The sequence below is a fragment of the Polyodon spathula genome, chromosome 3, assembly GCF_017654505.1.
Source record: "Polyodon spathula isolate WHYD16114869_AA chromosome 3, ASM1765450v1, whole genome shotgun sequence".
NCBI lineage: Eukaryota > Metazoa > Chordata > Actinopteri > Acipenseriformes > Polyodontidae > Polyodon > Polyodon spathula.
The window spans coordinates 7,011,747-7,083,835 of NC_054536.1; the positions used below are offsets into that span (position 1 = coordinate 7,011,747).

At 38.4% G+C, this 72,089-nt stretch overlaps 2 protein-coding genes across 3 annotated transcripts; one reads left to right on the forward strand and one right to left on the reverse strand.

Annotated features, from left to right (window-relative positions):
- Positions 1-633: 633 nt before the first annotated feature.
- Positions 634-18,593, reverse strand: LOC121311588 (poly(A) RNA polymerase, mitochondrial-like). Its single transcript, XM_041243977.1, has 9 exons — positions 18,406-18,593; positions 16,433-16,599; positions 15,513-15,746; positions 14,674-14,898; positions 6,938-7,149; positions 4,909-5,135; positions 3,892-3,984; positions 3,718-3,791; positions 634-1,360 (listed from the first exon to the last, which is right to left on the reverse strand). The coding sequence occupies exons 1-9, from the start codon at positions 18,557-18,559 to the stop codon at positions 995-997; spliced, it is 1,752 nt and encodes a 583-aa protein (XP_041099911.1). The 5' UTR covers positions 18,560-18,593; the 3' UTR covers positions 634-994.
- Positions 18,594-21,135: 2,542 nt separating this feature from the next.
- On the forward strand, positions 21,136-32,605 carry LOC121311604 (mitogen-activated protein kinase kinase kinase 8-like). 2 transcript variants are annotated; one of them, XM_041243979.1, is made up of 8 exons: positions 21,136-21,765; positions 22,562-22,921; positions 24,161-24,331; positions 25,995-26,256; positions 27,970-28,076; positions 28,492-28,644; positions 29,662-29,908; positions 31,487-32,605. In XM_041243979.1, exons 2-8 carry the CDS (start codon positions 22,583-22,585, stop codon positions 31,612-31,614), a joined length of 1,407 nt encoding a protein of 468 aa, XP_041099913.1. In that variant the 5' UTR covers positions 21,136-21,765; positions 22,562-22,582; the 3' UTR covers positions 31,615-32,605. The 2 variants fall into 2 exon arrangements, with proteins under 2 accessions (XP_041099913.1, XP_041099912.1); XM_041243978.1 differs by lacking the exon at positions 21,136-21,765 and having other exon boundaries at positions 22,349-22,921.
- Positions 32,606-72,089: the final 39,484 nt, after the last annotated feature.

Genomic DNA, 72,089 nt, shown 5'->3' on the forward strand with positions numbered 1-72,089 from the left:
AATCTAATAACCTGGCCTGCCCATTCTCCATACCTCAATCCCATAGAACTTGTATGGGACGAACTGGACAGAAGAGTCAAAGCAAAGCTACCCACAAGTGCTCTGCATCTCTGGGAATTGCTGCAGAACAGCTGGGAAGACATGCCGGGTGATTTCCTGCTGAAACTTGTTAACTGAATGCCTCGTGTTTATGAGGCTGTTATTAAGGCAAAGGGTGGCTATTTTGAGGAATCCAAGATTTAGAGACAATTTTCAATTTTCTTGAACATTGCTTTGATACTCCTTGTTTTGTATATTGTAACATGTGTTTTCATTTTCAAGTATTTACAGAAACGTATACAACGTAAAACATTGTTAATTATGAAAAAACCTGGTTCCAAGTAGGTGTACTCAAACTTTTGACTGGTACTGTATATTCAAATAAAAAATATATTTTATATATATTTGTGTATGTATTTATTTATATGTTTTTACTCAGTATGGATATTTTATTTGAGTCTTTGCTTGTTAAAAAAAGTGTAAGACAACACTAGTCTTGCTACTCTGACAGAGCAGGTATACAACCTGGGTAGCTGAAGCAAATACATCTACTGCCCTTTACATTTAGTCAATTACAACCAGATATTTAAAACAAATACATTAGAAATGTTTCTTTAATATGGCATGGATATAAGAATCAATACAAAATGAAGGTAAAACAAAAATGAAAACAAACTTTTTAAAAAAAAGCAGTTTTTTTTGTTTAGTCTTTAAACACATGCAAACAATTGTTTTTCCTTTATTACAATTAGAAATGCAGACTACTTAAGATAAAAAAAGAAATGAAACCTGATCTATATTAATTGTATCCTGTGTAGATGCAGAAGTGTCTCTGACTTCCAGAAACCAACCAGGCCTGCGAGCTGCGTGACTGCAGTCCAGTGGTGGGCTGGGGCTCAGCACTGCTGTCCTATCAGCATGGGATGCACAGGAACGTTTCTAAGCAGGACCCCTGCTAGTGGGCCTGGGTGGAAAAGTTCCTCTTTCCATTGCCAATGGCGCTGTTGGGTTTGCTGTTCTTCAGTGACTCCAGGAGGCTCTTTATCCTCTCGCTGGCAGGCTCCCTTTTCCTCCTCTTCTTGCCCTTGCCTCCAGTCTGTGAGGCGGAGGGGAGCAGCAGAGCAGCCAGTCCCCAGGGCTGAGCTCCTGCCCCTGGTGGATGGCTCATTCCGTCTTGCTGTAGAATCCAGGCACTGTCCCTGGCCAGCGACACAAACCTCTCCAGCTGTGTCTGGTTCACGTTCTTACTCACATTGAGGGTCTGCTCAAACGGGTTCTGTATGTGCAAAGGGGAGACGTCGGGCTTGCTCTGCTCCTTACCCTGAAAACGTACAGTACAATCAAATCATTGTGACATGCTTAGTTCAATACTACTTAATATACAGCTATGGCCAATAGTTTAGCAACACCTCGAATTTTAGGATTCAGACAATTAAAAATGATACAATATTTATATAAAACATCTGAACAATTTAGATATTTTATTGACCATTTATTTATCATTATCTAATCAAAGAAACTACACATTTATCTACTGATATGTCAAAATCATGTCAGTTTTTCATTAAGTATATGGACAACTACAAAGCAGAATGTAATTCAATATGTTAACGTACCATTATTCGGAAGGTTTCATTCAACTTTATGAAGCAAAACGAGTTAATTCTATAGGGTGATGCAAATCGTTTGGCCATAGCTGTACTTAGGGTTTATGAAACTGTTCTACATAACCTTATATTTCCCCAAAAACGTGGAATTTTACTATAAAGCAAGATCTGAAACTTTGGGATTTCCAGTTTTCCATAAACATCCCTTAAACACTTTTTGAAATAGATTTTTTTTTTTTAAATGACCAACAAAATGAAAACTAAAGTAACCAATTGCCAAACAAACCTTATAAAACATACCAGCATGCATACATTAGAAAATTCAGTTCAGTCTCAGGTTAAAAGAAAAGAATTATTTATTATAATTGCAAATCAGGAACTCCAGTTGATCCACAGGCTGGGAACTCCAGTACATGATAGAGCTGCATAGTTCCTGTAACTATTGAGTCCAGGCACAAAATACACTTTGTACTTCATTCCAATGTGTGAAGGACCAGAAATAAAAGTGCTTGTTTTGACCTCCAGCCCTGGTTAACTGGAATGGAATGGCTTGTCAGTACACTGGACTCTTGGCTCCAAAGTCACAGACTGGAATCCTTCCTGGGGATAACATCTACAGATCAACAAGTGCAGGGGAGTAATGAGGAGCTGCTGGAGATGCAGATCTCAAGAGAGGCCCCTTCTGCTTGGCTGACATTAAAGGTGAACTGAGACGTTTAGAGAAGCCTTAAGAACGTGACTAATGAACAAATATCTCAACTCCACCTACTGAAATCTACAGCACAAAAGCATGCAAGCCCAAAACGAAGTGCAGCAGTTTTTGTAGCGTGTTCTTGTTTTTAAAAAAAGACAGGAATTCCTTTGAAAGACTTGGAATTGGAATTGATGAAAAAGAGAATGTTAATTAGAATTGGAATTGGGAACCGATTCTAAAAAGGAATTGGAATTAAAAAAACTGACCCCAACCCTGACTTCAGTAATGTGTATCATATTGTTAGTTAAGCCTGTATTACAAGGAACTGATTCATTCTCACTTAAGAACTTTAAAGTATACCAGTATAAGAAAGATGCTTAATAAAAAGAAAAACCCTAGCAGATGAAAACGTTTGATCTCACTATGTCATCACTGAAACTGCAGTTAGATCACTCTCCACTTAGATCTCCAAAGAGTAACTGGAAAATCTAACCGCTATCAAAACATCACCGCGATAGCCGTCTTTTGTCCTTTTGTACGGGTGGATGCCTGCAACACATTGGTTTTGTAGGGGTTATATGAATGTTGTGCTTCTTCAGGGTAAAGGTCAACGTCTCTGGTAATAGGCAGGTTTCACGAGAGCTTCCCGTTGTAGTTCTGTGATTGTACCCCAGTTCTGACCTGAACACACCAAGCCAGTCAGCTTCTCAGGAACTGTGCTGAATTGTTCTGTGACCGTACCCCAGTCCTGACCTGAACTCACCGAGCCAGTCAGCTTCTCAGGAACTGTGCTGAATTGTTCTGTGACCGTACCCCAGTCCTGACCTGAACACACCGAGCCAGTCAGCTTCTCAGGAACTGTGCTGAATTGTTCTGTGACCGTACCCCAGTCCTGACCTGAACACACCGAGCCCATCAGCTTCTCAGGAACTGTGCTGAATTGTTCTGTGACCGTACCCCAGTCCTGACCTGAACACACCGAGCCAATCAGCTTCTCAGGAACTGTGCTGAATTGTTCTGTGACCGTACCCCAGTCCTGACCTGAACACACCGAGCCAATCGGCCTCTCAGGAACTGTGCTGAATTGTTCTGTGGTTTTGTGATGCTCACCGAGGCTTAAGCTCAGACCACCAGACTTATTTTGTAACCTGAGCAAAAGGTAGAAGAGGCAACTGAATTAGCCTGCTGTGCTATCTAGTCTGCTTCTTTTGAAACCTTAAATATGGTTCCTACTTTGTGATTTCACTAGATGAAACATGCTTTTCTCAGAAGTTCTCTGTTGAATAGTTTCTTTTATTTTATATATATATATATATATATATATATATATATATATATATATATATATATATATATATATATATAAGAAGAACTTACCTTTCTAATGTTGATAGACATTTTACTAAAGGAAAAGTTTCCATAAAATTCAAAGAATTCCTTCAAAAGTTGTTCTACAATAGGGAAAAAAAACACAAAGATCCATATTCAAGAAAGATAGTAATTACATTTTTTTATTTTATTAAACAAGTAGCTTTTTCATTTTTAACCTACCTAGTGTCTCTGTGTTCTCTGTAGTATTAATTCTGCTGATGTTGCTAACAAATGTACAGTCATGTCCTTCAATAAGTTGTTTATCAGAGGCACCTAAAACACAATGTAACAGTGTATTCAACAGCAAAGTAATAGTATATTCAGCACCAAGGATATAAAACCCGTTTTTCTGTTTGTTTTTTTGTATTCTTTGTATATATTTTAGAGTGCCCAGTTGTTTCAATCCTGGTTTTCTAAGCAGTTTAGAATGTGCAATTAAAATTACGAGCCCTCACCAGAGCCACTCCCACAACAGCTCAGGAGAACTGAAGGTCAATGGATCTTGTCCACTTAAGCTCACCAAGGCACGTGGTCAGTAGGCTCCACGTCAGCATGATCAGGAGAAATTATTTTTTTTTACCTCCCTAACCAGAGACAAAGCAATGCACAATCTCCAGCACAGCCAGAATATACACCTGCACTCCCCTGACTGCATAACCCTGCACACAACATGACCTTGCCTTTAACAGGTGAGCCACTCAGGGACCCTTGTAATTCAGTCAGTTCTAAAAATAATGTATTACTAGTAGGGCTGTGAAGAGTTGAAACATTTCTATCGTGATTAATCAATGCTCTATTCGCTGGACTTCTGGGTTATGCTATAAATAGCCTGCAGCTGATGCAAAATTCAGCTGATACAGAATGCAGCTGCTAGGCTTCTCAGCAGAATGGAAAAGACAGAGACCACACAACACCTGTACTGGCTCCCTACACTGCCACCTCATATCAGAAGTGCTACATCATCATCATTTTTGACATTAGCTTTTTAAAACTGAATTCTAAACTCTTGTTTTTCTTTAATTTGTATACACGAGTTGTATTGTGATATTCTTCTGTTTTGTCCTGTACAGCACTTTGACATACTTTTTGTATGAAAGGCGCTACATAGAAAAGTATTGATTGAGTGATAAGCATGTTAAATAGGCACTGTGTGTGTTACCTACAAAACACATGAAAAGTATCCAGTACTATTCTTACCTGCTAGGCCTTTAAGCTGGTCCAAGGTTGGGATGATGGGAGGGTCCCTCTTCTGCAGAAAGAAGATGACCATCATGGTGAGGGAGAAGTTGGTGATCCAAGCTCCCGGAATGCTGCTGGTGATGGCGTGAGCACGGGCCCAGCACCTCACTGTGAACACCAGCGCCCTCACTCGTGCGTCCAGGGAGCCGTACAGGTACAGCAGCTCAGAGCTCTTAATGGCTATTCTACAGGGACACAACAGACACAGCTCAGACGTGCTGTAGAATGTCTTTGACTATTAACTTAAGGATGCGTGAGCTTTTCAATATGGACGCTGACACATCCTTAGTTGAAACACAGGGCCAGGTTATACAAAGGGTCCATGCACTGGCCTTTTACTGGGTGCCAGGGATTGCGTCTGGCTAAGAGGAGCAACAAAAAAGAAATGCAGTGGTCTCTCTTGGGCAGGCTGAGACATGCTCACTAAGTAGTTTCAGATTGGCTTGGTTTACATTTAACAAAATGTTCTGTATATTGCTCAAAAAGCCCCCTTCGTGTTCTTGTTTATTCTTATTTGGTCAAAGTCACTTGTCAGGGCTACTTTCAACAGGTCTAATAAAGAATTGCTTGGTACAGCTTTTTAACTGCTGAAGTCTTGTGAATATATGGTACAGCTTACGAACTAGAAATAGAAAATGTAGTTAATTGGCACAACTTTTTAGCGTGAGAAGGCTATTTATACACCATTTTTAAGAGCATGAGGAATGTGCGTGCTACATCATATTCTCGTGACAACAGAGAGAATCCGCAGTCTCTAAACTGCATGTAACCCAAGCCATTGATAGCACTGCATGTGCTCGACCTTCTCTTTGGGTAAATCAAACACTCCCCAGTACTACCAACAGGTATTATGAACACAAAAATGAATTCAAACAGTGAAATGGTTTCACCACCATTTAAATTTTGTTTTCTATTTTTTTTTTCTGCTTTTGTTATATGAATGTAGAACTTCCTGGCAGATCTTTAAATCACAAATCCGAGAAAGAAAAAAAAGTTTTCCAGAAGTGCTAGGGGTTGGGGGAACTGGACTCCCTGCCATTCTGCTGTTAGACAATTTAGTTCAATATTAAAGTAAGCTCGAGCCGCCACTACAGCCAATTGATTTCTAATGTCAGAAGTAAAAGGACATTCTTGAGGGAATAAGAGTGCTGTCAGCTGCAAGGCAGCGAGAGTCAGAAAAGCTCAGACTCTCTTCCTGTAAATCAAGACAGCAGCCTTATTCCCCTGACATGTGTCTCTCAACTTCAGGTACAAACACTCAAATAATTCACCAAAACGTACTAAAGGCACTAGCCGCAATGTTTCGCTACTTGATTTGTTTCTTGGAAACTGCATCATTCACCATCAGAATATTGCATTAACCACCTGTTTTTGTCCTAGTACAGCAATTGATACAGTAAGAGGCTCCTCTAAAATGCCCTTAAAAAAATAAAATAAAAAGCAAGCTGTGTAAGATTAACTTCTGTGCTAAACTGCAATTCCCATTTTCCATCAGCAGGGGGCAACATATCTCAATTCAGCCGGGCAATATTTGATTGCAGTCCACCACACACTGTTGAATTAAAATACAAATGCCATCACTGCAACTGACTGAGGTCTTAAACCGTTTAACATTATCAACTGATGCCGTCGGTACAAGTATTAAATTAAATTCACAGTTGAAGAACATGTTTAAAGTTTGGTCTATGACTGAATAATTGAATGATAGTTAACAAGTTTTTGTTCTGACTAAGAACCAAAAATTCTGCTTGGATGGGTTTGATACTGTGACAATTTTTTTGTAAATGAATTGCATTTATTCACACGGATTGCTTCAATTGTCTTTTCCACCTACAACCTATATGTCAGTTTTTAAATAATCTACAAAAATTACCCAACAGCTTCTGCCATTATGCAACACTGAACACAAGTTCACTGCCTTGCTCTCCGTGGATACAGTTGGACTCCAGAAGGGTTTCTACTCTTCTCTCAGTCGGCATGGCCGTACCTGTTATTGGCGGTGAGGTCACACTGGAATCCAGAGGGCTGATGAGCGAATCGCACCAGAGGGCAGCGTGCGTTCAGGATCTTCTGCACTCCCACACAGCCTGGGCCAAACTGGTCGATGCATTCCCCGATCACAGACAGGATTTTCTGCGTGGCTGCCCTCTCCGAAGACGCTCTCTTCATCTGGTATTCCAGGGTAAAGGGACCCGCTGTCTAAGAGAAGACGTAAAGCACATTTGCAAATTACAACATGGTGGCACTGAAGGGAATTACTGCATAGAGGTATGTCTGTCCCAAACTTGCTGGTTATATTTTGATTATTCACAAATGCTTAATTTAAAAAATACAAATATTTCAATAACAATGTATTTGTGAATGCTCATAAAAGGGGAAGTTACAACCACTTGGAGAGCTTCAGCACAGCTCTGCATCCTCACATCAATCCTGACCTTAATCTGTCTGACTTTCAAATTTGGGCTTCAAGTAGAGATTGACAATTGTGCTAAATTGTGTGGTGGTTTTGTGTTTTACCACCAAACTCGTTTTACTGTGAAACCGGAGCCTCTGGACACTTCTGGGTAATGAAACAGTGCCAAACAATTAAAACAAACAACATAAAAGTTTCTCAAAGAAGTGAAAGGAAATGTTGCAGTAGCTCTACAACACTGCATATTTGTTTACCATTAAAAAAAAATGTCTAAGGCTTTTATTAACAACCTTTGAAGAGCTTCTTCCTGGGTGCAAAGTCAACTATATACCTCTCCTCTACCTGCAGTTTCAAATAAAATTTAGTTCTCAAATACATAAATTTAACAGTGTGCAATTGTCTGAACAGGTTACCTAGAAAATACCTGGACAAACTGACATCACCTGTAGTTTAATCTTTAAATAAGTAACAAAGACACAATTACAGCCATTGCCCAGTCCGAACAGTACATTCTGAGACCACTGAGATTCCTAATGTGCAAGCAAGCTTGTACTTGCAAGGTACAATTCTGACTGTAATCAGTGAAAAGGCATTTCCATGTTTATCGGATAGACTGTTCCATAAGGGAGAACAAACTCCCACATAATGAAGGGTTGAACAAACCATGTGGGCAGATGGGGGAATTCCTGCCTCAATATGAATGAGACATTTTGGCTACACAATGTGTCATATCAGTGAATATGGAAGTCAAGGGGACCTTTCCAAGCTGCAGTAAAAGATGACATTTAGCGTCCACACACAATGGTATCCTCTTACTTGAAATGGTAAAACACTGATAGCACCGCGTAACAATTTTTTTTTTTTTTTTTGGTTCCTGGGTAGTAAGTGTTATTTCCTAATTGCTTATGCCTCAAAAGTATAGAAAATGGCTATTATTCCCCACAAACTTTGCTTTTGTGACCAGGACAGTGATATTTTGAAATTTACCTATTTTCCAGAACATTCCAGATAGATTCAGTGCTGAGTAAACTTGGAGTAACTTCTAGAACTTTCTAGAACTTTCCAGTAATATAAATAGTAGTATAAATACAGGGGCCTTAAGCCCACCAGTTCAGTTTAGTTCCAGCTGCCCTGTTTTGCTATGTCTGCGGCCAATTTATCAAGACAAGAGCAAAAAGTACTCCGTGGAAGCATCTGCTAAGATGTGTGAGGCCTAAACAAGGCATATTTCGGCATGCCTGTCAGGGATCAAGACAAACCCTGGGCACCTCATTTCACCTGCAAGCACTGCAAAAAAACTCTGGAAGGTAAGATGGACAATTGTTGCTCGGAATTTAATGTTATAAAATTTGTTAATTTTTAAAATTGTAAAAGTTTTTAATTTTAAAATTTAAAATGCATTAATTTTTTTAAATGTTTACATTGTTTACAATGTTATTGAAAAAATAGATCATATATGAAAAATGTTGCGAGAATCTCTTACACATTAGTCATGGGTGAAATAAATGTATTTTTGTAGGACGGTACAGAGGGGAAAAGAGAGCCATGAAGTTCGCTATCCCAAGAATTTGGCGGGAACCCACTGACCACTCAAGCAACTGCTACTTCTGCATGGTGGACCCTTCCAAACGTCGGACTGGCAAGAATGCACCTGCTATCACGTATCCGGACCTTCCTTCATCCATCGCCCCGGTGCCACACTGCCATGAGCTCCCCGTACCCACTCCTCCGGAGAGAGAGCAGCCGTCTTTAGAAGAGAGCAGCAAGTCAGCGAGCGAGGAAGACGTTGTAGATCCAGATGACAATTTCAGAGGTGGAGCTGAGGAGAGAAACCCATACTACTCCAACCAAAAAGACCTCAACGACTTGATTAGAGATCTTGGTCTCACCAAGTCCAATGCCGAGCTTTTGACGTCTAGGCTCAAGCAGTGGAACTTGTTGGATGAAAGTGTGCAAGTCGCAGATCAGAGGAAGCGTCACCAACCTTTTTCCAGCTTCTTCACCCGTCAAGATGGGCTCTGCTTCTGCCACAATGTGACCAGTCTGTTCGAGGCAATCGGAATCGCCTGTAACCAGAATGAGTGGCGCCTCTTCATTGACAGCTCATCCAGGAGCCTCAAAGCCGTGCTGCTCCACAATGGTAACAAGTACCCGTCTCTTCCTCTGGCTCACTCGGTGCACCTCAAAGAGGATTACAACAGCATCAGGACCTTGCTGGATGCCTTGAAGTATGATGAGTACGGCTGGGAGGTCATAGGAGACTTCAAAATGGTGGCATTCCTGATGGGTCTCCAAGGCGGTTTAACCAAGTTTCCCTGCTATCTTTGCCTTTAGGACAGCAGGGACACCAAGGCGCACTACCACAGGCGGGACTGGCCACAGCAGACCGAGTTGTCTGTGGGGAGGAACAATGTCAAGTGGGAGCCACTGGTGGACCCCCGGAAGGTGCTGATGCCATCACTGCACATCAAATTGGGCCTTATGAAACAATTTGTCAGAGCTCTAGATAAGGAGTCGGCAGCCTTCAAGTACCTTCAAGACTTCTTCCCTAAGCTGTCTGAGGCAAAGGTCAAAGCCAGTGTCTTCGTCGGACCACAGATAAAGAAGATCCTGGAGTGCAATGAATTCCCCAAGAAGCTCACTAGTGAGGAGAAAGCGGCTTGGAACAGCTTTGTCGCAGTGGTTCGGGGCTTCCTGGGCAATCACAAGGCCGTAAACTATGTGGAGCCGGTTGAGACTCTGGTGAAGAACTACGGCATAATGGGCTGTAGGATGTCCCTCAAAGTCCATATCCTTGATGCTCATCTTGATAAATTCAAGGAGAACATGGGAGCGTACTCGGAGGAGCAAGGCGAGCGCTTCCACCAGGATACACTGGACTTTCAACGCCGCTACCAAGGACAGTATAACGAGAACATGATGGGAGACTACATTTGGGGGCTGATTCGTGAAAGTGATTTACAGTATAATCATAAATCTCGAAAAACTACTCACTTTAAATCTTTTGTATTCATTTTTGTATTACTTTAGTATAAATACATGTTAATTTGGATTCATATGTTGTTTTTTTCTGACTATGTGAACGAAAAGACACAAATTCGCCCGTTTTCTCATTGGAAATAGGTAAATTTCAAAATATCACTGTCCTGGTCACAAAAGCAAAGTTTGTGGGGAATAATAGCCATTTTCTATACTTTTGAGGCATAAGCAATTAGGAAATAACACTTACTACCCAGGAACAAAAATTGTGTTACATAGTGTAGTTTTTCTTGTCCATCACAAACAGCTTTTGGTTTGTAACTGTTTATTAGAAAAAATGAAAAACAAATCTAATCACAGACAAACAGATAACAATAAAAATGTCCCTCTAAACAACATGCATCCTGTTTGTATGTTGACTAAGTGGTGTAACGAACAGGAACTGCTCACCTTGGTTAACCAAAGCACTTTTCATTGCACATGCTGGCAACAACACCAACTTTACTGTAAATGTTAAAAGATTCTTTCCCATTTGAATGAATGCCGTTTTGGCATAAAATGTCAATCAAAAAACAAGAAATCCCCAACTGTAACGAGCTGTGCTGATCCCATCAATACAGCATGATGCTGGCAATATATTTCAATATATAAAAAAATATATTGTGTCAGTACCATAGCCTGCACCACAGCTGGTAGAGCAGCATCTTGTTACAAATTCACATAGATTAATCAAAATTGCATAAAACGAGTTTCAAAACATACAGTAATCTCTAATAGTCAAGCCAATGAAGTGCACTGTAAAAAGGTTCGTCATCATGATCTACATTCACAGAATTTGGGAAAACAAATGATCATGCATTCTGATGCTTCATCATAATCAATTAAGCGGCAGCCAGGGTAGTACATCAGCAACTCCAGTGTCAGTGCAGTAGAGAGACTGCAGCTCAACAACACAGATATTTACAGTACGTCTATATGGAATAACTCCCAGCAACAAACAGCGGCTATCTACAGATGGTTAGTTTAGAAAAACATGACAATATTTGTGGCCCTGGGCTCCAAGGGATATGCACGTGGAGTAGATACAGTAGATGCTGAGACTGGGTTGGATAAACTTAGATCTAAATATTAATATAAAAAGAGCCAACAATAAAAGGAAAAAAGAACATCCAGTAGATTAATTTAATATCTGAAATTCAAAATGGCATGTAAACAAATGTCAAAATGCGCCGCTGTTTCTCTTGCTATACAAAGTTTGAAATTGTTCAAGCTCTTGAAAAAAACCTGAATCACGCACAAGCTGCTGATTTGGTGCTTCACCATTCTGTTAAATAATGTGCCACTTGTATATTGCTGCTGCATTTTGTAACATGTGTAGGGGGGCTGTGTTAATTTAGTTTGACAGTTAGTTTATTAACTTTACGTTAACCCTAAGCAACGGCCATTATTTTTGCCTCTGCCACTGCGATAGCCTGAAAGACACCCGGCAGCTAATTTCAGAGTACATAGCAATTTTTTACCGTGTTGCTTTGCTTTAGTTTTATTAACGTTAGTTTGTCTGTTATTTTATGATTGTAGTTTATCAACATAAACTTGCCTACTGTTTTGGTTTTACTTATTTCAGTTCATTTCATATGTTGATGCATGTGCGTCATGACAAGTAATACACATGCATTTACTTATTTATTGATTCATATTGTGAAAACACTTCAGCTTTAAGAACACTTTGCTTGGTTCCCCAGAGGGGTGTTCTCTTAGCCAGAGACTACTGTAACACATGGTGGTATAATAAAAAGTGTTGGTTTTGGTAGCAAGGTTGTTTTGTTGTGTACATGAACTGGTGGTAACAGAATTAGTTTTGGAAAGCTGAAGCCAGACAACTGAACGAGCCGTGATTTAACTACTGAACGATAAACGATAACGATAGTTTACCATGTATCATAACAATAATAATAATAATAATAATAATAATAATAATATTATTTAGGAACTACAGTAAAAGGTGACACTTAGTGCCCACACACTGGGATATCCTTGCACAACTGTAACTGTACAACACCCGTAGGCTTCAGAGACAACTTATAGGAAATCTAGTTGCATCATCTGCTGTAGATATAACCCAGTATCATAACCATTTTATGAATACAAATAAATAATAAATTGAGGCACAAAGAAAACTAAATGTAATGCTTTATTACACAGCAGGTTCACAGAATGGTATCTGCACTCTCATAGAAATGTTTTGTACCTCACAGGCACAGCAGCCAATTGCTTAATGCAAGCCAGGGCAAACAGTCTGTCTGAACAAATACTTATGACAATCACTCTATGCTAGCTTGTTAGCTTTGGCATCATATAGCTGCTGCACAAGAACTAATAGTTAGCCAATAAAATCCCTGAGCTTCCAAAGCAACACAATTAATAAACTCTCTCTGCACCTCATATTTCGCACATGAGCCTTTGTTACGTTTTAGATCTATTACACAGGATGGACCCATTTTGCATGATTTGTGGCTGCACTAACTTGAAACATTTTGTGCAAGGGACAACGTGTAAGGGAAGTGGTTACCTGTGAATGTAAAGACTAGCAGGTGATTTTTCTACCTCTCTGGAGTTATGACAAGAAATCATACGGAAATGCAGCTGTTATCAGGGCTAAAAGCACTTCTTTGAAAAGAAGAAAACTTCCCCCAGGGAGACTGATCTCATGAAAACGTGCATTGCAGTATGAAAGCAAAATTTTTTAATCAAGACAAATAATCATATTGATCTGATTAACCAATAATATGTCTGTTGCCTAAAACATAGCTAGCTGCTGTATTTTTTTAAATGTGCATAATTGAAAACATGAATAAAAGGTCAATAGAAAAAGTCATGAAAAGCAGAACTGGAAAAAAAAAAAACACACAGCATCAGCAATTGTGTTTTAAGGTCAGAAGATTTCCATGTAAGGATGGGGCAGGGTGCTGTAAGTCAGTTGGGGTAAGCATTTCTCAGAATTTCAAAAAATAAAACTCAGAAATACTTCTGTAAATCAAGGGTGTGCAATTTTTAAAAAAAAACTTCTCGTCCAAGGGACAAAAAAGTAGAATATAACTTGTAGGATTGTGATTTTATCTAACAGTGAACACAATCAATCAATCAGTGATTATCAGGGTATGTAGCCTGGTTCACTAAATTCTTCAAAATGCACAAGTTCCCTGTGACCCCACCTCACCTCAACAAATGTATAACATACTTTAAGGAAATGTTCATTTCAGTGCAGTATGGAACACATTAACTAGTAAATTTAAGTAACATACTAAGGTAACAACTATAGTAAGCAATAATTTGAGTTATTCAAATATAAAAATAGCCTCTGGGTGTTTTTTCCACTTTCACTCTAAGCTGAATTCAACAGATTTATAAAGGACTTGTGTCAGGTTATCTACTATTTTATTTATTTATTTATTTATTTATTTAAGCAGTGTACAACAGTACACTAACATTCTTTCCCTGCTCTACTCTCACTGAAATAAATACATACATGAATTAATACATAAACATATTGCATTGAAATTTGCAATTCTATATTCTATTTTAAAATGAAATATTGTAGAGCTCTCATATATAAGCATTTCATTTCTATCATAAACATATTTGTCAATCTTCATGTTTTAATCATTTCAGAAATCGATGGATTGTGCTTGTCCAATAAATAACTAGTAAAAATAGATAAATGTATTTATTTTTTTAAATATGGCATTTAAAACAAAAAAATATGTAAATATGTAAATGACAAACTATGTTAGCAACATTATAATGGAAAGAAAAAAATCATAAAATTTTTTGCAAGGAGAAGTTTGTCTTGAAATGCTTCTAAACAGTAAACAAAGTTTAAGTTTTTTTTTTTTTTTTAAACATCCCAACAAGTACACGCTTGACCACAAAGTTTCTAATCCATTTCTAATACCTCAGCGACTATGGTTGTTTTTTTGTAACTTTACTAGATTGATGAATTTAAATGTCACGTTTACAAAATTTACAAAAAACATAAACAATACCCTAAGTTTAAAAGATGAGTCTGCAGCTAGCCAGAGGCTCTCAGCAGCCATTTCTGGGTTTCTTTGTAGCAGAGTTGTAGCAGAGTTGTAGCAGTTTCAGCACATCATTCTGGGAATATACTGCACGTGCACAGCAGTTTATTACCTACTTTGTATCAAGAGCATTCGCTCATACAGCAAACTGGATCGCTCTGTACTCAGTTTCCTGTATGGATCAACATGAATTGTACAAATGTCAAGTCATACCCACCGGCCCACCATGCCACTATGTTAGGAAAATGACTGTACCTTTTTTGAATTCCTTCCACTGATACCATCCAAGTCTAGAAACATATCCAAGTCACAACCTAGCTTCCCAAAGCCATTTACTGATGAGCCAAATAGCTTCACAGTGCATTCAGGAAAATAGGCAGCTGCAATGTCTTTCAGTAAGGAACACACCAAGAAACGGAGGCGAACATTGTCTTCAGTCAACTGGTATGTTTCAGTTAGGGTATACAGCTGTTGATCTATCTAAGATTTAAAAGAAAAGACAAAATAAGCTTGATAATGGACAGTCCTGGCCTTATTCATTCCCAAGCTATACTAAAGATCTTCTAACAAAATGGTGTTTACAAAATAGAACATATGATATACTTTGTCCTGTTGCTGGTAGCTCTAATTTTGTATTAAAAGCCATGGAAAGGAAAAAATGTCACAGAAATAACTGTTTACAATTGTAAAAGTAACTTAATAAGCAGGGGAGTGGTACACAGATTAATGTGCTGAGTGCTGGAATAAGCCAGTAACAGTGGTTTTTGACCTCCAGTGAACAGACGTGCACCTCAGCTTTGAAACCATTATTTACAGAGAAATACTGATAACAGTTAGCCAGGGTAATTGGCTAATTATTAGTTCTTGTGCGTCAGCTATATGATGCCAAAGCTACCAGGCTAGCACAGAGTGAGTGAAGTGTTCATTCACACTCTCAAGGTGTTTTGTTTCTCATTTCGTAACATTAACACCCTTTCAAAAATAGGAGTTAAAAAGACTGGAGATATCGCTTTGAAAATATGGTCATAATGGTGGCCATTTGATCTACTGCTGATTAAACACCTGAAGAAGCAAGTAGAAGTAAGAGCTGTTACCGTGTCAGCGCCTGAAAGCCTCTGAACAAGTTCATTGATAGGAATGGCAGACTGTCTTAGGCACTGAATAGATGAAGAGACACTTGATAGGTCGCCTGGATTGTTCAGTTTTAAAGAGACAAGTCTAGATTTGAATGGCACAGTAGCTTCATGCTGAATGCTTGGGATGATGGTCCCATCTTGAAGAGATGCTATACTTTCTTTCTTTGAAAACTCCACCACAGCATAAGTACCCTAAAAGAAAGATTGTAAAATAAGATTGTAAAAATGCAATGCTTGCAAGACAATGAACAGCAATGATTCTTTAAATGAGTTAATGCTTTATTTTGTGGTCCATTGTTGTTGTTTAAAATAAAATGTTTGAGGTACCACCGATATTTTTCTTTCTGTGTAGCAGAGTGATGTATACTTTAAAAAGTGGATTCATAATTTGGTACATGCCAGAAAGTATTATTTCAAAAGGCTTGATAGATTTTGTGAGAAACCAAGACACACAAGGGTCATTTTAAAACAACAAGTTTAACAAAACTCATTACCTGGTAAGTGTTTATTAGAAAACCAATATTGTTCTAATTTGCAGTATCATTGGACTAGTGGTTCAGATGAGAGGGAGAGAAGGAGAGGGGAAAAAATCATGTCTCTGTCTCAAATAGATCTTAAGACAATTTGAATGTCCGGGCTCCTGATCAAAACTGGTCTGGTCTAATAAAGATACAATTTGAAATTGACAGGATAATGAGTTTTGTTAAAATTTGAGACATTACTGTACTGTCACGCTCCTGGCAACTACTGCTATTTACTGATATTAAATTGTGAGGTCCTCTGATACATACATTTAAAACACACAATACAACACCTCCATATAGGATTAAATGTAACCATCAATTACTAGATCAACATTAGTACACATTAGTACTTACAAAGCTTTCATAGAAGAAGCAGGTATTGATTTCTCCATGGCTTGACAAATGTTTGAGAAACTTCTTCTCATTGGTTTTTGGGGGACAGTTAATAAGAACTGATCTCTCTGCTTGCTCAAGCCTTTCTTCTTGCAGCACATAAAAGGGTTTTCTTTCAGCAGTGGTATCTTGATAAAGGCGTGACAACAATTAGTGCAAACAAGTACTGGGCATTCAATCTTTAAAACCATGTGTTTTAAAAGTTATACTGGAATAAATAATGCTACTTTCTACTTCTAATGTCGCGTTATATTTTTAACATTTTAGCTTAAATTATTAAATTGACTCCCAATGGAAACAAAATGCAAAGACAAATCCACTAATTATACAGGTACGAGACATTTATCAATGTGCAAGTTACAGAAGTGGCTTTTGCAGAGGGTTATAGATCTTTATTATCAAGTCTGAATATCACTTATACATTATATTACTCAAGAGCCAGCCTGACAACCACGATTTAAGTACGATACTGAAGTTGGCAACTTATTTGCCAGCTTCTTCTTCCCATACCAGCTGTTTCTTCCCATTTCAGCTTCTTATTCGGCCAGCTTCTTATTTACATTCCAGCTTCTTATTCGCATATAGCAATTGTAACACAAATTGAATAAGTAACGGGTATTTCGGTGGTTAAAATCACTCTGGGCCATTTATTTCAAAGTTTATTCTCACAGAGGGGGAACCTCTCTATGTCAAACATATGCAATTATCCCAGCCCAAAACTAATTTTGATACGAAAACAGCTGGCAAACATGGCACAGATAGCAAGTTCGCCAATAACGTAAACTGAGTAACTGGCTTAAGCCCCTGCCTTCCTGCCCTTCTATAACACCCGCTCGGTCAGAGGGGCTACAAAAAAAAAAAATACAAAATCTGTTTCCTGCCAGTCAGCTCGCAGTGGCTCATCTAATCTAGACACTCCGTGCATAAAATATTATTAAACCGAGGAGAGGAGAAGTTTTCATTGAAAGAAAGTTGTCATTTTATTTAATACACTTGAGGTTGTGTTCTTACTATACGACATGCTGTACCAAAATGTGTTTTGGGCCAGGGTAAATACCCATGGGTGGCATAGAGGTGTTCCCCCTCTGTGAGAATCAACGTCGCAATCAGTGGCCCACAGCGATTTAAGCGCCAAAATACCCCATCTACTTATTCAATTTGTGTTTTTGGATAACATGCCAACTTGATATCTGTGCCACGTTTGCCCTCTGTTTTCGTACCCAAATCAGCTATGGGCTAGGATAAATACACATGGGAGTCATTGAGGGGTTCCCCCTCTGTGAGAATCAACTTTGAAATAAGTGGCCCGAAGCGATTTAACCCCTGAAATACCCCAATTACGTATTCAATTTGCCTTAATTTGATAACATGCTAAAATGCTATCTGTGCCATGTTTGCCCGCTGTTTTCGTATCAAAATCGGTTTGGGGACATTATAAATACACATGGGGGTCGCAGAGTGGTTCCCCCTCTGTGAGAATCAACTTTGCAAACCGTGGCCCAAAACGATTTAACCCCTGAAATACCGCAGTGAATTTAATTCGTGTTAAATTTGCTGTATGTGAATAAAAAGCTATAATGTGAAGAAACTGGCGAATAAGAAGCTAACTTCAGCATCGTGATTTAATCCGTTTTTTTGTTTGTTTGTTTTGCTTTTTTTTTTTTTTTTTTTTTTAAATTACAGGCATAATTCACAATGCGATGGTGTGGCAAGTTGAGTGTGTGCTGAAGAGATTACGAACTAAACAATATAATTTTGACTGTACTGTTTGCAAATGGTATGTTCGCCAGCTGTGACTCAATCACAACTGTGAACCTGGTTCAATGAAGAAGTATGTTTTTATCTCTCTTACAGTTGTACACTCACCCATACTGTACAGTACGGTGTTTATTATTACTGTGCTAAAACCGCCGCCATGTTATATTAATCTCTACCTGTTTGGTCTGTTCTTTGATCGACCTCACTCCTGACTGCGGCGCTGCTGTTGCTGTGCTTACTCTGGGGTCTGAAGCACCCATTCTCGAGGCTCTTCAGTGCTCCTTTCAATCCCCTCGGCCTCAACCTGCACATCCACAAGGAAGCCGCCATTGCCGCTGTCAGCCGAGAGGACACTGCGCAGGTGCGCAAAGCTCCCCTTACGGAAATACAAAAGTATCAAAACACATTTTCTTTGCAAACACAGAGCATGGAACACCACTGTGGAATAATAAGGCGAAAAGGACTTGGAGACTGCAGCTTGTTTGATGTGGAACAGGAACAGGTTTTAGTCTTTTAACAAAATTTGTTTGTACTATTTTTCTGCTCTAGCATCATGACTGACAGCCATTTGGGGATGTTTTTTTTTTTTTTTTTTTTTTTTTTTTTGTCAGAAACTTCCAAGCAGTATTTACATCAGATGTAATAAACTATAACATTAATGTGCCAGATATATTCAAATAAAATCTCGCTATACAGTACAACTCATAAACCGAGGCTACGTTAATTGCAGTTTTCCAGTATTGCAATTGAAGAACACTTGTAATTTAAAATCAGCAGTACAGCTATGGTCAAAGGTTTTGCATTACCCTAGAATTAACTAACTTTGCTTCTTAAGTCGAATGAAACATGATGAAAAACTGATAATTGAAAAATGTGTGTAATTACACTGTGGATTAACAATCGATTCTAAAGCCGTTTTCAATTAATGAATGCTATGATGGATGAAAAATGTCATCTGTAACTTTAAATAATGTCAATGGCTATTATCCAATAAAATATTATTATTGCGTGTGCGACCAACCTGGTCTCTACGCGCGTCAGCGAGCAAAGTGTGCATGGTTTATATCATTGCTGTTAACTATTTTAACTGCAGTTATGACAGTCACATCACATTGTATAAACAGTGTTACTGTTATAATTAAAGGGCAATGAGAATAACGTCTCTAGTGTGGATGGCTTTGTTTGGTGGTTTCACATTTCACAGGATACCCATCTTAAATGCTATGGTTCACTGAACCAGCATGTCGTTTTGAAGTTACGTCAGTTACAAGGCATTTAATATGCCTACAATAAAAACAAGGAAACAACCGGACTGTAGCTTGATTGTCTTACTAATGCATTGCGAATGCTCTGGCAGCATATAAACAGATTGAGGCAACAGCCGGCGCTGGGTCTACGCCAGCTGTGAACGATCCCTTTATTTGAACTTAAACTTGTAAAGCAGGGCTTCTCAAACCCAGTCCTGTGCTCAGCTGGAATGACAACCAGAAGACAAGGGTCCCCAGGACTGGGTTTGAGAGCCCTTGATGTAAAGCTGTCTCTTACATCTGTGGTGGAATGCATGGAATGCAATCTCCCGTTCAATTCATGTTTCTACTGCAACCTGACGGTGATTACGGTAACAATATAAACAATCTAGCTTTGAGTGGAGCAAACTTGTTTGACTAGTATTGGTAGGAAATTAAAGGGCTAAACCCTATTCAATGTTTTTTTTTTGTTTTTGCCTTGAAAGCAGCCTGTTTGTTATGCATATTTCAAATCCTTGATTAGGAAAGATGCATCTAATGAGAAACATGTATAGCGTGTATGTATTGTAACTATCGAAAAAAAAAAAAAAAAAAAAAAAACAACAACAACAAAAAAAAAAAAAACACAGAGCTCTTTGAACGGTTTTCATCAGTAACCTTTCGCCTTTCATAAGAAGTGATGTCTGACTGAAGTACTTTCAGTCAAAAAATAGACAGACCTTTGATCCCTTTGATCGGATGTTATATTATTTTCATTGGAGTCACTAACAGCCCAAACTGTTTGCTGTTCTGTGTTGGGAAGGCTGCCTTTGTGCAGGACATGTTACCTTGGAAACCACTGTGGGGTGAAGTCTTTGAAGTCGTTATCTTGTGTAGCAAAGTTAGTTTTTCATAACTAAGACTGTTGGACAAACATAGCTGATGCATTTATTAAATTAACTTAAGAGCTTAAGAGTTGAAATGATATAGGCCGGTCAGCATAACTTGACCACACATGAAGGTGGGTAGCACGTGTTTTAAAATCTTTGTTAAGAGATAAAAGCAAATTGTTTTTTTAATCAAAAATTGAAACAAGAAAGACATAACATACTGTAATTTAATGTAAGCCAGTGAGATTGTGTGTATTATTTTATATTTTTATGAGAATACTGTCAGTTGAGCCTCACCTATGTTAGTAAATTATAAAATACCCTGGTTATATGGTTATATGAGCAGTAATTAAAAAAAAAAAAAAGTTTGCATTTAGTAGACAGTAGTCTATATGCAGAATAGTTATGAAATCATCTTAAACTCTATTCGACTGGCTCAGATGTTCTGCAGTCTGCAGGTGTGATACACATGTAATATCCTTTCTCAAATAAGTCAGCCGTCAATGCAGGTGGAACTTACAAAAATATTAGAAGCCTTTCATCAGTGGTATTCAAGGGTGCAATTTCTATTTGCATACATAGTCGACGCAGTACAATCATGTAGACCTGTTTAATTAGCAAAATAGATACATCAATAAATACATATTTAATAAGTAAAACAAAACAAACGTTTTCACAATGCCAAATATTCTAGTACTGTTGAAGCATTGGGGTCGGGGGCTGTGTGAATAAACAGACCCAAATAAAAAGTCTACCTGAAATGTGATCTCCTTAACGTTTATCTTGCCCAGTGTCTCGTATTTATCTTACTGACTGCTTGTGGTTATATGACTTTTTTTTTCACTTTGTGATGTTGGTAACGTTACAGTATATGAATGTAGCTTGTTGAGTGTCAGTGGAATCTAACTGACTCACATTCTTCATCCCCTGCGAGTGGCACAAAGAGCAGCGGGATATAACTCAGAGGGCGTATTGCGCTTATTTGTCAGAAACTTGGGAGTTTCCAGTCAGAAAGAAAGAAACACATGGGATAGTCTAACAACATTTGAAAAAAAAAAACACAATACTGTACAGTCTCAAATGTTTTCTACCAAGTGTCTATCTTTTCAAGAAGGCAGATACAGCGCCTTAAAAACTTAAAACCAAATTGAAGACCAGGAACAGGCTAGCGGTTTTTTTTTTTTTTTTTTTTTTTTTAATTGGTTGTTTACGTGGAAACCAAGCACTTCCTCAATGTTGTAGGAGGAAATATTATTGGTTTTGCTTTATTGCCTAACGCCGTGGTTCTGCCTCCTGCGTCCTGAACAGAAGGTCTGACCGATACCGTTTTTCATTTGTGAAGCGGTACGTATTTCGGCAGCGCAGTACACAATGGAGTAATAGAAGGTTGCTGAGATTAAAAAAAAAAAAAAAAAAAAAGGTAAAATATATATATTTTTTATGATTATTATTATTTCCTTCTAAATTGACAACGGGGTAAATAATATATAACTCTTTTACTTTTTACTGACGACCCAGTTTTAATGTACCGATATTGTCATATGGACACACATGTCAATACACTTGTATCAGAAATTGGTTTAAATGTACTCGGAGTTTCATTATTTGAACCAGCGTCTGAGAAGTAAATGTAAACAAACCAAAAAAAAAAAAAAAAACACAGTAGCGTCCTTTCTTTCGACAGGAAAATAAATTATGACTTCACCTTATTCCGATTTGTTGAGGGAATTACAATTCAAAAGGGAGAAATCACTAGTCGCAGTAAGACCAGAGTATACTTCTAAATTATAGGATATGTTACAAATTATACTGATATACTATATATATATATATATATATATATATATATATATATATATATATATATATATATATCTATATATATATATATATATCTAGATATTGTCGTCAAGAAGTTCTCGTCCAGGCTTTTCAAGATTGGCTTTGCTTTATGTCTCTGTGTGATTAATTTTCTGTGGAAGCTGTGTGGGTGGGTGGATGGCTGGCTGAAGGTCCCTGGGGTTTCTCTGATACCCCGTGAAAGAGTCCCTCCATTTGCTTTACAGACGGGAATGTAGCTCCTCCTCGTTTCTGTTCATATGCTTCCATCACGCTTCTGGATTTCTTTTAAACAGAACGTGGCAGATGTGGCGTGCAGGGAGTCACATCGCTCCCAGCCATATGAGTAATGTTAGTTCACCAATGTTTCATTTCAGAGGCAGTAAAGACAAGCAGTTATGGAGTACGCGAATGAAAACGCTGGGATAGAACTACTGCTGGCTCACATGAATTTGGATGATTTTATTGACGTTATGGGAAATCTTTATCCACCTGAAGACACTGCAATCTTTGATGAGAGCTTGGTGTCAATGACCCAAGAAGAAATGGATGACATTGAGGAGACTGCCAGTTCATTGCTGCTGGATAATGGCGATGATGACAAACCCAGTTTGCTGAGGGTCTGTATGAAATATGGAACAGTTAATGACTTGTTATCTTTTGCAAACTGGGTGTCAAACACACCGCAGACTATTCTGCAGCACCCGAAACAGGAGATGGGTGTAGTGCTAAATAAGGTAAGCTGATGTTGATCAAAACTGAAGTTTTATTGTACTCTTAATTTGTGCTTATGTCACTATTACACTGAATTTCATGTTTTGTTTGTAATGTCTTATCTGTTGAAATTGTCATATACACAGCTATCAATTCATCTGTAAATGCTGTAAAACACCATAGAACAGTTTGCTGTGCATATTGTATACTCTACAGTGAACTCATGTCTCTTTATGTAAGGTCCTGTTGTAAACTAATCACAAGATGAACGAATTCCTGTGTCTTGTGGGGTAAGGGGTTATAATAGTAGAAGCAGATATAAGCTACATTGTATGTACAGTATTCTATGATGCTTTTTGCTAATGCATAGATTGAATTAATACATATTGTATTTGAGGATTATTTTAGATTAGTTGCCACTTTGCAAAAGATGCTGCTTTATAAAAATATTGTCAAGTGATTAATTAATACTGTAAAGCATCCTGTATGTGTTTCTGTTTTTAAACAACATAGATTCAGGGCATACAAAGAGGACATACAGCACTGTATCTGCCATTCATAGTGCACAATTGTGTGTACAGAGTTGGTCCTCACATGACTTGAGTATTAGTGTGATTAATTAAGCATCCTGTTGAGGTCTGCTTCTGCTGTTACTGTCCCATAAACCATTTCAGAGAGATTCTTTATATTCAGTGTTAGAATACTCCTAGGAAAATATGTAGCTTTACCCCGCTGGCAGCCATTGTAAGACCTTTACCAGTATTGTACAGTTCACACACACTGTGGCACAGCAGGCCTGATTTTTGTTTTGTTTGAACCAGTGCAAAGTTTGTTGATCACACCTGTCCGTCAATCAGTCTGGCTGGCTTTCTGCCACACTCTACAGAGTGAACAAAATATCTGCTTTGGTCTTGCACCGATCTTCACAAAACTTTATTCGTAACTCCTACCCTCCTGTAGACGTTTTTGGATTGCAGTTTACTGTAATCAGCAGATAATATGGGCACACTAGAAAAATGTAGCTGAAAGTATGCAGTTCAGGGACTGCAATTAGGAGGAGCCTGTGAATGTGCCGCCGAATCAAGGCAGCCTCGCACAATGCCAGCAGTACTTGGTTTCCTGCTGGTTTGCACTACATGTAATCTCTGTACCTTTATGAAAGTACTGCGTAGAAAGAGGTTGGCAGTTTCTGTCACTGATCCGAGAACACAGGAATTCAGCTTCTCTGGCTTCTCAGTTTCTGCTCACCTTCCCTTTCCCAGAAGAACATGGCAGTAAAGAACGGGCGCTATCAGATTGACTCAGACGTGATGCTGTTTCCATGGAAACTGACCTACCGGAACATTGGCTCAGATCACATTCCCAGGGGAGCTTTCGGGAAAGTCCACCTGGCTCAGGACACTCAGACGAGAAAACGAATGGCATGCAAACTGGTATGTGATACCCAGGAATGTACACTTTCTAGGTGAAAGGTCATGCATTTCCCTGCCCCATAGAAAGTGTCATAGCATAAATGATATCAAGAGAAAAACGGCAGGGAGTGTATTACAAAGCTGCGCAATTCCATAAACGCAATAATAGAGCAAGAAAAAAAAATAGAGCAAAGAGATCTTTTTATAATATTTACTGTTAATTAGTAGCGAACTAAATGTACAGGTGCATTTGAGTAAAATGTACACAGTAATAAGGCTCTAGTATACATTGTGGTAAAACTGATTTGTCAGATTTGTAGGATGTCAAAAGCACAATTATATTGCAGTAAAAGGGAATATCTTTAACAGAATGCAGTATATAATTAATAAAAACAAACAAAAAGAAGGACCATTAGTTTTTAACTGCAGTGTCTTAAAATGGGACAAATTACATGAGTGCAGTTAGACTGCAGCTTAAATATACTATAGTGTATATTTCAATATGTTACACCAGTTTAGCATTTCAGTCTGCAACTGCACGAGTGATTCAGTAATCTACAGAAACCATATTGGTAAGCAACCTTCTTACGGGACACTACAATGCGTGTACAGTGTTATTTTGTTACTGTACTTCTGCTCTCATTAACATGACAAAGGTAATCACAGTTGTTTAAGTGCTGTTACTGTACAGACACTTTATATAATTTTGATAGCTGTTCCAGTTACAATGAAAGCTAGACTGCTAGGCTGAGCACCGCTGCTGTGGTCAGACATGTAACACAAAGCTCTCGGTTTCAGTCAAGATAGATCTGCAGATTAATTTAAAAAAAAGATTTTGTCCCAAAGCACAGCATATCATTCAGTGCCTCTGACCATGAAACACATTTTGATCTACATGTAGTGAAGCTTTACTCCAAATACTATACAGCTGAAACAGGCTTTTAGACGGAGACCCCATATTTAACACTGAATGACCGTCTGCTACTGGAAAAACCCAAATGACTGAATAATTTCTCGTTGAGGACAGGAAACAAGACTGGAATCTGAAAGTAACATATTTACCACTCAGGAAACTCGGAGGAAACTCCCTTTACAGTATAAGTACTGACTGAAACTTAAGCGCCTGTAATTATTAGGGCCCAGAAATGCTTTGACCATCCCTCTAAACTGTAAATCAGTTTTTGTCCCTTGTTTTTGTGTGGTTAAGGACACAAATCAAAATGTAACAATATTAATTTAAAGAAAAAGCAGATTACAAAATTACTAAAGAATTGATTTTCTTATATCTTTTATTTTTGAGGATTTTTTTTAGTTTACTTCCTTAATGGTAAATGCCAAAGTAATTATAACATCAAACCAAAAGTCAGGGTGTGGAATTGTGCAGTAATTGTTTAGAAACTACACTGGGGACCATATTCACAAAGTATTTGTCAAGTTAGCACTTTTTTCTGTAAAACCTAAAACACACTGCTCATGTTACAAAACTAGCCAGATTAGTTTTTAAGGTCAACATTTGTTCTCTTTTAAGAAAACCATTGTAAACTTAGCATAGTGGTAATTGCTTGGTGAATTTGGTGTTATGGTGTGATCCTGGCACCATGCCAAGTTCTCTGATCACACTGAAAATAAGAAGTAATGCCAACCCTTTACCGAATCAGCCTTATCTGTGATCCCTATATTCCAGATTCCTGTGGAACATTTCAGACCAGCTGATGTTGAAATCCAAGCCCGGTTCCGCCACGAGAACATTGCAGAGCTGTACGGAGCCCTGCTGTGGGACGAGTCTATCCACCTGTTCATGGAGGCAGGAGAAGGGGGTTCAGTCATGGAAAAGCTGGAGAGCTGCGGGCCCATGAGAGAGTTTGAGATCATCTGGGTCACCAAACAGGTTCTCAAAGCCCTTGACTACCTGCATTCCCATAAAGTTATACACCACGATATCAAACGTAAGAATTCCTTCTTGATTTTACAGCTTTGCAATTTGCAGCTTGTTTACAATGCAATCCTGCAGGATGACTGAAGTAGTTTTTTAAAAGCAGTGAGTAGTTGTTTCTTGATGAAAGAAATGCACAGTCCTTTTCTTCAGATATTAGTTTGGTTTATTCAGTATATACAAGTTTACTTACGGAAACAAAAAGAACGCTCAAAGCAAAACAGTACAGATCACACTTTCATATGCAAATTTCACGGTGCAAAACTAAAGTTCAAACAAAACATAACAGAACAAAATAATACAGTGGAAGACTGTAGGTTTGATCCTCCAGGACTTCTCGATCGACAAGTCTGCAGTACTAGCCTTAATGAAAGAGAGAAGTGAGCTGTGCTGAGTGCACCTTGATTAAGTAGCCACTGACCTCAGCCCCACCCTCCTTTCTTCTCTTTGTGGGTTCAGTCACCCCAGGCAACCCCCTGTGGAGAGTCTCATGTACGTGTCATAAAGAAAACTGGTTCTGGCTCACACTGCCTAAGATTGTGTTGTCTTGGTGTGGCCCTTTGTTCCTTTATGCTTAACCTATGTTATCTCTTGAGCACATCGGTTCCTCCAGGAATGTGTAATTGTGTTTATTCCTGCAGTCAGATGGTCGTCATCAGTGCAATGAAATGCAATCTTGCAATCTCGCATTTACCAGTTACTATACCTCCTCTGATAATCTCCTTTTAAAACTAACAGAGTGTACAAACCTGCAAACACTGTATCTTATATTGCATTCAAACATCTTTCCATGTTATCCAACAATGACCACTGCGCACATCTTCTTCATGAAGGAAGAATTGAACCGCTCAGTAATTACATGGAGCTGCATGCTTATGTTTGTATAAATAGGGCTGATAAGAATTTTGTTTTTTTAACAAGGTGATCCTGGAACCCACAGCAGTGTGCTGTTATAAAGCTACACTAAAATACATAAATAATAATACATTGACTGTAAAGGGTTAAATTAGTACCTAATTGCAAATAGAGAAGCGTACATATACACGTCTAGCAGTAAAGGACAAGATAAGAACTAGCTTAATTGCATGACTGATTTACCAGGTGCTCTGCAGAAGACTGCACACACCTGTGAGCTAACCTTCAGCTGTAATACAAATAGTGTCTAAAATGTAGTAACCATGGCAAATGCTACTACCGTATGTACTATTACCATGTTATAGCACTTGATGCAGATAACTGCAGTATCAACAATAACTTTCATTTATCAACTAATAACTACTGTAAATGTGACCCATATTTCATAAGGACACAGTACTGTATGTGTGTATTGCAGTTACTTTAGCTCTGTGCTCACTGAAATCATCAATGCCGGATCATTTCTTAACTGCTTAATTGCTTCATCTCGTAAACTAGATAGTTGCATTACTGAGGCACTGCCTCTGAAATAGATAAGCAGTAGAAGTGGAATTTCCCATCACCGTGGTAACTTGCATGGTCATATTGGTACAATGGCTTGCCTTGTTTAAACCATGCTTATCCACACTTTAGTATGTTTTTTTTGTCATGCTATGGCTATGGTTTCCTATACTTTTTAAAAGATGTAATGCATTGAGCATTTACTGTATAAAGCTCCACACAAAGGACGGTCATGCTGCTCTTTGTGTGTACATGAGCAATTAAGAGAAGGAATGCTGAAGCTTAACTTGCTTGGTTCATTTTGTTACAGCCAGCAACATCGTGCTGATGTCAGCAAAAGCTGTTCTGGTGGATTTTGGACTCAGTGTGCAAATGACAGAAGATGTGTATATACCGAGGGATCTTCGTGGGACAGAGGTAAGCAGTGCCACTGTCCACGTGCTTGTTAACAACACAAGGAGCAGTCCTGGTGCTCTTTCAATTTCATTTCAACATCACAGTTCTCCCCCTGGGGCCATAGTGTCCAGATTACGGCACTCCCATGCACACTGTATACTAACACCTATGATGCTCCCTGACAGCTCCCACGAGTGGAGCAGTGGGGAGCTGCTCAATGTTTGGCTCTTTGTTATAAAAGCATAATACCTCAATGTATTGGCCTTGTGCGTGCAAGAAAAAAAAAAAAAAACAGCTACAAACCGCATGTCTTGCTTTCTTTCTCTCAATTCCTGGAAGCCACACTGCACTTCACAAACATTTAACCCTTCAATAAGGAAGGGGAAAGGGTAGTTTAATTTTTCCTGTCTAATTGTCTTTGACATTTTTTTTCTAGCTCTACATGAGCCCTGAGGTGGTCCTTTGCAGAGGCCATACAACAAAGTCTGATATTTACAGCCTGGGTGCAACAGTCATTCACATGCAGACTGGCAGTCCTCCCTGGGTGAAGAGATACCCACGCTCAGCCTACCCCTCCTACCTGTACATTGTGAGTATCATTGCCAGGATTATTGAAATCACTTTGAACCCTGTTTTAATTGAATTCCTTTATCCACAGCACGGGCATGCTGTATGCAGTGTGTGGTTTATTTTATATTTTTTTATTGCTTGGTCCACATTTATAAAAGTTTCCACAATGTGTTTACTGTGATTTTGCCATGTTACAGATGTACATTTACTGTGCATTTATGTGGTTAGCCATGGTTTTTACCAAGTGATGTTTGGTAAAAAGTAATTTGCTGTTCCCATACTTTACACTTACAACTGTCATAAAACAAAATTAAAAAACCGAAAAAAAACTTTGCAGGTATTTTTAAAATAAATTAATTTATTTAGTATTATCTGTAGCAGTTGTCACAGCTGTTTAATGAAGGTAAAGGTAAAAGTCACATTATCACAGAGAACTAAAGAAAGCACTGGTAACTAGTCCCTTAAAAAGAGTTATTGCTGTATATGAAAAAGCACTCTAAAAGCAGTAACTGTAATATGCTGCACTGTGGTGTTTCCAGAATCTCCATATTTGTTATAATATATTTATGTGATGGTTCCTTTTCTTCCTATTGTCCTAGCATGAGTTAAAAACATATCTCAGTTTCATGCATGCTTCTTAGTTCTGCATTTTGAATAAAAGAAACCAAAAGTAAAGGCTGTTCCTCATGCTACTTATTTCTTTTTTTTTTCTTAGAGGGCTGATAATAGATTATTGGCTAGCAAGTGCTTCTATACCCAAGATTAAACACACCTGCTGATGTTTCATTAGGAATAGTCTTGGAACCGACCATGCTAATCGTTTCACCATTTGTCAGTAGTTTACATACTATATAAAGCATTACTTTGGTAGAGTCATTGTAAAGTTTAGTAAAGAATAGTGAAATCATGTAGAAGCATCAGTTGGTAAATGCATAGTATAAGCCAGTAAATGCATAGTAAACTGCACCATTACAGTGGTTAATTTTCAGCCACACACTTGACCTGCAAGCAGTAAGTGGTTTTGATTCCTCTTTAGATCCACAAGCAGGCCCCGCCTTTGGAGGACATTGCTGAAGACTGCAGCCCTGCCATGAGGCGATTCCTAGAAGGAGCTCTGGAGAGGAACCCCCATCACCGTCTGTGTGCATCGGAGCTGCTGAAGGACGAGGCTTTACACCCTCCCAGAGAGGAGCAGCCGCGCTGCTGGAGCCTGGACTCGGCTCTCTGTGACAGAACCCGTCTGCTGTTGAGGCAGGAGTCCGAGCTGCCCGACGCCACGAGTGGTGCGTATAGCGGAACATCACATTTCAGGGAAGGGGGTGTCCACTGGCTCTGTAGAACCACCGTGTTGAAATGTGTTTCTCAAATGATCTCCGTGCCTGAATTCACGACTATGCTAAATCAGCTCTGAACTGAACTGTTCTTTGGATTTCTTCCAACAAAAGAGTCTGGTGAGACTTACTACTGGTTGGATAATTCCTGTAATTCAGAATGAATTTAGGAGGAACCTGATTCTGCAGATTTTTAGCACATTATAATTTTAGAAACACCTCATGCATGTTGTAGAAAAGCAGAACAAGTGGAATTTACCCACCTCTGCTTAATATTAATTGCTTCTTCATTTGTTTGTGGATTACCACCAGGAGGCGGATATATCGACAAAAATATTGACACAATTGTGTGAAATGCAAATGTAAAGGTCAGCCATTTAGAAACAAGCTCCAGACATGAAGACACTTTCCTTATGCAGCTGCGGATTTACACTTAAAACAAAGTTCTTCAAACTTGTTCCTTTTTATGTACATTTAGTACGTTATGTGTATGTGTAACAGGATGGCATGTATGGTGAAGTCAGACCCGGAAGAAGCACGCAGTACTGCCATGTGAAATGTGAATTGCGCTGTTGTACAGTTTAATCAATAAACAGAAAATAAAAGGTTGAACAAACAAAAAACACTTGGTGAAATAAAACGGCACAGTAGCCAAAACGAACAGACAAACAAAACGTACTAACACTAAACAGACAAACGAGTGGACGAACAGACAAACACGGTGAGTTTAAATCAGTTAGTTACTTTAGGTTTTACTTTCCCCTTCTCCACACCTGTTCTCCACTCACCGAACACACAACCCCGAGTGAGTGAAAACATGCTGCTTTTATGCAGCTGTACCGAGACTCGATTGCTAATCAATCATTCAATTGGAGTCTCAGTACAACTGCACATGAATTAATAAAAGTGCAATTCCCTGTGCTCACATATTATTAAGTTTTACCTGCACATGAATTGCTGTGCAATCCTCATGCCTAAATACAAATATACATTTTAAACACTCTTGTTACACAGACCCAGTTATATCCCGTGTACCAATGACTATACACTAACATTAACACACTACACGTAACATACAACATAAATAAATAGCCCAGGGGTGGGGCACTTTGCCACAGTATGCAACAGCTTAAACAGAATAACTTGCTTTGTATGATTCAGTGTGGTTTATTGCTTCAGTCTATTGTTGTAAAGTAAGAAGAGAGTGAATACTTCAACATGTTTATCATTAATAAATGTGAACATGGTATTTAAATTAGCCATGTGCTAGTACAGAGAGTATAGCTTGTCCCATGTAGGGAGTACAGGGCAGTTATTTCTGTACACATGCATGTCAAAATGTATTAGACTTAATTATTAAAAAAGTAAAATGTGAAAATACAACTTTCAGCTTAAAGCTATGACTGGGTGTTGAAACAGGGCTCCGGTATTTCATCTTGCATTACAGCACCATGTTGATTAGCCTGAGTTCAGATGAGCGGGCAAGATTTTGTAGCAAAAACACTTACGGGAATCAATCTTTTCTTGCAGGTCCTTCAATATGCAGCAATGAGGAGTCAATGGCTATGAAGAGAAAAGGATCTTTGTACATTGACCTGGGAGCACTGGCTGGGTATTACAACATTGTAAGAGGACCTCTAGCGTCTGAATACGGCTAACAGCACCCGCAGAGCCACCCTTCTGAACAAGTATCCATGAAGATCTCATTCACTGTACACTTCTGAGTCAGTGCCATGGCAGTTAACACTTCAGTTTTATCAGCTGCCGTAGCTGGTATTAGCACTGCTGTGTCCCGCAGATGAATGAGGTTGAGCCACAAGTGAAACTGATGTCATTTCAAGTGAGGAACTGAGATTGTGTCTAGGTGTATGGCTTATATATTTTCTACTTCTGCTTAAGAACGTTGTTGAAAATATTATTTTGTAAAATCTTAACAGTGTAAAAAAACCACAAGACTATAGGCACATGTTAAAGAGATTCAAGCTTGTATGCCTGCAACTAAAACTACTAGTAATTCAAACAAACTGGTAAACCAACAATCTCTGGTTTGTGATTACTATAGTAAATGGTAATGCAGAGTCATATTTTACTGTGACATTGAATGTGATTGTAGGACACTTAGCTTTAATATGTGGGAAGGCAATGAACTATAATAAAAAATAAATAAACTAAGAGTAATATATACAAATATAGAACCATTATTGGTGTATTATAGCCTGATTTGGTTCTAGTACTGCTCATGAAAAAATTGTGAGCCTTTTTAAGTATAAGAATCTTTAAATGTTTCTAATAGAAAATGATGTGTGCTGTACTTTTATCTTGGTTTACAGTTTGTATAAACTGTATCTGTTCATTCAGCAAACAGTGCTTCGGGCCTGTAATATCTGGTTTATTCAGAATGTAAGTTTGACTTATTAGTATCTCGTTGTTCCTATGGAAACAGCCTCTGTGTTGTAATTGCTGTGTAGATTACCAAATGTTATATATAATATGCAACATGTTTGTATAAAGAAATCTATTAATTTTATAGCTTTGTACTGTACACCTATTGGGTGGGAATGTGAATACTATGCATTATTTCTTTAAATACACAACTATGAACAAAGGTTTTGCATCACCCTATAGACTTCGCTAATTTTGCTTAATAAAGTCGAATGAAACCTGCTGAATAATGTTAGATTAACATATTTTAGTTTTCCATATACTTAAATTGAACAGTGTGACATTTCGAAATCTAACATGACTTTGGGTAAACTTTTGCAATATCCTTTTGTCGATTTTTTAATTTTTTTTTTTATTATTATTCTGTCTCAACCCTGAAATTGCATGTGATGCAAATCTTTTGGCCAGAGCTGTAGACTATTTTTCTTCCAAAAAATGCCCTACAATTTCTGGCACTGCCATCCTACAGATGACTGCAACATTCAAACAATATAACAATAAGAGCACTGCTTACTGATTTTGAATTGCAGTCAAACCCAGATTACTAATCATGGTTCTATGACATGAACTGTAATAGACAGTCTTACTTTTAAAAAGTAATATATTACAGTTACAAGTTATTGAACAAAAAGACTAACTAGTTACAGTAACATTATTTGAAAGAAATGTAACAGGTTACAGTTACAAATAGTTACTTCTCATGCACAGCTTATATATTTTTGTTCAGGCTGCACTTTAAAATATTGAAGATCAGCTATCAAACCGACTCTTTCCTTTGCCGTCATTATCTAGCAAGATTAAATGCCAAGTGCATTTATGTGACATGTAAGGTTTGACTTATACTGTTGGCGACCTTTCTGATTCACATGTTGTGCATTAGCAGTAGTCATTTTTTTTCAAATGTAATTAAATGTAACTTTTTTTTCACATAAAATGTAATGCATTACCTGTGAAACAGGAACCATTACAGTTACAATTTACCGAAAAATGTAATCAGATTAAATTAATGGATTACTCTCCAACACTGATAAAAGAACTGATTTTTTTTTCATTTGAAGTCCACTGGTTTGAAAGATGGTTATGCCATGCCATGACAATGTACACTTCTCATCTTACGTCACAGATATAATTGAAATATATTGTCAATTAATAGAGATTGATCCAACAGATACCACTTACTACATATTAAAAAACAACTCAAAGTGCATCAGAAGAAATGTGGAAGTTAAAGCAAAGTCATATCCTTAACATGAGCTCTAATCTGTAGTAAAGGGAAATGGTAAATTATAAAAGAGGAAACGAACCTCAGTGTAGAAATTAAAGCAATGAAAGGGTTTCAAAGTGTGGTTGGTAGCTGCAGGTTTCAAAGTGTGGTTGGTAGCTACAGGTTCCACAGTGTTTCAAAATGTGGTTGGCAGCTGCAGGTGTTTTTTGTAATGACTCCAGAGAAAGGAATAACCAAGGGTGGGTGCAGTAAACCATTATTTAAAATGTCCACCCTTTAGAACAATGTTATAAGCATACCTGGTACTGTGTTAGTGTTTAAAATACTCAGACTGATTGCAATATGAGTGTATGAGGGAGGAGAGATCGTATTGTTATCTTTTCTTTAAACAAAGAGCTTTTACCCCAACACCTGTATTACACAGATCTGATAAGGTTATCACTCAGACTTTCCTGTGTATTTTGTACCTTCCTTGTTATGACCTATTTACCTAAAAAGCAACATTTCACAAAAAAGCCACTTTCTCACTGCAGCCATGATGTAAACAGGTTATATGGATGTGATACTGTCTGATTCCTCTGTCTATATTTAACTGATATTGTGCTGCACACATTTTTGCATTACAACTCCTGGCTTGTGCCTGCTCTTTGGATAAACAGAGCACTTCAGTCTTCTGTAAAGTTTTTTTCACAATAACAGTTTGACATTTTTCAATGCATTTAGTTTTTTTTTTGTGACGTAAAGAAAAATGTATTTTATAAAAATAAACCCTTTTATTTGAAATGAAGCATTTGCATTATATGTATGTAATAAGGCCAGACAGGGTGTCCATATACGTTGAATATACAGACACCTCGGGTGTTGTGTGGCATGAGATGAAGTAAGTTTTAGGGAAAAAATTTAGTTTTTTTTTTTAATTAAATGTCCTTACGCCAACAAAGGGACCACAAAAGTAGTACACACTAAGTTAAGCCAAGTAAATTGATTGAATTGAAACATGCAAAAGTAAGCTAATATTTATTTTTGATGTACTGAATTGAATTTTACATTGCCTTGAAAAGTCATTTTTCAAGGTCTGTCGGAGAAGGGTGGATAATGTGCAGAAGCGTCTGTGTTTTTCTGTAGCTTTTACAAACCACTAAAAATACATTAGTTGAAGTGACAAAGTCAGGGTGAATGAGTATAAAGACAGTGATTTTATTTTTGTAATTTTTTTTTGTATTTTTTTCTGTTTTGCTATCTTCCAGTTCATTTAATTGTTCTTCATCCAAATCGGCATGTCTATTTACTACTTTTGGCTGCAATTATTATGGGTCAGCTTCATTTTATTTCTGCCCTCCTGCCTACCCAAGTAAAACAGTGAAATAGGTGTGACCCCCGCCACCCTCCCCCATGGGAATAAGAACAAGCAGAAAACAATAAGAGCTTCTAAGAACCAGCAATAGGGAACTTCCTGAGTTCAGCTCAAAAAAGAACGTTTTGCATGTGTATTTTGGAAACCTAAATTTGGTTTAACCCAGTTTTATTTTTGCTTTGGGATATTTTGTATATTTTTTTGTTGTTGTTATTCAATACACTTCTGGGCTTTGAGTAAATAAATAAAACATCTAAAATCTGGATTGAGTGGGGAAGCTGTAGCCAGTTGAACTGCTACTCAGCTTGAATTAGTGTAAAAACAGGTCATTTAAAAATGATTGTGGAGTCAGATTTATTTTCTCTTTCATAGTAAAATAATTACGTGGAGCATAATGCTCTGTATTCTTTTTATTAAAGAAAAAATATATATAAGTGTACAAACCACAGTAAGTGACAGTTTGAAAGTGGAACTTAACCTTCATAGCTTTGATGTGACGTACCTTGAATGCGGATGATAATAAGCTATTTTTAACAGATATGATAAATCCATAGTAAGAAAATAACCACAAACCACTGGCACATTGGATATAGCTGGAACAAAACGGATTGGATTGGATCGACCCTTGTTGCCCTCCCCTTTGTTTAAACGAATACAGAGCATTGTCAAAAATAAATAGACACCCCATCTTATTAACGTATGAAAAGTCTCTGTATAAAAACTGCTCTCACTGTATAGAAAACTGTATAGTGTTCAGTACAAACTCATTACTTATCATTGCTGTTTCCTGCACTGTGTTTAGTCTTAATACTACTGCTACGACAACTACTACTACTACTAATAATAATAATAATAATAATAATAATAATAATAATAATAATAATAATAATGGAAGAAGTGGAGGTCTTTGGGCATCCTACAAGCACGCCCTACACCCAGGAACTCTGCAGTGTCAGCAGGTTCTACTGGATGTTGGAGGACAAAGACTAGAGTCTACTTGAGTTCACGTGTCCCTGGCCAGTAGGGTCAGCTGTAATGCAGTGTGGAGAAACAGTCACTGATGCTTTGCCTCTCTAACCTGTGAAAGTACAATGCAACTCTTCCCAAGGAGCAGGACATGAAACTATGCTTCAGACTGTAGGACTCACTCCTGACACCACACAGCGTGCTCAACACAGGGATCCCTAGGCTTTATTCAAATATCCTTTCAATGCAGAGCTGCTTTAGGGTTACTGTGTGTGGAGACTTTAGGACACACCCCTGACACCACACAATGTGCCAAAAACAGGGATCCCCAGGCTTTATTCAAATATCCTTTCAATGCAGAGCTGCTTTAGGTTTACTGTATGTGGAGACTGTATGACTCACCCCTGACACCACACAACGTGCTCAACACAGGGATCTTCAGGCTTGGTTCAGTCCTGCTTTAGTCTGACGCTATGTGTGGGAGTGTTTCTGGTATTCCCTCAATTCAGATGTGACTCATTTAATTTATTGAAGCACTGATAAAACAAAGAAAACACTACTGATCAAGATAAACAGGCTGTAAAAACAGGAAGGTAACACAAACCACACACTTGGCCAAATCTTATAAACAGAAACTTCTCAGAAATTGTAATTTTGACCTCATATCAGAGTATTATTATTAATCACGTGCAGTAGAATTATTGACTGCCCTTTGCAAGCTGTTCTCTTCCCACACACCCCTAAATGTGACAAGCTGATAGGTTTTCCACTGAGCTGATAGGTTTTCCACTGAGCTGAAAGTTTTTCCACTGAGCTGAAAGTTTTTCCACTGAGCTAATGGTTTTTTTCTCTGCCCTCATACAACATTTGTAGGACGTTATCCCTTCAGCTTTTAAGTGACTAACAAACTGGATATGTCAAAGAAAACAAAGAATCTGTCAACAAATCCACTGAAGCCAAACTGCACATTTTTTTAACTGAAAGTCAATTACAAGTTTTGGTTCTGACGTTACTGAAGTTTCTATAGACCATATTTGACCCTATAAAACATTTTAATTATATATACAGTACTGTGCAAAAGTTTTAGGCAGGTGTGAAAAAAAATGCTGTAAAGTAAGAATGCTTTCAAAAATAGACATGTTAATAGTTTATATTTATCAATTAACAAAATGCAAAGTGAGTGAACAGAAGAAAAATCTACATCAAATCTATATTTGGTGTGACCACCCTTTGCCTTCAAAACAGCATCAATTCTTCTAGGTACACTTGCACATAGTCAGGGATTTTGTAGGCATATAGTCAGTTGTATGATTAAACAATTATACCAACAGGTGCTAATGATCATCAATTCAATATGTAGTTTGAAACACAATCACTAAACAGAAACAGCTGTGTAGGAGGAGTAAAACTGGGTGAGGAACAGCCAAACTCAGCTAACAAGGTGAGGTTGCTGAAGACAGTTTACTGTCAAAAGTCATACACCATGGCAAGACTGAGCACAGCAACAAGACACAAGGTAGTTATACTGCATCAGCAAGGTCTCTCCCAGGCAGAAATTTCAAGGCAGACAGGGGTTTCCAGATGTGCTGTCCAAGCTCTTTTGAAGAAGCACAAAGAAACAGGCAACGCTGAGGACCATAGACGCAGTGGTAGGCCAAGGAAACTTATTTCAGCAGATGAAAGACACATCATGTTTACTTTCCTTCGCAATTGGAAGATGTCAATCAGTGCCATCAGCTCAGAATTGGCAGAAAACAGTGGGACCCTGGTAAACCAATCTACTGTCCGGAAAAGTCTGGTCAGAAGTGGCCTTCATGGAAGACATGCGACCAAAAGGCCATACCTCCGACATGGAAACAAGGCCAAGAGACTCAACTATGCATGAAAACACAGGAACTGGGTTGCAGAAAAATGGCAGCAGGAGCTCTGGACTGATGAGTCAAAATTTGAAATATTTGGCTGTAGCAGAGGGCAGTTTGTTCGCCGAAGGGCTGGAGAGTGGTACACGAATGAATGTCTGCAGACAACAGTGAAGCATGGTGGAGGTTCCTTGCAAGTTTTGGGCTGCATTTCTGCAATTGGAGTTGGGGATTTGGTCAGAATTAATGGTCTCCTCAATGTTGAGAAGTACAAGCAGATACTTATCCATCATGCAATACCATCAGGGAGGCATCTGATTGACCCCAAATTTATTCTGCAGCATGACAACGACCCCAAACATACAGCGAAAGTCATTAAGAACTATCTTCAGTGTAAAGAAGAACAAGGAGTCCTGGAAGTGATGGTATGGCCCCCACAGATCTCAACATCATTGAGTCTGTCTGGGATTACATGAAGAGAAAGAAGCAACACTGCTGTATATATATTTAATATGCATGCATATCTACGCAATGTGCTTCCAAAACGGAACCTGTGAACATGCAGAATAATATACTTTGATTTTAAAAAGAATCACGAAATGACAGATACTTCAGAGATAATATAAAAGGGATTCACTGAACTAAAGAAAGCATCTGTTATTATTTTTGGCCCTGAATTATTATATCTATATATTCCCAAAATAATTTTACAAATGTTTTACTGTTGAGAATTTAATTATTATCCTTTTTTTTTTAAATAATTATTTGGCACCACCTAGTGTCCACAAATTGTAACTGTTAAAGAAAATGTTTTCTTAAAAAGGGAGGGTGACCTTTGAATTTCCGGCACACCAGTGATCAGTCTGTCGGCCCGTGGGGCAGTCTGTGGACTACCACAACATTGGGGGTGGCCAAACAGCTGGCCAACAGGGGCTTTAATAGTAAGCCATTTTTACTTTACAATGTCATAATTGATTTGTTTTCCAATTAAATGTCGTACAAAAAGTTGTACGTCAAAAAAGTCACTGTCTCTGAAGCCACAGTAGTCGACACTTTTCCTATCTGAAAGTCAGTAAGTTGTTAATACTATCTTGGTTTAATTGAAGTGGTGGAATATCAATGACAATTGACAATGTCATTTTTTATGCTTTTGAGTGAGATAAACAATTCAAAGTGTTGCAACAGTGTTCAAATACTGTAATCCAGTTTCTTATGATCTCAAAACAGTGGATTATTTCACTGTTTCACCACTTATCCTAGCTCAACCCTTACTGAAGGATGTATTATTAAACTATGAAATAATAACACAAGGCTTGCATGAAGACATGGTGCGTGGTGGTTCCAGTCTGCCAGCAGCTGTCATCTCATCTCATCCCCATCTCATCTCATCCCCATCTCATCTCTCACAGACAGGGGACAGGACAGAGTCTGTAATAACAGTGCTACAGTATCATGGCAAAGCATATTAAAATGCCTGCCTCACAGTGTGTTGAATAACTGCTTGTGTTCTCAAGATACATGAACAAATAAAAGTGTGACATTGGTGTTACGATGGACGTGTGTACAGATAGCGAGGCAGGGGATAATAGGTTGGGGGGAAAAAACAAACATGTGTGATTTATTCTTTCTAAGTGGCTTGGTAAACAAAGGAGCTCATTAAGACCTATAGGCAATGCGCTCCAGCAGGCAAGGCATGACACACACAGGCGGCCCACATATCTCATTTGAAGCCCAGAAGAATGCAGGAAATGGAGCAGCTTTGAATTGCCCAAGGCTGACATCTGCTCTGCAGTGAGGGAGCCTGTAGTGCAGCCTGCTTCTCTCAGGTTAATGAAGAGCATGTGGAAAAAAACTGAGCACAAAATGTGCTCAATTAAAGAATTCCCAAAGCAAGTATTTCTTCCTTTTTATGTTTCTGTTAGTAATGGCAAATATAATAACACAGAGCTCAGTGGAGATGTAAAATAGTTTTATTTGTAGCAAGAACAGGCACACTACACTGTCAAGTGTGTACATTTTGTATGTGTTGGCTACACATTATCCTTATAAAGGACTTTAAGAGTCCTCTATGATAGTGAAATGCCTACACATGTTTCCAATGTCATTTTTTCTTGTAACGCTCCTAAATTATGGAATGCTCTGCCTTCGTTTGTCAGAGAAGCTGAGACCATTACAGTTTTCAAGTTTTCAGTTTGCTATACAAACGTATTGTGGTTTGTTCTTTTTTTCTGCTATGTACTCTACAGTGTTTTTGCGATAGTTTTGTATAAAAGGAACTATATAAATGCAGCAAATAAAGAAATAAAAAATAAATAAAGAAATAAATAAATACATTTCACTTGATTAACATAGTCACAGAGTTCCTACAACCAGCCTGCAATCAACATCTGTGAAATCTGCTGTTTTACCCACAGTTACGTGGAGATCACAAGATCTTTTCCATGCCCTCAATGAGCCACCGTACACCCCAGCTCACCGACAAACTTGCCTTTGTAAACATCCTGTGGCTAATTTAATGGGAGCCTACCAAATCTACTTGGCAGGAAATACATGCCTCCAGCCCAGCAGCGCAGATCAGCCTGGTCCACAGAGGTGTAAGGTACAGTTACACAGGACACGGTCCGGTTCCCTTTCCTGTATCATTAGACTGCTGTACATGTCTCAGTATGTTATGAGCCCTCTAGGGATCGAATTCTCAATAAACAATGAACATTCAATACATGATCACTGTGTAGTACAATGCTTACAGCAGAACCAACAACATGGATTCCCTCCAGCAGATGGTGCTCTCTTCATATAAACGCAGGCAAAGGTTGACCATGGAAATTCCCCCCACAGAAAAAAAAATGAAGCAGATAAAAAAAAAAAAAAAGAGTTGATCCATAACTGCATATACACAACCCCAGGTACAGTATATAAAGAACACTTTGTCTAATTAACAGTAGTTTTTAACACCACTCATGCGATAGATTATTGGGTGCTGAAAGGTGTCTTTATGCATTTTAATTCAAGTATACAGAGTTGTGGACAATGCCTTTGTGGGACAGGGTAAGCAGAGTCAGTACAAAGCTGACCCCTGCTGCATATGTAAAGGACGGAGGCTGGGCGCACAATGGTGACCCTGCCCCCCACAAGCGAGCATCTTAAGCCGGGCTTGTCTGCATTCATTGTTTCAGAGCTTTTAATCTGGTCTCATCTCACCAAAAACGGGACAGGACAGAATCCATAATGGCAGTGGGTCACACGACACTACCCATTACACATACAGTACACAAGGTGATGCATGCAAAGGAAGCTCTGGTACTGAAGGGTGCAAGGGACTAGATCCACAGCCAGCCTGCACCTGTGCATTGGGTAAGCTTGCGTTTTCCTGTTAATCTTTCTGAACCACCCATGAGAAATGCCTTCACACCATCATTATTGTATGGAACTCTCGCAATACGTTGTGCTTGCAGTTCTGTGAATTAAATGAACACTCATTTTTATCCTTTTCGTTATCAGGTTAGTTGGGCAGGGACACATATTCAGATGTGCTACTACCCTTGCAAGGTGTTTTGAGCTGTAAAGAAACCTCTTTATTGCACCTCTACCTACTCGACATGTTATACCGAGGTTAATTAAGCGAGAACTTTAGGGCTGGTTAAGTGGATGAGGATATCTAGTAAGTGACTCCCAAGTGGATAAAAGCCCAACACTTTAATGGAGGGCTGTGTTTTACGAGCAAGGGAGGCATTTTTTTTGTAACAATTATGTGGCTTTTTTTGGCAGAATTAGGGATCCTATATTTTAACTCAGCTGCAAATCCTTGAAATTATGGGAAATGTATTTCTTTTTCAGCCTTAGGAGAAAAAACAAATACTAAGACTGTGTGTTGCAAAGGGTGGCACATCTGAGAAATGGCTAGGGTTTCAGGCAAAGGAGACAATGACTGACATATGGGTTTAACCTCCTCCCATTGAAAACAGAATTGCCTCCTTGTTAAAGGCTGAAGATAATAGAACGCTAGCTGATGGCTTAGCAAGTTTGGAAGTTAGGTGTGCTCTGTGCCCTGGGCGTGAAATCTGAAACAGCGGAAAGGATATTCCTTTGAGATTAAGGAATGGGTCCACACTGATTTTACAGGTATCAAATGGTGCAAGAGAGCGTTTCTGTGCCAGACCCAGCTTACAATCAACTCACAACATGCTGCACCCGAAGGGGAGCAACAGAGGGTCTGTTCCTTAGAATCATTGTGGGTAAATGAGAAAAGGAGGGAATTGATGATTAGAGAAGGCAGTAGAAGTGAATTTGAATCCCTGTTAAATGTGACTCCCTCTGTCAAGTCTTTTACATTACTTCAGGTGACTGTTAAGGTGAAACCCAGTGGTCTGGCGACTCTAGTTTTGTCCGGACCACTTTAGTTTCACAGAGGATTCTAGGTGAATCCCAAAGTTACCACATTTTTTGGCGTCCAATCAGGTGAATCTAGATTGGCCCAGAATTTGAAAAAGATGACTGGGTGAAACCCATTTTTGCAACAGTTTTCACTGAATTTTGGGGCATTTGGGGAATTTTTCGTCCAAAGCTTCAACATCGTTGCACGGCCAATCTAGTTTTGCCTATGCCAATTATTTGGATTTCTACACTCTTCCCTGCGAGTTTCCTAGTGCGTGCCGGGGTAGCTGCCTCTCCTCCACTTCTGACAGCAATGTAGCGACTGTGTGCTGGGTTTCCAGCAGCGGTGCTGAAAAGGCAGGACACCAGGGCTGGGTTTAATAGCGGTTAAAACCACTCTTTTTATTAGCTCTCTGAGTGGAGAAGCTATTAGAAAGTGATAAATCAATTACAAAGTGCTAGTCGATAATATATATATAAAAAAAAAAAAAAAAAACTACATTGGCAAGGCAAAACTAGACTTTCCAGACCACTGGGTTTCATATATAACATATATATATATATATATATATATATATATATATATATATATATATATATATATATATATATATGGACTGGAGAGGAGTACCCCTGCCCATGAATTGGCTTGCAGATAAGTGGAGAAGCTGTCCATAAGGGAACCATGGGAAATAGCCTCCACCTGCCTCCGCCTGCTTTTTTGGCTCGGTCTAATGAGGATGGCTGGATAGCTGCCCTCCCCATTAGACCAAGCCAAAAAAAGCAGGTGGAGGCTGGGGAGGGGAACTTTGGCGTAGTGCATTGAGAAAAAATATAAATCCTTTCCATGCCGATCATTGGGCACATTGATTATCGAGGGATGGATAAGGAACCTGCTGTTCCATTGACGATTTAACATATGCTTGATATTTACGTGATTTAATTTAGGGTTAAAGTGAGTTTCCTGTCTGAACCATCACTTTGCTCCCCTGGAGTTAACTATAGCTCTTCCCAGGTTAAACCCAAAGCTGTATTTTTTATATATCCAATGCAGGCAGTTAAGAGGTTAAAGGGGACCACATTTAGATTCCAACCCTACAATGTGTGATATGATGTTCATTGGAACAGGCTGAAAATAGGAAATGTAATATGACACAAACTTTACTAGAAAGGGTTATTGCATTCCCTGCTACTTGATTGGTTCAAAGACTTAATGATGACCAGTCGCTGCTGTGGCACGATGGTTGTCAATTTTCTTGCCAACAGGGAACTTGAGTTTGATGCCACTGCTGCTGTTGTCCAACATATTTGGGTGTGTTCAAAATTAGAAATGAACTTTCTGTCCACCCTACCCTTAGGGTGTCCACATCCAGGCTCCAGGCTCCATGAGTAAACGGTACTGGAATCTGATGCCAGCACCTGTCACTGACTTCCTGTTTAACACTAAATTAAATGCCATTGATCACTCTGGCAATTGCTGTGTGTTGAGTGGTTTCAGAAGGCACAGGAAGCTGAACAGCAGTGGAACAGAGCATCTGTGTGGAAGGGGCTGGCAGTCCAGAGCAGTATTGCTGCACCGTGACGGCAGCTTCTTGCTACACAGCAGTCAGGCTCTGCTGAAGTCAGCAGGTGCAGTGTGGGGGTGTTTCTAGTCTTCAAACAGGATCTTTAGGGGACTCCAGTTTCTCTGCTCTGTGAGCCTTTTTGCAGGGTTGGCTAGTCGTTGGTGAAACTCTTAGTCCTCATGAACTCAAAAGTGTTTGTTTTTGACAAATCTGTTTATTTTAGAAGGTGAGAAATTGCTTCTTTTAATAGTAATTTTTATTGGAAGTACCGATTGTGCAAGGCTTTGAGAATCTAGGCCTCAAGGTTTACCCATGTTCTCTATGCTGGTAGTTAATTAAATGTGCATGTTCAACAAGTTCTCATTACAGCAAGTAGACTGGGCACAGCGGGGGTCCTTCTCCACGTTCACTCTTTATGTATGGCACAGAATTCATCGAGACTGGCGCTGTGCGGTGTATGTCTGTTTTATGGTGTAACTTTGCAGTAAAAACTCATATTTTTTTATGGCACAATGGAGCATTTATTTTCAGAATGATAGATATTACAGAGTTTTTAAAGTCAATTAAATGCCATGTGCTTGGTGTTCAGAATTAAGTTTCTTCCCTTATAAAAGTTTCCCATATTAAGCATAGGAAAGCATTGTAAAGTACAGAGTGGTATGGTAAAGCATATTAAAAAACATGGCAAATTAAGGTTAATGCATAGTATAACCATGAGAAAAGCATGGGAAAAGGGCAAAAAAGTTGTGCTAAAATTTTACGAGGGTTTTGTGTTACAAATTGTACTGCCACACAAATGATTTATTTGAAAACCCCAAATCACATTTAATTTAGGCCCAGTTTCAGTTGCTCTCCTCTTATTTTGCATCACTTTTACAGCTGTTCTCCCGAAACCTATTTCTGAAGTAGAGCAATCAAACAACACTATTGCTATTACATCCAACATAGGGATAGGCATAGTTCATATTAAAATAATGAGGACAGAGTAAAAAGTGACAGGGTGTGCTTCCAGTGGAACTAGCTTGGAGCTGAGGGGTTATGAACTTGTGTGTGGAACTTAGACAGAAATACCAAAAATTCTAATTTCAGAGGAGGTTAATGACCCGTGGGGGGACTTGAAACTACGCAAGATTTGGAAGTGGTCTCCAAGGTTCTTACAGCAATACTAACATTTTAGGACATGCATCCCCTACAGGGTATAAGTTTGGGCTGATTTGAATAAAACTCGTCACTTACACCCTCATCTGGCAGGTGCCCCTGGTATCTTTTTCTCAAAGCCTTATTTATTATGAGTAGAGCAAGGTTCTAAACATGATGGTAGCGTCTAAGTTGAGCCCGGGGTGATTTTTCTGGTCAGTGTCACTTTTTCACTTCAGGTTGACCTTTGACAGGTCACAGTTCGAAGGAGAATTAAAAATAATAATAATAATAAAAAGATTAGCATTTCTGAACTCAGTGGGCTCAAAAACCCTCAAGTGAATTTTTCTAGCAAAGTCTGAGGAAGTTGGGCAACGGCTCTGGTTGAGTTGATATGGAATGACCCATATCTAATTACTCAGGGTTGAAGGCCTTTCCACTCATTTTAAATACAGTGTGCTTGAATTTATATGCTACCTGCACTGCATAGTAAAGGTTTTAATTAATCCCTGCTAAAGTTTAGAAAGGCTATGGTTTTCTGTTGAGTTAAGCCAGAGTTAAAATTCCACTCACATGGCTTACCACCAGTGTGAAATCTGCCAATAATTTAAAACATTGCTCAAGCAGAGGGAATTAGCTGGTGCACATTTTGTATAATATTTTTGTTCAGTGAGCAGCTACCTTTGGAGCTTGCATTTAGAAGGGTTTATACGATCTGTGTTTTTATGTTGGTACAAGTAGCAAGCTGCACCATTTCAGGAAACCAGTCAGACCAAACTGCTGCCTCCAGGATCTGAATCTGGGCTAATAAGTAATAAGTAAAATCCTTTTACTTTTTATTTTCTTATCCTCAGAAAGATTGAAACAATTGTATACTATTATTAGGCTATATTTGGTAAACTCCCACATTATCTTAATAAACTGTTTTGCCTTATCCCTGATCTGGTTTTTCCTATCAAGGAAATTTTAATCTCAATGGAACTTTCTAGGTTAAATAAAGGATACAAATGAAAATAAAATGAAATGTTCATAGCTGATAGCGGGCTTGATTGGGATGGGTATGCAATATACTGTAGGTTTTTTTTTTCTCCACCTGTTAAAAGCAGACTCCATAATGTACTAGGTTACTTTATTCCACCAGGGTTAACCCAGAAAAATGTATGCTTAGTGATTTACACACGTCATTCTTTACTCAAACTCTCTAAGCAGCTTAATTGATGCTTTTCAGTTTCCATTGGATACCGAGCAGCCATTACTTTTAATAGCATGTCTTTAAGCTGCTGGTCCTGTTGCATTGCACCTCTGCAGTACTTGCAATGTAGAGCCTGCTAAGAAAAGAATGGCTACAAATTCAAAATAAAATCACATTGATTTGTATTAATGTTGAAGTTGTTTTTGTTCTTATTCAGTTTTTACTGCTCTTTCATAATTACTGTAATTAATGCATGTAATAATAATCAAAACAATCATGACTTCAAATGACACACAATTACAACAGGGCTAAAAAGATATGTCTTTGTAGTTGAAAATTAGGACGTTATAAGGAAGATGAGTATGTTAATGTGTTATATGAATAATTGGATCATTTTTAATCTAGAATGTGTTGTATGTTTTAGATAGTTTGGACCTTGGGATCACAATGTTGTAAAGACCCATTTAATGTACTGTAGTTTATAAAGAGTTTAACCCCCTCAGAAATGTAAAGTTGGAATTGTTTTGGCCAGGTTACAATATTTGAACTATTCCTGTTATTGTATTATTGTTATTATTTATTTAAACTAAACGGAAGTAGAATATTTTGGTTGGCATTTGTTAGGATTTATTCTATTCTGTTCTCTGTTTTGTACTGTGCAGTTAATGGTGCTGTAGCTTTAATTATAAGGCCTGTAAGCACTACTTAACATTGCTGCTCAGCTGATTAAGCCAGGCTGTGTCTTGGGGCTGAGGGGGATAGTTCGGGATTGAAGACAAGAGAATGGTACCATCAGGTAGCTGGAGCTAGTAACATTGAGCTCTGTATTCCAATCGTGTAAAAAATAAAACAAAAACCTGTGCCTAAGGAAATACAGGGTATTTAGTTTACACACATGCGCATATATATATATATATATATATATATATATATATATATATATATTTATATTTTTCGGGGGAGCCCCCTCGGTCGGCCCAGGTCCTTCACGTGTACAAACGTACACGTACAAAAAAAATATGTGCATGTTTGCATGTGTGTGTGTGTGTGTGTGTGTGTGTGTGTGTGTGTGTGTGTGTGTGTGTGTGTGTGTGTGTGTGTATATGTATATATATATATATATATATATATATATATATATATATATATATGTGTGTGTAGGTGTGTGTGTGTGTGTGTGTGCATAGATATTCCGTATACACACACACACACACACACACACACATATATATATATATATATATACATACACACACACACACACACACACACACACACACACACACACACACACACACACACACACACACACACACATACACATACATATACAAAAAAAAAACATGCACATGCCAACATGTGCACTTCATGGACCCGGCTGGCTCCCCCAAAAAGTAAACTTGAAACTTTAGCAGTTTACACTAACACTTTACGATGTGTGGGTGCCTCTGTTTCTGAGTGCCACACACTGTGGTGGATATGCAATTATCACCTTTGCACCAGCCAATAAAAGTGGCAACGGTGTGCGCGCCCCAGCTTATAAACGCAACAACCCAGAGAGCGGGATTAGCTATAAAAATGTTAACTTTCCTTTCCTGGTTCCAGTGAACCCTTAACCTTGGGGGTGGGGTTATGAAACAAGGCATAGTTTTGTCCTTATACACTGCCTCCTTGGCAGCCAGCTTTTAAACAAAGTCAACAGAATCTCTGTGTTTACTGAAGCAGTTCTGTTTCCATCACACAAATAAAGACTTTGACACACAGTGTAGTTTCAGCTTGGAATCACAAAAAAAAAATAAATAAATAAAAGGACGCAATGAATAGATGTTAATGTGCCAGTTGGCATTTCAGGATGTTATTAATTGATTTATTGAAATGTCTCTAAATGCAACTTCTATTTATAGGGAGATTTTCTGGTGCTGAACACTGTTATTCTCAAAATAAACCAAACAAAAACTTTATTATTATTATTGTTATTATTATTATTTGAATTGTTTTGTATTTTTATGTTTGTTTTGTTTAATGTGTATTACTGTTTCCATAATTGTTTCAAGCGTTTTTGTCCTGTTTGAATGTCTCTTTTGCGATTGATTTGAAGGCTTCTATCCTGGTTAAATAAATTCCTTTGAAATTTGAAATTTGACATAGTGGAAATTTCACATTTTTGTTTTCTGCAGTACATATTAAGGTTTACAATTGGACTAGCAGAGAAATTGAAATATATATGTTTTTTTTTTTTTTGCTGGAGCCGAAGTTCTGTTAAAAAACGGAAACGTGTTTCTGTGTCCCTGAATAGAACAATCCCTCACTGAACATGCTCTCAATGCTGCTACAGTATATTGTCTCATTCCAATCTGTTGTTGAATTCATGATGTCCTGACCTGAGATATCACAGCCTATATTAAATACTGCACACATTAAATTAGCTCTGACATGTGTCAGGTGAGCAAGAGTTTTTGAGAGACGTACATATACTCCTCAAGCATCCCTGACTTGCGTGTCGCTGGCTTCTGCTTCATTTCTTGATTCAGCTTGGCCTATAAAAAGTCCATATGAGTAGACAAAGCACACATTTAGATCAAGAAGGTGAAAAACTTTAGATGCTTCTCCAGATTGATGTCAGGCATAAAAAAAACCCATTGAAGCAGGCTAGTGGATTCTGCCACTCTGCAGAGATTTGTGCAGCAGTTCTATGCACTGGTACTAACAGTATAACCAGGGACATCAGCACTGGGAGCTGAGGAAGTTAAACTGTAGCTATTGAATTATTCAAGGTGTGCACAAAGCCAAAGCATGAAGTTGGAACCATATAGAATTTCTGGGTTTATCGTTTAACCACTGCCAGGAAGCAATTTCTTTTGTACTTTGAGCTATTGATTTATTCACAACAAAAAAGCTGATCTTTTTGTTTATCAGCAGACTCCCACATTCATGACCAATTTTGAGATGACAATATTTTCTTTAGTGCCAACAAACCAAACTAAACCAGAAAATGGTTTGAATTCAGCCTGCTAACTGCTCAACCTAGGACCTGGGATATAGTGTGTTCAATTAGGTATATAATGACTGTTTTTAAATGAAAGCTATTCTTTGCATTGGATTAAGAAAAGATCTATAAAAAGAACCAATCCAAATGGTTAATATCTATATAAAAAGCATGCAGCAATACTGGTTCTGAAATGCATTTCACCTTAAATTACATCTGTTCAAATGAAATATCTGACCCTCCCCATGTGCTCTTTTGAAATCTCTATTTTATTCCTTTCCTCTCTTGAATAGAAGGCTTCCACAAAGCTTTTAAAATGTTACAAGTTGTTGAATTACATACAGCCTCTTACTGACTGTCACTTTAATGGTCCATTTAGCCGATGAGACTTTGACCTTCTGTTCCATTCCAGTGTATTTAAGCAGTGTGCTTTTATAAGGGAGTTCTTTGCAACGTTCTTGTAACCTTAAGGTAAACACAAAATCAGATCTTGCTGGAGTTAAAGGGTGAAGAGGAAGAATGTATGGCCCCTTTGTGTTGCATTTGACCTGTCTGATCCCCGAGTCAGGGTTATGACAACTGACAACAGCCAGCTCTTATGCTTTGACTTGTCTATCAGCGGGTTGTGCTTTGTGTGCATATACAGTGTAGGCTGCCACAGGGTATTGCTGTTAACTTGACAAATAACCAGACAGGTTGAACATTGCAGATAGTAGAAGTTAATATATCTTTTTAGACAAGGGTCATTCCAGATAAAGGGATGAAATTCTGGAGACTACATGCGATTGAAAAAATAGTGGTAGGGTCATGTGCAGACAAGGTAGCTAAACATTTCTTAACTTAGAAACATTTGTAATTTTAAAGCATGTTTCATACATACAATAATGAACCTGGTACCACAGCAAGCACTGGCTATGCCTGTGGAATATCACTACATCAGCTGTTACAATTTGGTCTTATTATTGATACAAGAGTTAATTGACATAAGATTGACGTAAAATGTCAAGTTACCCCATTTGATCCACTTGAAGGACCCTCGAATGAGGACCTTTAGATTTGATTGGGTCCTTATCTAAGGCATTTTATTCACTCCAAGAACTAATCAGGGTGACTGCAAACATCATACAATGTGAAGGGGAAGATTTATGCTAAGATACATGGTAAATAATAGTAAAACCAGTAAATATGTAGTATAAGCATAGAGATGCCTGCTGAAAACCATACCATTTGGTATTATAAATGAAAAGAAATATACAAGTACAAAACTGTATCTAAAAAAAATAAACATGTGTAAAAAAGGTATTCAGTCACACAAACGGTGGTTAGTTTGATAAATTAATTTACTTTGGATTTGGGGCTGACAGCTTGCCAGTGCCCTGAGATAACAAATGAATATTTCACTGTGGACTTACACATGAGACTCCACATCCAGACCAGACTGCTAATCAAATATTACTGCAAATGTATGTTCTTACAAGTGGTTTTGTATCTAATGTGTATATGTGTGTGTGTGTCTATATATTTTATTTTGAAAATTCAGATACATCTTCAAAATGCAAAAGGCAACTCCTTGAACCTGCTCACTCAAATTGAAGCAGCCTGAAAGCTTTGTGAACCCCCAAAACATTTGGCCAAAATGTTTCTACTTTTCTGCAGGAGACTGACGCAGTGTATTTTAAAGGGTTTAATAATAATAATAATAATAATGTAATAGTTATATAGAGTGCCGCGTCCTGCAGCTGTGCACTCTAATCACACTGAGGCAGTGATCTTTTCATAGTTACATGCCTCTGTTTTAGAAAGTATTTTCATGGAATTAAGTTTGCTGGTAATACTTGCTTCTGAAGGCTATGTTAATGACACCACTGTGTGGTTTAGGGACCTGCACTGTAAAAAATTTCAAAAACAGAAAAAAAACCAGAAACAACAATGCAACTTCCTCTGAAAATATCTGACGTCATGCACAGTTATCACAATGTCAGTCAATTCTACTTCATTATGAATTGGGCAACACTTTATAGTAATGTGCTGCTTATTAATGTTTTATAAATGTTTTACAAATATATAATAGATCATTAATAACTATGTTATAAAGTGTTAATAGAGCATTATAGATGGTTGATAACCATCCAATAGGCATAGACAGAATTACAGTTTTTAGCCACCTATTGTACTTTGATATGTTTAAACGTAATTCCGTCTATGGCTATTCCATGGTTACAGTGCTTTATTAACATTCGATGACATAGTTATTATGCATCTATTATACATTTATTAAACATTAATAATCAACACCTTAATGTAAAGTGTTACCATGAATTGTAACTCACATGACTAGTGAACCATCTCATAAATGTGCCATATTACACAGTAAAAGCATTGCAAGGCATTATAAAGAAGAGCGAATACAACTATTGGCAAATATTTAAAGAGTTACTTGAGGATGTTTACATGCAGGGAACATGCTTCCAATAAAATAACAACAAAGTGCAATTAATAACATGACATTATTCCACAGCATGTATAAAAAGACTGTCTTTATTATTCATTTCTGACTTTAACTGAATATTACTGAAAAAGTGGGAACATGGTCAAATGTGTTTTTACACTTTTTTTTTTAAGTGTAAATATTGATGTGAAATGCTGTAGTTCTGGTGTATCAGTATATACTTTACCCCAGGACTTTAAAAAGTCAGAGCAATGCATTCTGTAGACTTGCACTGTATTAACCTCATAGTTGATGAAGCACATAACAAATATGAAGTTGTCTTTCCATTTTAATTCAAATTTATTTGAATTTGCCATCAAGTAAAAATCCTACTCTTTGCTTGAACCTTTTTGCTAATGAAACCTGGTGAGTGGGTTTGAGAAGCAGCCCACAGCCAGTGCATATTTCCAGGCTGAAGAGCTAGCCTTGGCTGTCAATGCTACAGGTCATGATCCCCACCAGCTTCCTGCTCTACAGCCACAGCAAAATCAAACCTGTGTAGTGGGTTTGTTTCATTTAGATCTGCGGTTCCCAACTGAAACTAAAAAAAAAAAGTCCCTGAACTTTCCCAAACTGGAAAGTCATTCAGGCAGCAGGAAGCACAAGTTATTCAATCTCCCCTTTTAAGTTGTGGGTAAGAATTTTACAGTAAAAATAGATTGAAATACTCCTGCTGTGTTTCTCAGTGAACAGCAGAAAATGTTTATAAATGAACATATGCTAGATATAAAGTGCTGATATAGTCACTGTCGCATTGATGGTGGGAGCACAAAATAATCAGCATATATAAGTTATTATCCTGAACCCAGGGACCCACTAAAAATGATATGCTTTTCATCTTTTCATTTTTAAAGAAAACATTTGATCCAGCATAGCACAACTGGGGTGAACATTTAATTTCCTGAGGGATATTGCGCTAATTCAACCCTTGCACCTTTTTTTGTTTAAGTGACTTGCTCAGAATCCCACTCTAAAAATGTCTTAGCCAGTGTGTAAGTCTTAAAGTTAAATCAAATCATGAATACACAACTCTTGAATACACTTTTTTTTTTTGCTCTGCAAGGTAAAGTATGGAAGTTAATTAGTCAGTCAGTTTGAGCAATGGAGAAAAGGATACCAATCCCAATTTTGAAGCACCATGGCTTGTAAGTCTCATTGGGAATTTTTCAGATTAAATATATATTAGTACATCACATATTCGTTTACACATATAAAACATCCTAAATATGTGCTTGTCTTTACCTGTTATGTATTTTATGGTAAAAATGGCTTATTTCACAGTTTAAAAATAGGTATTTCAATATAATTCACGATTAAACATAATATTTATTAAAGCAGAAAAAATAGGATTGTCACATTAAAAATCGATAAAATTCCCTAGAGTTATTATACAACAAACAAGTTGAGCCGGTTTAAATGCAATTTATAACCCAGGGCTCATAATTGAACATGAAACAAGCAATGCGATTGGTCAAGCAAGGCTCCAGCTGTCCGTATATTGGATGGTTAGGGACAGTTGGAGCCTTGTCACATATTTTAAATCACTGCGCTGCCTCACAGAACTTAAACTAACTATCGGTGGCCATCTTGCTTACACCCACTGTAGCAGGAAATGCGCCGTTTTCTTTTTAACACAAAAATAAATTTAAAGGGTTAAACAAAAATAACACTGTGCTCACAGAGCAAAATAAAAGGTCTGAAATAAAACAAATCACGAACACAAAATACAAACAGACCTAAGGTCAGGCTGGGCAACTGCCTTCACTGATCCTTATTTATTTTAACTATCTCTCTCTCCTCTCGCTCTCCAGTTCCTCCTCCGAACACCCCCCACCTTGAACATGGAGAGCTGCAGGCTTTTTATTCAGGTGACCATCTCCGGATTAGCATAAAATTAATCATTTAATTAATTCGGGAGCTGGCCACCTTCTGCATGGGTTTTAATTATTAACGCAGATGGGCTTCCCATAAGAACATAAGAAAATAAGAAAGTTTACAAACGAGAGGAGGCCATTCGGCCCATCTTGCTCGTTTGGTTGTTTGTAGCTTATTGATTCCAGAATCTCATCAAGCAGCTTCTTGAAGGATCCCAGGGTGTCAGCTTCAACAACATTACTGAGGAGTTGATTCCAGACCCTCACAATTCTCTGTGTAAAATAGTGCCTCCTATTTTCTGTTCTGAATGCCCCTTTGTCTAATATTCATTTGTGACCCCTGGTCCTTGTTTCTTTTTTCAGGCTGAAAAAGTCCCTTGGGTCGACACTGTCAATACCTTTTAGAATTTTGAATGCTTGAATTAGGTCGCCACGTAGTCTTCTTTGTTCAAGACTGAACAGATTCAATTCTTTTAGCCTGTCTGCATATGACATGCCTTTTGAGCCCGGAATAATTCTGGTCTCTCTTCTTTGCACTCTTTCTAGAGCAGCAATATCTTTTCTATAGCGAGGTGACCAGAACTGCACACAGTATTCAAGATGAGGTCTTACTAGTGCATTGTACAGTTTTAACATTACTTCCCTTGATTTAAATTCAACACTTTTCACAATGTATCCGAGCATCTTGTTAGCCTTTTTTATAGCTTCCCCATATTGTCTAGATGAAGACATTTCTGAGTCAACAAAAACTCCTAAGTCTTTTTCATAGATTCCTTCTCCAATTTCAGTATCTCCCATATGATATTTATAATGTACATTATTATTTCCTGCGTGCAGTACCTTACACTTTTCTCTATTAAATGTCATTTGCCATGTGTCTGCCCAGTTCTGAATCTTGTCTAGATCATTTTGAATGACCTTTGCTGCTACAACAGTGTTTGCCACTCCTCCTACTTTTGTGTCGTCTGCAAATTTAACAAGTTTGCTTACTATACCAGAATCTAAATCATTAATGTAGATTAGGAATAGCAGAGGACCTAATACTGATCCCTGTGGTACACCACTGGTTACCACACTCCATTCTGAGGTTTTTCCATCCACGCTGCACAAACAAAACGCATGGCCCAGTCGTCATTTATAATAAATACATTTTTAAAACAATAACAACACAAAATGCACAGCTGTGTCGTCATCTATAAAAACACAGAATAAACACAATAAACAAATACAATAAATCAATCATAATGAATAAATAGCGCAGGGGCGGAAGGGGAGACCCCGTTCTAAAAATGAATAAACAAAATACATTTAAGCAGGGCTTTCCTACCGCCCTGCTACACCCACTTACAGATATATAGCTGTAACTATGAAACTGAGTGACCAATTACCTGCAAAAAATCCCAAAGTAGTAAGCAGACATGACGATTTGAATGAAGAACAATTAAACGAACTGGAAGACAGCAAAACAGAAAAAAATACCCTTTTTTTTAAAATCGGTCTTTAAGCTCAGTCACCCCTTTGTTACTTCAAATAATGTATTTTTAATGGTTTGTAAATGCTAAAGAAAAACACAAAAAGACACTTGTGCACATTATCCACCCCTCTCTGACACGGACCTTGAACAAATGACTGAAAGCCGAGACGTAGTTGAGTTTACTTTTAATCCTCAAGTCTGTTCTGCTCAGTGTGTCCACATCCTATATTTTTTCAAGGATAAATGTGCATACTATCAAAACAATTATTTATTTTCTTTTAAATGTTTTATTTAAATTAATTTACTCATCTTAACTTAGTGTGTACTTCTAAGCTATAGATGGCACTACTTTATTTGGGGTAAGGATATTTAATTAAACACACTAATCATTTTTTGCGTTAAACTTGATTTATGCTTTTTTTTCTTCAAATCCACTGTTTTACCTGGATTATAATAAGGCAATAAGGCCATCTAGTATGTCCCTATACTCGACTTTGTCTTGTGCCTCACAATTACCCGAGGTGTCTGTTTTCTTGACTTTGTCTCGTTCCTCACAACCCCCCGAGGTGTCCGTATACTCGACTTTGTCTGGTGCCTCACAACACCCCGAGGTGTCTGTATACTCGACTTTGTCTCGTGCCTCACAACGCCCTGAGGTGACTGTATACTCAACTTTGTCTCGTGCCTCACAACGCCCCAAGGTGTCTGTATACTCAACTTTGTCTCGTGCCTCACAACACCCCGAGGTGTCTGTATACTCAACTTTGTCTCGTGCCTCACAACGCCCCAAGGTGTCCGTATACTCAACTTTGTCTCGTGCCTCACAACGCCCCGAGGCGTCTGTATACTCGACTTTGTCTCGTACCTCACAACACCCCGAGGTGTCCGTATACTCGACTTTGTCTCGTGCCTCACAACGCCCCAGGTGTCTGTAGGTGTCTGTATACTCAACTTTGTCTCGTGCCTCACAACGCCCCAAGGTGTCTGTATACTCAACTTTGTCTCGTGCCTCACAACGCCCCAAGGTGTCTGTATACTCAACTTTGTCTCGTGCCTCACAACACCCCGAGGTGTCTGTATACTCAACTTTGTCTCGTGCCTCACAATGCCCCGAGGCGTTCGTAGACTCGACGTATATGGATGCCCAGCCGGGACTATAGCATACCTACAGTAACAGGTAGTGTGTCAATAAGGCAAACATTGATAAAGAGTTAATTGACATAAGTCATTGACGTAAGATGTCAAGTAACCCTGTTTGATCCACTTGAATGACCCTCGAATGAAGACCTTGGATTTGACTAGGTCCTTATCTGGTATCGGTGAGGATCACAGGCCGGAGGTAAATAAAGAAAGTCCAAGTCAATTAATTTGGTTACAAACATAACACATTTATCAGGCAGTTATAGGATTCAGACCATACAGAGCCAGGTCCCATGACTCCTTTTCCATAACATACAGTACAAAGTACTTTCACATTGCTTTAAGAACAAATGCGTATTTGGGACTGATGTCACCACGCAGTATCAGAGCTAATGACCACCATAAAGGCATTTTAAATTGACAATATATTGTTACTAAATGAATAAAGAATGAATAAAGAATGTTACTCTAAGATAAACGATCACTTTATTTTGGATGACTGATGCTTTATGTGTACAAGCCAGCCTCTTGAAAACCACACATCTCACTATGGGCAGAAGGTGGGGAAGGCACCGACAGCTGATCTGTCACAGAAAAATTGCACTGTTCCCATCGTCTCAGAGAGCAGAGAGTAAGTTAAAGTTCGACAAACCTAAATGCTTGCCACTTAATCCAGCCTACGTATCTTCCAAACCCACCTGATAGGACAATAATTCAGAGAGGTCTGTCTTCTGGACACGTTGCATAAACCAATTATGTACATTTTGAGAGAAATGTATTTGTTTTTGTTTTTCGTAATACCGAAGTAATTTCATAATAATATTGTTTCGTAATAACAATTTTTTGCTAAGCCTGTAAATGCAATGTTATACAATGTTATACAATAAAATCCACTTAGAAAAATATAATTTTTTTGTGCTGATTGTAACCTAGGTGAATTGTACAATCCAAAAAAGACACACCTTAGACACAGGGATGGTAAGAGCACAGACAAGGTCAGTTTCTAAGATAATTCACAATAATTATTGTAATTATGATTGTGACTACAAACTGACAAATGGATACTTTATTGCTGTTTAAAACATGTAGATATTTAAATGACAAATGAATGTACCTTATCAATGTTGTTTTCTTCTGTTTATCTGAATCTCTGCTCCTGAATGTATCTTCTGAGTTCTGTTCTGTCGGTTAATTCATTAATGCAAGCAGGTTATGTTTAGCTTGGGTTGGTAGTATAACTGTACCTTTTTCTAACCAAAGTCACACATATCATATCATACACACACACACACACACACACACACACACACACACACACACACACACACATATATATATATATATATATATATATATATATATATATATATATATATATATATATATATATAGTTGGTTGCCCAGATGTTGATATGAATAAACACAGCACAGGTTCAGCGTGACTAGACTGATCTGTCCAGAATCTTTCACTGCAGGCCACGGCACAGTGAATGGATCATTACATTTGCTTGCTTTTCTTGAACCAGGTATACAGTCTTAGAGACAGTAAGATTACTGACTTCAGACTGGCATTTATAACAGGAAAGATTCCGAAACAGAAGCTATCTTGGGTGTATGATTCATGTCTCGCATATTACAAAAGGGGGGCCGAGAGGAACAACAACTGCTACTGAAGCCGAACTAAACGTTCACATGATTAACTGTCACTGATGGATGTGTTTGGGTGCAGCATGCGTAATGTGGCCTCTCCTAAAAGAAACACAGACATACATTGCACAAGAAACAATGCAAAGCTAAATAAATACCACTATTACAGACTTTTTGTGTTTGTTTGCGTTTACCTCTCTTCTTCTTTCAACAGCAGGCGTACACCTGCCAAAATGTCTCTTATTTACAGTCTGGGTTTCTTGCTGGAAAAGTTACAGCCAGTAGCATTCCTCCACATCCAATCGAGTTCAATATCTAAGTCAATGCTGTCAAGACAAATCAATACCAGCAAACTGAGAGTGACAGTCATTTTAGCTAAACCCAGTATTGGCTGTGACCATACAAAATAGAGGCAGAACGTCACGATTGTAGCGCATTTTGACATGGGTTTACAACAAACATCTAAGTATCGCACCAGTGGCTGTCATCTATGCTGATTAAATAAAGGCTAAGGTAACATTTCGGATGTCATCCATTCTGTGAATTAAACGTTCATTACTTTAGTTTACCATGACTTTGTGAGATTATTGATTAATATTACAGAAATGTTCTAATTGTGTTTACCGAATCGTGGCCATCCAGGATTACAGCAAATGAAACAGGAGTGTTCTACTTTCTTTTATCTGTACTTGCTTTTCTTTTACTTTGCATCTCTTTTATCTCAATTATTTATTACATGCCTCCAGCAAGATTCCTTCATAGCACAATAGAGATTTGTGAATGTGCTGTGCTAAAGCTGTGCCAATAAGCTACCGCTTCTATTAATTCCACTGGAGTTTTTTTTTTTTAACTACATGCTATTCATACTGTATGTGTTTTGCTTTATGGTTAGCCCTCCTCTCTGCATAAACAGCAAATGTAGACATCTTAAAGCATCTACATCTCAGTGTCTCTTATTAATATCAGGTCTATTGAATACCCAACTTTAGACGTCTAGCCAAAATGTAGTCACCTTTGAAACTTTATACCATTATAGTATACATGGCTATAGTCTATTATGTTTGTTAATGCAATGGTCCAAAAAATGGTCCACCCAGCCTTCTTGTTGGGAATGGTGATGATAGAAAAATACAAAACTGCCAATAAACCAAAGTGGGTTTTAGCATACATATTCCTGTACTTCTGACTAGCAGCATTTGATGCAAGTAGCCTGAGAGTGTGGGGCTGTTTTACATTAACAAACCTCTTACATATTCTAGATATTTTCTTTTTGGTGTTATGGCTCACCCGAAGCGGGGTGTGTTTTTCAGAAGAGAGATAATGGGTCTAATCTGCAGCAATTATTAGGAAAGTATAACTTCCATCCAGGCCACATTGGCTTGTGAATCTGTCTCAGCTTGCTGTACTAGTCAACCAGATACAGACTCCTGTTGTAAGGGATCCAAATACTTGTGTGCAAATTCCCTGTGACTTCATTCACTCAGACTGCCAGCACATACATTTATTATAGAAGATAAAGTCTGTTTCAATAAACTGGTGTACGGCAAAGTCAGTACCTAAAAACTGCCATGACAACCTATTGTATATAATTGTGTATTATGTGACCTGTTGTGAATACACATATAAAAGCAGACAGACATACTTGTGTTCGCATACAGTACGGCTTATGTTATGATTGAATTAAACAAAAGTTCTGCTTGGAGGGGAGTAACCAGACTGGCAAAAAGTAATTGTAAGGGAGATGTGTGGCTCTGCGATTTTGGCAAATGGTAGACAACCTCCAGGCTGCTGCTTTTATTTCAACTGTTCAGTCGCAGTGTATAAATAGAAGACTTCACTCAGTCCAGCACCTTTCACAAGCCCTGAATTTAACATAAAAATAAATACAAATAGAACCCACATCCTGCTGCAAGAAATTCCACATTTGGACAACTGTGGAAAAGAAAGATTTCAGACAAACAATGAAGTCACTGAAAAGGAATAAAAAAAAGGTTTGCTGTGCACAGATCTGTAGACAGTCTGGGACACTTTAGGAAAAGTGTAAGAAATGGAACAAACATCACAAAAATGCTCTGTACATGGGAAACAGTGTCGCCTGATCCCCAGCCTCGGCCCTGTTACACAACTACACCTCGCTTGCTAGCGGTGCACAGGGTCGCAGACTCACCCCCAGTCTCGGCCCTGTTACACAACTACACCTCGCTTGCTAGAGGTGCACAGGGTCGCAGACTCACCCCCAGCCTAGGCCCTGTTACACAACTACACCTCGCTTGCTAGAGGTGCACAGGGTCACAGACTCACCCCCAGCCTCAGCCCTGTTACACAACTACACCTCGCTTGTGGTTTGCAGGTTCACCAGCTCGCTCCCAGCCTGCACCCTGTTACACAACTACACAAATGAGTAATGTAATGGAAAACAGCACTTCAGAGACAATTTTGACACTTCTACGTCAGGTATCTGCAAATTCCTGGGATTTTTCCGCCTTTTAATTTTCCTTTCTTTTTGTCCAGAACATGACTCAACTGAGATTCAACAGCTTTCTGCATTCAGTTCCCTGCTTCTTTGGATATCTTCTGAAGCATAAGGTCAAGTGACTTATCCTTTAAGTCATGCGCTGCGCTTAGCAATTGAGCTGGTTCAGCAGATTTAAGGACAGAAAGGATAAATCCTGCAAGGTGATCTTTGTGTCTGTCGCAAGTGAAATTTCCTTTCCTTGTGGATTAACAGAAAGCCAAGGAAGTCTTGTGGCTGCAATGTATTAGACAGCATGTGCCTCAGTGATCCCTGAAAGCTCCCCAAGATGAACTGGTGAAGGTGGAGAATGCAATTAAACACACACGCTGCAAAGGGTAGACTATCACTGAGCAACTTTATTGAGTCTAAACATTGTATGTCACACATTGCATACAGCAGCGGTCTCCAAGACTGGTCCTGGAGAGCTACAGGGTCTTCTGGTTTTCATTTCAACCGAGTTCTCAGTTACTTAATTGCACCAGTTATTGGTTTAATTAGTCAAGATTAACAGGTGTTCCAGATCTTTAGCCAGTGATGATGTAAAGAAACCTAGAAATCCTGCAGGATTGGTGCTCTCCAGGACCTTTCAGTTTTGCATCTGGAACACCACTTCTTAAATTGGGATGAAACTTGGTATTAGCATTATTAAACATCATTTACTAGGAGTATTACATTGTGGGGATATATGGCAGTGTATCTTGCTGTACATCTGTCCGTCTGCATGTCACTTACATTTTTACATGAATTTTGATAACACCAGAAGTTATTCCACATACTGTAAATCAATAATTTCAGTTTATTTTGCATCAATACTAACTGCTCATTTGCTTATCTAATGACATGTAGGTCCAATTTGCAGTAAAGTATTAATTGTCATATCTTATTCTATATTATTCTATACATACTGTTGATGTACATCCTTGTCATCATCTTATTCGTAATGCTGGGGATGTATGTTACTGACTTACTTGTTTGGTGAGGCTTCTACGTTATTTGTGCAGAAAATGTATTAGAAACAAAAAGCTTAACTGAACAAGAGGGCAGAGGAAATTGATTTAAAACACTTAGTTACAACACCTTAGTTACTTAAATTGAAAGCATTGTGTACAGATTAGGTTATTGCAAGGTTTTTGAGTGAAAGTGAACCCTATGTTTATTCTCTGTTAAATAAATAAATACATAAATAAAACAAACATTAAAACAACTGCATGAATAAACCAACCCATTTTATGCTATGTTTTGTTTTTTTGTTATAATATAAAGTAACAGTAAACAATGTAAGTACGAATAAGAGGTCCCTCGCAGTCTCACAGGAGACAGCCCAGCATCTCAAAGCATGAGACGTTCTACACAAGGAGGTCGAGAGTTGAAATCCAGCTGTGCATGTCTAGCCAAGATCTGAATTCAGCTTACAAGGGCAAGCACTTTCCAAATACGAATCCTGCACAGAACAGGTCGGTTCCCTTGGTGATGGGGTTAGCACAGGTTACTCTGTTTGTATGCAGTTGGAAGTTACTGTATGACAGCAACTTAGAGCTTAGCTGAAAATCCCTCTCAGTGGGCGTTCACCAGCGTTTTTTGTGAGGGAGTCTGAAGCACTCGACCTTGCCTAGGAGAGGCCAGAGCCTAGCAAAATGAGACTGTAATTGAGGGGAAAGAGCACGGTAAAGATAAAAGAAGGTTAACAGTAAGTGTTTTAAAGTTTAGCTGAATGCTTCACCTGATGTCGTCTATTGTTATTACTTCACCTTTGGTATTTGGAAATGTTCTTCAGGGCTCTTTGTAACTACACTTTTTGTTAAGGATTCACTAGCTCAACACAAAAGATCTTCAGGCTCAGTTATGATTACTATTTTTATTTTAAACAATCACATTGCATACAAAGCTGACAGCCAGGTCTTCCCTCTATGTATGCTAAATGAATTACAGAATGGGGTAATCGGGCTCCTGCATGTTCTAATAATCTCCGTAGTGTTGTATTCAATGACAGTGCGTCCTACCTAGGCTCAGAGGAATGGTGCGCCGTCCCGAATCAACGACAACTGGCAAGCATTTAGTAGATGGGCAGTGTTAGAGATCTGCTCGCCTTTGTGCATCAGTCCAGAGAAAGCGGCTTCCTTCTCACATGCTGCTACATCCTTCCAAGACTGGATAATAGGGTGTGTCTATTACTGATGTGACCTACCCCCAGTAATAGTAAATAATAAACTGCATTACATCTTATCACATCAGATACAAGTTTTTTTTTATATTGTATTATTATTAAGATTTTTAAGATGTACCGTTGTTGTCATTAGAACAAAAATATACAAATATAGTTACGATTTGTTGTGTAGTTCCCCCCTCACATTTTCAATTATTGCATTAATAATACTGTATTAATGATGTAAAACCAACATATCTAGTTTAAATGAAATGCTCACTAATGATGAAGTCTATTCAGTAGTGACTGAGGTGCCTATATACTGAAGAGGGTGAATGCCATTCTGCATGCGTTAATGCCCCAAGTTCAACGGGATGCAGTGGGGGCATGGTAGCGGGTAATTATAAACTGGATTTGCTGATTGACAACCTTTTGACATGATACACCAGTAACTGACCAAGCCAAATTAAATATGTAGACAAAAAGTTGAGTTAGGTGCAGTTGAAATAGCATAACATGCTTCTTATAAAATATATGGGAGGCTACTAGACTACACAATAGTCCTCTGTAGAATTGCAGAAACAAAAGTTGTATTATAGTTTATTTTCCCTCCGGTTTTGAAACTTCTGATTCCTATTACCACTCAGAATAAACAAACTCACAGGCCCTTGGCCCTCAGCTCCTCAGGGTTGATCTTGCCTTGTTTTATTACTAATATGGCATCCATCACATAAAGGGAGCTTTGCCCTTCTTAGATTCCTACTGGTGATTAAATACCAGAAACAGCATTTCAGGAGAGAGCTAATAGACAGTTTCAGAACACACTGTGTGACCTCTGCAAGAGCTCAAGTTATTAACACTAGAAAATGTAGATGGTAATCTGCTACTGCAGGGTAGAGTTCGCTTTGCTGTGGAGTTAGCAGTGGAGCCTATTAGCTTGGCTTGCAACACAGTGTTGTGTTAAAGCAATCTGTGTTGGTTTGCAGGATTTTAGTCAGTTTTATTAACTTCAGTGCTGAGAGGATAACCCATGCTGGGGTTTATAATGCAACTTGTGGACCTGAAAAATGGACACTCAGGGTAGAGAGCTGCAAAGCTGAGGGATTATCTCAGGCATGTGGAGAGTTCAGAAAAGGTGAACAGGACTTTCTCACCAAACGCCAAAACAACTCCCATCAGTGTGTGCAGTATGTCGATTCTTACTGCACTCCCTGGCCCGTTGAAGGCACAACACACAACAAATTATCTTACTGCACACCTTGTTGGGTTTTTTGTTATTTATCAGCCCTGACAATTGGCAATAAACCGTAACATATAAATGTCCAACAAATGCAGTTTTTATATTGAAACTGAATTATACCACAATGCACATGGAGGTAATGTTGTCAGGGACCAGCTAAGCAACAACGGTATCTAGATTCCCTTCTGTCTAGACCAGTGGTCCTAAACATTTTGGTCACAGACACATATGTGTATTTCTCATAGGCTCGAATGTATGATCATCTCTCTCCCGTGGCATTGAACTGTTTATTCAAACACAGAGGCAGAGATTGAGAGCACCAGGTAAGGGTTTGCTATGGGTTATGCTCCTCTACTGCTATATCGCTATTGGAGCATGTCAGATTATGTCAAGCGGAGTTGTGGCAGGCACAGTGCTCTGGTCTCTTTGCCCGCATGCACAGCATTTATGACCACTAGTTTTGATTACTGGAATGCTGTATGCACAGATTTCTTAACGATAACCACTCAAGAGATTTTAAAGAAACTGAAATCAGGCGGCATTATTTTTTTTGCAATAAAGGAAACATAGCACAACTGTTGTATTTCAGAGCATACAATTCTAATAATAATAATAATAATAATAATAATAATAATAATAATAATAATAATTGTAATTTATTTATTTATTTTTTATATAGCACCTTTCATAGTGGACCACCATCACAAAGCGCTTTAAAAGATACAAGACTATGATCTGCGCAATGATCTGAAGAATATTCTACTAGCTGGTGTTCCAGAACAGAGATGTGCAGGGGCAGGAAATGTGGAAACTCGGTTTCATTTGTCAAGTTTGGAAATATTTCTATGGGGGCTTAATTTCCATTCACATTTGTTTTCATTTTTGCCAATTAACAGTATAGTTTACTTTAACGAGAGATTATTGGCTTTGGCTTATTGAAAAATAATTCAAACACAGTTTCGTTGCCTATCTGTTGCACATATTAAGCTTTATCTTGATAGTTGATTGCAAGTAAGTCTGCTCCTGATTACTGTAAAGCTGTTTTGAACTCTGGGTCTGGGAGCCTGTGAAGAAAAGATAACTGTTATTTTAATGACATTTACCCAAGCTTTTAAAATGATGTGTGAACATTAAGGAACCTTTGTCAGTTCTAAGGTGCTTCCATGAAAGTACAAACAACAGTATGTTATTTTTGGTACAGTAGCCTAACAACAAAGTAAACCTTTCATTAAAAAAAGGAAAAAAAATGTAATGATTCTGCTTGGCTTTGGCTTTGAGAAATAAAATCACACAATACTCACATAGAATGAGATCAGTATTTGCATTGTTTTAGATGAAAAGAAAATGTTGGGTGGGCAACTACCAAAAAAAAAAAAAACCCTAATCCTATTAAAAGAGTTACCATATTCAATAACTAGTTATGTTCAGCGATGCCAGACTTTGTGTTACTTTCTGAACAGTAACCAATCAGATTATGATTTTTAACTGAAACAAGTGAAATATTATCTGGATTCAAAGAACCTCCTTGAGACCACAGGCAGGCACTTTATTCATATCCATAGGAGTTACATGCGAAATCAAATTTCATAACTGTACTCAATCCTACAGCTTTTTTTCTTATTTTTACAACAAATAGTGTTTCCTTTGTTTCTGTCCCTGTTGTGTAAGAAGGGTGTAGTGACTAAAATATCATAAAAGTGGGTGCAGAGTTTCACCTATTAAAGAAATGCAAGAACGTTGTAATTTCAAAGACTGCGCTTAATTCCTACACTTCCCTTTGAGGATTTCTCTTTTGACTGATTCAACATGATCTGTACAGCAAATTAATATGCTGATATGAGTGGGAGACAGTGAGCTATTAACAATATGTTTCACCCTGCAATTCTCCCTCCTTTCTGGTATTGTACACAGTACTTCAAAGGCCCAGTCATCCCGCTTCTGTTCTTCCCGTGGGCAAATCTGGCTTATCTCCAGTCCTCAGTTCAAAAGGGCAGGATTACGAGACTGGCAGCAGCAAGAGCTCTCCTGTAGTGCACACCACCCCAGCGCCAGAGACTTCAGATGGACTGCTGTCATTTCAATTCTCTGCAATGCTGAGTCACTGGGAAGGGAAGATTGTTGTCTGTCAGCAAACCATAAAAGCAACACCTTGTTACATACAGTATTTTCTCTTTGTGCGTTTTTAATCTATCCCCATCTGCTGTTTCTCTGTGCTTGTTAATTCATGTGGCTCTGGATGCTGGTTCAGTGCTCATTACAGGATTCTGTTCCTGCAAGGCGCTGATCAAGCAATGAGATTACTGTACTCATGAATTTTGTCTTTATTTCTTTTCATGTGCTCACAAATTCCTACATGTGTTCCTGGTTCCTCGAGACAGAAACTGACTGTACATAAACGCATTTATGTGGACTTTTTCTTTGTTTAATTCAGAAAGAAAAGAAGAAACAAGAAATAATGGCTGCTCTCATAACACTCTAGTGATGGGGCGAATACCAAATCAATTCAAGACAACAGTAAACACTATCATTTTAATGCCATGTAAGTTGACTTATTTATTATGAGTGCTATAAGAGTAAACTACTTTACGTTAAGTGTCACTGCCCCGTAGTGTAATTACACTGCAATAACACAGTAATAACACCATCCTAATTGTGTAACACCATCCTAATTATTAATTACAAAATTAAAAAAGTTGGCAGTTGCTAGCGTCTTTGGTAATTACCCTGTATTTACACACATGGTTGTGCATTTACAGTGTAATCACTATGCAAACACACAAATACTTACAGTGTAATTACAGAATAGTTAGAGACAGTACTGTTACCAAAGGGATTTATCAGGGCTGTTAATTAATCACAGTTAACTTCTGAAATTAACACGTTCATGTCTTTGGAGATTCTTTTTTTTTTAACTCTTGTTAATCGCACTTCTCTGTCTTGATCCTCTTAGCAGCATAATTCATTCCCTGCGGCACCATTTTGTTAATACTGTAATGTTTAGCTTCACAAATGAAATGGACACAGAGTCAGGACTGGATTTCCAAATGCCGATTTATTAATACAAATGAACCGGTGTTCACTGTTGTGGACTACAGCTGGCAATCCCAGTAGAAAAGTGGTGGATTGTAACACAGCAGTTACAATCTGGACTAATAAACTGGTCACTGAGGGCTGTAGCCATGGCAAAACAATAATCAAGTCTCATTAAATGCTTCCCTTTATAACCTCCCTCAATGACCACCCCTATTACGTCAGCACTCCAATCTCCATCAGTCATGTTGTCCTGTCCCTTTTCTGCAAGCCACACCCCTATTCATTCCTATGGCAACTCTTCCACTAACGTTCTCTCTGCATAGACCAGCAATGCTACAATATACTGAAGCGCATGCAACACAAGAGTGCAGTCTGTGTTTGCATGGAAAGTTGGTCATATAACTGCATTGTGGAGCAAAGCACTAAAAGTGAAGAACTTGTGAATGGGAAGTTTATTAAAAAACCTTTCTGATGTATCTCCAGTCAAATTGAGTTTCAGTATCACAAACATAGACTAAACAGGCCTTCACTTCTCAAAATACACTTTCTAGCAACAACAACAAATGAAACCCGCCAGTTTCGACAGAGTACACTTTTAGAAATTCAGGATCGCTGCAAGCACATGAATCAAGCTGATAATATAATCATATATATAATATAACCATATCTATCTATCTATCTATCTATCTATCTATCTATCTATCTATCTATCTATCTATTTCTCTATCTGTCTCTCTATCTATCTATCTATCTATCTATCTCTCTATCTATCGATCGATCTATCTATATATATATAAAACCGTAACTCAATGAATGCTTTGTTTTAAGTTATTAATAAAATATATATTTTTTTTAAACAGCAATGAAAAACATTTGTAAAGGATACCATTTAAAGGAAGCTGATACAATACAATTTTGAAAGTATTAAGTGAGTAATAAACTGAATGCTGGAGTTTTTCCATATAATTCTGAGTAAATAAATATACAACTATAAAGAAGGGCATGCAATAGTAATCCAGAAATAAGACAACAGTTTTTTTTGGGATAATAATAATAATAATAATAATAATAAATAATAATAATAATAATAATAATAATAATAATAATAATAATAATAATAGCTTCGGTAATAATTCAAAACAAACTTGAATGAGATGGATGCAGTAATTGTATAAATTAAATATGCATTTAAAAACAAGATTAACTAAGATTAACATTTTTAATCACGATTAATTTTTTTAAATTGCTTGACAGCCCTAGTATTTATATATCAGTTAACCGTGAAAGGAATAATAACATACATACACAGGTAACTATAAATGTGTATTAGAATCTGTGGCCCAGACACCAAATAATACTTTAAAACCTCTTTTTATTTGTTTGTCATTAATTGTATCTATTTTTGCTATGTCCACTTATTGCAATGTTTAATGACTGATTATTGTGCAGTGTACAATATTAGTTCTGTCCTTTTTGTCTACCATTGCTAACATTATTTTGTGTCTGACTTTGGTCTTGAAATTGTTAAAAAAAAAAAAAAAAAAAGGATCTGTGAATAAGGCCACATACTAGGGTGTGCGTCGGGGCGCTGGAGCTGGGGGGCCACAGGGGCCTTGCCCCCTCACTTTTTGACAAAAGCAACGTGCAAAAGTATTTGCCTCGCTAACATTTCAGGTTCTAAAATCACGGTTACCACAGCGCAGTTTCCGTCTGTATCTGTCATTGATGTGATGGTACAGCAAGAGGGATCACAGTAACATTGAAAAGCCAGCGACGCTCAGAAAACTAGCACTGCAATGACATCGTTCACGCTAAAGGAAAAACACATGGAGAAGGTTACATATGCAGAGGCCAAGTCCCTTTCACATTTTGTGAAGAATTCAACACATAGAAATTTTGAAATTTAGAAAATAGTGAAAGGTAAGCATTCAGAGTATATATTAAAATTGCAGTGTGGTTTTGAAATAATATTAATTAATAACTCGTGCTCATATACTAGTTGTTAATGCTGTGTAAAGAATGGTTCATTTAATGTCTGGTGACACATATATTACATGTTGTGTGAGGTTAGCAGAGACATTTCCACAGCTGAAATTTGATGCAGATATATTGAAAGATGAGACAGAACATATATCCCCAAAGAAAAGGTGGGTAGATTCTGGGATTTATGGGCAACCCCCTGACGACTTGGGAAATGACATGCGTCTTCCGAAATGTGCCCCTGCCAAACCGTCATTTTTTGCACTGCGGAGTCACAGTAAAGCCAGCAGGGCTATAGTGCTGGAGGACAACACAGATCTGAATGGCTCCACTTGCAGGCACACGAGTTGCTGGTGCATGGTGAACTGTGGATTGCCCTGCCGACCTAAGCCCTCTTTACCCGGTAGGCACTCGGCCAATTGTGTGTTGCCCCCTGGGAACTCCCGGTCATGGTCGGCAGTGACATAGCCTGGATTTGAACCTGTGATCTCTGGGCTATAGGGCGCATCCTGCACTCCACACAGAGTGCCTTTACTGGATGTGCTGCTCAGGAGCCCACAATGAGTAGCATGCTGATAGTGAAAGAACACAATAGCAAGAAGTAGTCCTGTTTTCGGTACCTGCTTTACTTTAGGCTACTTGTAATAATGATCCACCTTTGACAAATTTAAAATAGGTTTCTCATAGGAATTCCCTATTCATCATAACTATCACAGATATGTACAATATATAGAGAGCAGTGTGGCTGAAAGGGGTGTGCACAGAGCCAAATCCTGAACACCAAATACGAGGGTTATGATTGTGTAAATAAGAACGGGATTGTTTTTTATTGGGGAACCTGACTCTCTGTGTGTAGCAGTCTGCCAGCTGTGTTAGTAGTTGCTGGACAGCAGTGTGTGTTTGTTTATCGGAGGACGTGGTTCAGCAGAGCACCAGGAATAAAAGGGTCCTGATTATACAGATCACAGCCATAGATCTGTCAGAGCACTGCTGCTGCCGAAGCATCGACCCGTCTGTGCTGCTGAGCGACTGGGTTCCATGTGTATTCCGAGGTTGGGTCAGGGGTTTGTTCCGGGAGAAGGAAGATGCAGCGCTCTGACCTTTATGTCTTACTGCAGCCGTGATCTGTGTAACTGGGACTCTTTCATTCCTGGCGCTCCGCTGCAACATGCCCACCTGCTGATTAGGAGCTTGCAGCTGGTAAGCACACACATGGTGCTCAGTCCAGCAGCTATTAATACAGCAGACAGGTTGCTACACACAGAGCATCAGGTTCCCCATTAAAACCAATCATGTTCTTATTTAGAGAATCATATAAACAACTAGAGAAGCCCCCTCCTTATTGCATGACCCCAGCCCTACTACATATGGTTTCAACAGAAATTGCGCATGTTTGTAGAAACAAATGTGAGCGGTGAATTATTCTGAATGTTGGGTCCCATGCATATGCACGTAACGTCACATGACCACCTTTATTTTACTTTCGTTTTCTGTTTGTGTTAATAAGTCCTGCGCCCCTGTGCCAGCGTTTCAACATCAACACCACGTCTCTCGGTGTGCTTGAACAGCGGCTACCCACACTTGTGACACAAGCAAGACCCTGTCACAGACGATTACACATTTAATGCTAGTAGACTTACTGAATACTGGAATGTGGAATTCATTACATGTCACTTAGAATAGCCATTTACTGTGTAATTCTGTAATTTTACCCAAATTCATGAACAAACAGTCATTGTGTGAGTATATGTACAGTAACTGACAACTGCATCTTGTAAATGTTTACCAGAACTATAGCAGCTGCTCGTTATCACCATGTTACATCCCACAGTACTGCAGGACAGTCAGGAGACTCCAGGAAATCTGAAATGCCTTCTAAGTTTCTATGATAAATGGCAGAATCTCCACATTATGAAGTGCCCTGCTGAAGCCCTCAAACTGTCATTTATTAATCAGAAGCTTGTGAGAGTAATTAAAAGGAGTGCTGTAAAATAACATTTCCAAAGTCTTTTCCTGACAAAATATCCCCGATGATGGGAAAGGGTAGCTTAAACCGCATGTTTATCACAGGAAGACAGGGCCCTTGATTGGAATTTGAGGGTATTCATCTAATCTTCATGATTTTACATGCCCCAGTGTTGGTTGGCAGAGATATACAGTATTTAATATTGGTTACAATACCACATTACCTATCCGGTTAAGTAGACAAGATTGAGTTTGCATTTCAAAGCTCCCATTTCATCAATGGCTCTTTCACAGTCCAGCCAGTTGCCATCAGCTGGTGATCTCAAGCCTGACCTGTCTGCTTTCTCCCAGTGACAGTTCTATTGTTGCCTATCCTGGAGATGCGTTTCAGCGCTCATTAGATTGGATGATACTTATCATGGGTCTGAATATAAATTGGTTTTTGAGGGACTTCAACATCAGTCTGCTAACAGCTTTTAGTGAAAAAACCCTGCAACAAATTGCTCTTAAAGAGAAATAAACTGCACAAAGCCTGGTGTGAAAGATGCTACCAAAGACTTACTATGCTACAGGTGCTACAGCTTGAATGCCTTTTAAAAACTGAATCCAGCCTTTTCAGTAAATGTGTGGCTGTACTGTATTTAAATGCACTGTAGTGTTATAGTCCTGATGTTCTAGTCCATAGGTTTTATTTGGAAGCTTTGTTATGGTTTATAGCATGCTGTTATTGAATGCACAGGTTATAGAAGGCTCAGTGTGCAGTAGCATTGAGTAAACATGTTTGTTTAGGGTATTTGTATTCCTGAACCCAAAAGGCCCTAACTGACATCTGTTGGACATCATCAATAGAAGCATATTAGACCAATGCATGTCTGCGCTTCGTGGTCAGTGATAAAAAACAAAATGAAAAGGTAAGAGTGGCAAGATGCTCAACAGTGCGTATTAATCATGCGACTGGAGACAGCTTCCCAGCGACAGCGAGTGGAAGCGACAGCGAGTGGAAGTACAGGCGTCGAAAAGTACAGAACAGTTTAGAAGCAGTTTGAAAGCAGGTGGACGGCTGCAGAAGAAACTAAACTTCAAAAAAAAAAACCTCAACATGGTCTTCAAGCCAGTAATCTGTGACACCCGCTTGATGTGGGAAATCTGAGAAAACCCAACAGAGCTAAACCAAGTGTGCGTAAAGTGCCGCGCGATCCAGGATTTGCATAAACTAGTAAATATGCTAGAAATGGAGCTGGAAGAAGTGAGACAGCAACAGGATCTTGAGAAACTGGCACACCCACAATTCATGGAAGTCTGCATCACCCCTGTGACAGGGTCTTCCACGGGTCACACGCGTGTGGGTCGCCGCTGTTCAAGCATACAGAGAGACAGAGGTGGTGTTGAAACGCCGGCACAGGCGCGCAGGATTTATTAACAACAAACAAAGTGAAAGTAAAATAAAGGCGGTCATGTGACGTTACCAGCGATGGTAACGCACAGAGGACAAATACAGCAAACCGTACAAAAAGTGCAAAATAAAACACAATAC

Excerpts from the sequence above, each read along its gene's own strand:
- LOC121311588 (XM_041243977.1), bottom strand. The coding sequence starts at position 18,559 with ATGGCGGCTTCCTTGTGGATGTGCAGGTTGAGGCCGAGGGGATTGAAA. Across the intron at positions 16,600-18,405 it reads TCAAAGAACAGACCAAACAG|ATACCACTGCTGAAAGAAAA; the intron begins GTAGAGATTAAT and ends GCCTTTATCAAG. Across the intron at positions 3,985-4,908 it reads CCAGCTTAAAGGCCTAGCAG|GTGCCTCTGATAAACAACTT; the intron begins GTAAGAATAGTA and ends ATTGTGTTTTAG.
- LOC121311604 (XM_041243979.1), top strand. The coding sequence starts at position 22,583 with ATGGAGTACGCGAATGAAAACGCTGGGATAGAACTACTGCTGGCTCAC. Across the intron at positions 22,922-24,160 it reads TGGGTGTAGTGCTAAATAAG|AAGAACATGGCAGTAAAGAA; the intron begins GTAAGCTGATGT and ends TCCCTTTCCCAG. Across the intron at positions 28,077-28,491 it reads GGGATCTTCGTGGGACAGAG|CTCTACATGAGCCCTGAGGT; the intron begins GTAAGCAGTGCC and ends TTTTTTTTCTAG.